Source organism: Pinus tabuliformis, chromosome 3_2 (genome assembly GCF_031772625.1).
Source record: "Pinus tabuliformis cultivar Carrire ecotype Pingquan chromosome 3_2, CPIR1, whole genome shotgun sequence".
Taxonomy (NCBI): Eukaryota; Viridiplantae; Streptophyta; class Pinopsida; order Pinales; family Pinaceae; genus Pinus; species Pinus tabuliformis.
Window position 1 is genome coordinate 556,729,973 of NC_142302.1, and position 72,089 is coordinate 556,802,061.

Consider the following 72,089-nt stretch of genomic DNA (forward strand, 5'->3'; position numbering starts at 1 on the left):
ATCAATCTAACCATGGGGTAATATGTATTGAATAGTCCAACACTTGGCATTCCAATGGATGGTGTCGATGTTGTATTAGGAGTCCAATGGTTACAATCTTTGGGAATGGTAGCTTTTATTTTTCAAGAAATTTTCTTAATTTTTTTCTAGAAATGAAAGTAAATTGAATTAAGGGATGTCACGGGGAAACCTCGTAAGATAATTAGCTCTAATGGCATGACAAAGCTTTTGAAGAAGGAACATCGAGGGGTAATTGCACAAATATGCTCACTAGATGTTCAAACATTTAAGTCATCCATTTCTCCAGTTCTCGAAAGAGTCCTTGACAATCATTCCAAGGTATTTAGACTCCCAAAGGTCTCCCACCTATTCGTGATCACGATCATGCTATTCACTTGATTCTTCGAAGTGGTCCTCCAAACATCAGACCTTACATATATCCCTATGCCAAGAAGAGTGAAATTGAACGTATGGTTACACAAATGCTAAAAGCGGGTATAATTCAACCTAGCCAAAGTTCCTTCTCTTCTCTGGTAGTATTGGTACACAAGAATGATGGATCATGGCATATGTGTCATGATTATAGAGAGCTCAATAATCTCACTATTAAAGACAACTTTATCATTCTTGGAATTGATGAATTTTTGGATGAACTACATGGAGCAATTTACTTCACCAAGCTAGATCTTCACTCATGATATCATCAAATTAGAATGAAGGCAGAATACATTCTGAAAACAACATTCAGAGCTCATGAAGGTCATTATAAATTTGTGGTCATGCCTTTTGGTCTTATTAATGCATCTTCCACATTTCAATATTTGATGAATTCTATTTTCAAACCCTTCCTTACAAAATTTGTGTTGGTATTTTTTATGATATACTAATCTACAGCAAGTCTTGGAAATATCCTTTTCAACATGTTGATTGGGTGCTCAAACTATTGGAGGAGAAACAATTGTATGCAAAACCTTCCAAATGTGTCATTGGGGTACAAGAAGTGGAATATTTGAGTTATATTGTATCTCGTGGGGGTGTTGAGGTAGACCCTAACAAAATTAAAGCCATAAAGGAATGGAAAATTCCCGCAACCTTAACTTAAGGCATCTTTGAGGATTTCTCTGGTTGATAGGATATTATCGCAAGTTTTTTAAGAATTATGGGAAAATAGCAACACTACTAACAAAAATATTGAAAAAAGATGCATTTTTTTGGACTCTAGAAGCAACTAAAGCCTTTGAACATCTTAAAGAAGCAATGTGTCGAGCTCTAGTCTTAGCTACACCGGACTTCATAAAATCATTTATTGTGGAATGTGATGCCTCAAGAAATGGAATTATTGTTGTTGTAAAACCCATTTCTTTTGAAAGTTGTCCAATCAAGGGAAAGTACTTACAAAAACCTATTTATGAGAAGGAAATGTTGGTAATACTATATGCTTTAAAGAAATGGTGTCCTTACCTAATGGGAAGACACTCATTAAAATAAATCATGATAGCCTTAAATACTTCTTGGAACAAGATATCTTCAGAAGAGCAGAAAAAAGGGTCACAAAGATGCTAGGTTATGACTTTGAAATCATCTATAGAAAAGGGAAGCAAAATGTTGTTGCAAATGCACTCTCAAGAAGGGATGAGGATGTGGAAGCATTGCTCTATGCCATTTCTATTGTTCAACCTAATTGGATAAATGAAGCAAGGGATGAATGGAAGAATGACGAAGAGGTATGGACGCTCATTCAAAACTTACAGCAAGATTTTAGTGTCATATACATTTATTTGGAAAATTGATTCATTATGGTACAAAGATCGTTTATATCTATGTAAGAACTCTCAACTCAAACAAAAGGTTATTTTGGAGTTGCAGTCCTCTCCAATAGGAGGACACTCGGGATTTTAAAAAACTTACTACAACATCAAGAAGGAATTTTTTGGGGAAGGCCTTAAATCTAATATTCGGTGTGGTAGAATGTTTGGTTTGCCAACAAAATAAAGTTGAGACAATTAAGATCATGGGTCTTTTACAACCATCATCCATTCCAAGTCACCATTGGGAGGAAGTCTCGATGGATTTTATCACAAGTTTAGCCAAGTCCAGAGGAAAGAGTGTCATCATGGTGGTAAAGTATGCAAACTTTTGTGCACTGTCTCAACCTTTCAAATCCAATACAGTCGCTACTACATTTGTAGAAACAGTGCAAAAGCTACATGGAAACCCAAATATTATTGTAAGTGACAGATCCCATTTTCACTAGGAATTTCTGGACAAAACTATTCCCTTGTCTTGGTATTCAATTAGCTTATAGCTCATCCTATCATCCTCAATCTAATGGGAAAATTGAGATAGTGAACAAATGTTTGGAAGGATATATTTGTTGCTTTGTATCCGATAAACCAATGGATCAAGTAGTTGACTCTGGCAGAATGGTGGTATAACACTTCCTTCCATATTGTAGCAAAAATGACCCCATTTATGACACTTTATGGATATTATCCACCATCCATCACCTCTTCTTTAAGAAAAAATTATAATGTTCAGGCAATGGAGGATCACATTGAGCATCAACAAGAAATTCTCCAACTCTTAAAGGATAACCTGACTCTGGCGCAAAATTGAATGAAACAACAAGCAAAGTAGCATCACCGTGAAAGAAGATTCGATGTGGGTGATTAGGAATTTCTACAACTACACCCATGTAAACAAATGTCCCTCAAACAAGCCAAGAAGGATAATAAATTATCACCCAAGTAGTATGGCCCTTACAAGTTATTGCAAAGGATTGGTACTTTGACATACAAATTGGAGCTCCCTGCATCTTCACGAGTATGCCTAGTTTTCTATGTGTCGTGCTTAAAGAAGGTTATAGGTGACAAGCTTTCAGTGCAAACTATATTTCCAAAACTTGACAAGGAAAAATCATAATGGAACCTGAAGCACTCACAGAAACAAGAATCTAACGGCTACATAATTGATCAATTTTAGAGTTCTTATTAAGTGGAATCACTTACCTGATGAAAATTTCACATAGGAGGATGAGTATTTCATAAAGAAGCATCCAGAGCTACAAGCATTGAGAACAATTTTTTGGAGAAGGGCATGTTAGGTCCTTATCATACTAGTGTAATCTTCATATTGTTATTGTTGTTGCTCATAGAAACCACATATTGTTATTGTTGTGCCCCATAGAAACTCACTATTGTTATTGTAGAGCCCTTACATTGCAAAACTAGAGGAGGGTAGAGTATGTATGCCTTGTAGACTTAGCAGTCAAATCGATGCGCGGAGGTGGGTCGCTTGTCCCACAAACAAGGGAGTCTCATACACCAATTTGGTGTCTAGCTTGGTCGTGACCTTAAATAAAGATAATAATTGCTAAGTAAGCCCTAATTATATTTTGACCCTTTAGACTCCTATATATACCAAGGTCTTGTCATTTGAATCATCCAAAAATTGTTTATTTATGTGATGTAAAAGGAGGTTGCCCCCTCAAAAAGGCTTATTTTCAAGTCGTCAATCTATCTTTTCCTCTATTTTTTTGAGATTTGGTTGCATAACAATATACTTAAACATGCTTTTATTTTCTCTGTGAATTACATGCAGATTATTTAGGCCCAAAAAGAAGACAATTGGTTAGGTCTAGGTGTTTTCCAACCCTAATCGATTGTTTGTGAGCTTACCATCCAATTAGTTATGGGTATGCTAATGAGATTACCATGCAACTTAAAAGGTGTTACAGACCTCAATTTCCTCGTGAAGTGAGATACTTGTCACATTAAAAATAATAATAATAATAAATAAAAATTAGAAAGAGAAAATGGATTAATAATTTTGTTGTAATGTTTTCATTCTCATTAAATTTCAGCTATTTTCAAAAATGGCCAATTTTTACCTTTAATGATAACTTTCGCCACAAGTGAGGGTTTCCTTCCCTTTTATATATAGAGGGTTTCTCTCCCTTTTGTAAATTCACACAGCACACTAATTAACAAAAATTTAATTAGAAAGCTCTTATATTGGATTTTCTAGAGCAATCCACTTTAACTTGCACACTAATATATTGTGTTTGTATTGTTATTCGTTGTTTGAGCTTTGAATTTAGATCATGTTTCTGCTAACATCTTGTTTCAAGGACACTCGCCCACCAACATTTTTATTAAATTTCATCTATAAGTTAGAAAAGGAGAACTCGTCAATTTATCAAGTTAAAGACATAAATTTCTCAACTCAAGGCTATAACAAAGTCATTTTGAGTGTGAAATCATGACAAAGGTTCACAAGAGGCTTATCCTATGTCCACATTGATTAGTCCATTTTGGGTGTGAAATCATGACAAAGATTCACAAGAAGCTTATCATATGTCCAAATTGATTGGTCGATTTCATGTGAGCATCAAATAAACCTTGGCTTAATTTTGGCTATTGCATTACAACAAAGCACAAAAACATATTATGTGAATTACTCCTTCAAAGAATTCATGGCAATCTATTTAGTTTAAATTTTATTAAAATAAAACTTTATTCACGTAAGTTTAATAATTAGCACTAATGATAGATGTGTTTATGTTTTATTATTTGGGCCATAATCATAACTATACCATTTATCCATTCATATATATTACAAATAAATAGAATACTGATCAGCAAATACTCCACTTAGTTTGAGTAATGAAACTAACTCATAGGAAAACTTAAGGCATCCATACTCTTACCTTGTTATGATCTTACAAGTTTAAACTTGTTATTCTGCAAGTTCACTAATTTTCACATTGGCCTTTTGCAAGTGTTTTATTAAATTCATGGCAATCTATTTAGTTTAAATTTTATTAAAATTAAACCTTATTAATGTGAGTTTAATAGTTAACACTAATGGTAGTGTGTTTATGTTTTATCATGGCAATTTATTTAGTTTAAATTTTATTAAAATCAAACCTTATTTATGTGAGTTTAAACCTTATTTATGTGAGTTTAATAGTTAACACTAATGGTAGCGTGTTTATGTTTTATGGTAATGTGTTTATGTTTCATTATTTGGGCCATAATCATAACCATATCATTTATTTTTCTCCAATTTTAATAAAAATGTAGATTTTAGGTGTCAATCAGATTTTTAATAGAAACATATTTAAAATTTCCTGATCAAGACCACAAACTCTGGAAATTTCAGAAATTCATGCTAGAACCTTTATTAGTTACTACTACCAATTAGTTCTAACCATCCATAATGAAATCAAAACATTACAATAATAACTTATGACCATTAAATTTGCAGCACACGTAAATGCCATTAGTTACTACTACCAATTAGTTCTAACAATCCATAATGAAAACAAAACATTATAATAATAACTTACGACCACTTAATTTGCAGCACAGGTAAAATGAATCTTGCAAAAACAGAGAAGAACGCAATGAAAACATAAGAATAAAAAAAAACAGGTGTATCATCAAACTGTGAAGTAATTTTTCACCACCGCAAATCAAGAGTATACTGGACATAAGCTTAATGCAATGAAAACATAAGAATCCAAAAAAAAATTGTATCATCAAACAATGAAGTAATTTAAGAGTATAATGTACATAAACTTAATGCAATGAAAACAAAGAATCCAAAAAAAAATTGTATCATCAAACTGTGAAATAATTTTTCACCACTGCAAATCAAGAGTATACTGGACATAAACTTAATTGAGATTAAAACAAATACTCTCAAAGCGTCATGCAAATGATTCTCTATAACACAACAAAATAATACAACAAATTGCATCTAAGAAAGCTAATTTCTAAGTATGAAAATGTATCAAATGATAAAGATATCACTTGCAATTATTTAAGATATTAGTGAGGTACCTAACTTGGAACATAAACAATACACCAATCACAAAGGAAGCCATAAATACATATATGTAAAATAATAACACTTTCAGTTGCTCGATGCTCATTAAGAAGCTAATAAATAGTACTTAGAAGCTTCAAAACTGAGATTTCTCATAGTAAGCACCAACAACTTGAGCAAGCATCCTAACATTCAAATTTTAAAAGAAAAAAACCACCTCCATTGCAAAATTCCAATTACATGTTTCAAATTACAATTTTTTTATGCCAATGGCTCGTATTTGTAACGAATACTGCAAAAAAAATTCAATAGCCACAGATCAATTAAATCTCAGGTTAAGCATTGTTCCTTCAAATCAAACGTTTTGAAGATTGTCACTTGCATCCCATATATCCAACGTACAAAGATCTACGGAATAGAACCTCCAAAGCAAAGCCACACTTTGTAAACAATGGAGGTCAAAGTAAACAACAGTATAATTCCACGAAACAAAACGAAAATAGACTAACCATGAAAATAGTTTGAAATCCAATATAACATCTCAGTCCACTTAATACCGCAAAGACCAAATGCAGGACTTTCAAGCGACATTATTGCTATGGATTGCTATCAAGACTGTAGAAAATAGAAAAGAACACTGTTGCAGTGAAAATCCTCAGTAAATAAACATCGCACAAATTTAATCACAGTTCCAAATGCTTATTTCAAACGAAATAGAGCATATTAATACAACAGTTAATTGCAGATCAGAGTTTCAGAAAACCAATTTCCAAAAATACAGATTAATAGACTTCAATATAAAAAGTATTTACTAAGATAAAATGCAGAATATAGACTAGTCTTTGATCACAAGCACAAAGACTAGGATGATTCTTCTGCCAATTAGCAGCTCAAATAGTAACTCTTGCATATACTGTAAGCTCATTTTATAAGACAGCATTCAACAGCGCCGTAGCTTATTTAGTGTACACCCAAAAATTAAATACAAACCACCACAACTCATTTTGTGTGAATTAGTAATGGAGGTGAAGTACACACTGTGAGTGAAACCCAGAATCCAGAGTATGCACTATGCTTGAAGTTCATTTATTCGTCTATTAATTTGCAGACCAATTAAAGTACACTTCCATATTGAAGCCATTTAGGAGTATAAACAAATTCAGATGAAAGGCACAACACTATACCCCCAGCATCGTCACCACCTTTATAATTTGGATGGGTCGTTCATTCTGTCTTACAGAAAAACACAAAAAAGAATACTGGAAATAATGTTATGATAAGGCATTATTGCGATAATATGCTGTATCCACCAAACGTATATTCCCCCTGCTTCAGTAGGATAATGGATGCCAATATTGCAGAAAAGAATATTAGAAATAAAATTTCATCTACGATTCTTACATTAAGCACATACAGAGATGTATCTTAAAAATGGCCATCATAATTCCTTTAGAGTGAAGTTCACTTTTCAAGCAAATGCCCACCTCAGCATGCACAGACACACACCTTGTGAAAGTCAGTCCCAGTTAATGTTTTACAGTGTCATTATTTTTACAATGTTCCTCACAGAACAATTGGAACTCTAAATGCTATGTTCTTGGTCTTACTCTCCTGCCATTAATATCAGTGCCATCAGATAGTTGAGCCCAGACACTCCTACTTTTTCCTCCGCTACTGCAATCATCCTCAAAGCCAGCAACTGTCTTTAGAAGTTCTGACTGAAGTAAAGGACATTTCTCCTTCAAATACTCAAATCCCTTTGAACGCATAACACCTGCAACATAGAAGAAAAGGCATAAACGGTAGAATTCAGAAATAAATTGCATTGTACTACAAAATCATCCATACTTTAGATCCTTTTTCATTACTTGACAAGATATTGACACAGAGCTGCAACATGTTTCCTGATACAAAAGGGAGGATGCCCTTTCAGTCGTGCAATTGAGTTGACATTTTAGCCTGTTCATTTACTCTGGAGTCTGGAGGATATCTCTACCAAGTGCAGGTATGTTGAAACTTAAGTACATTAATTAAGGGCACAACTGAACTCGGACATAGACAGCTTAAAATGTATAAATTATTATTTTCCTAGCTTCTAGTATTTCAATTTTGGAAATGGGGTAGTTCATATGTGAGTAAAAATAGAAGTTGGGGTTGATATAAAAGCAATGAATTCCAAATACCTTGAACAATTTCAATAATATGGTGTAATGGTGTTATGAAGAGAGGCAGAAGAAAAGATTTACCATTATAAAGAAAGAAACAATGTCAAATAGATTCGGAAAAGTGACATTGAAAATAATATAATCCTAATATATCATAGCGTGAAGAAAAAAATTTCTGAGGAAAACACCATATGAAAATCTAAGGGATGCTTGCCCACATTCATATATGGCATCCCTAGGAAACACATCAACATAGACTAGTGGACCTTGCCCAGAAGGATTCAAATTAGGCACCTGGTGGAAAGAAAATAGCCAAATGCCCAACAACATTGGAAACAACCAGTTGAGCTAACTCCTTGGGATTCATGAGGTGAAGATATATTACTTGACAACCAATTTAACATTGCCAGCAGCCTTTTTCTATGTCCAATGCCTTTGACTCTCAACTTTCAAGTCATACCTGTTTTGCAATTTGCAACCAAATTTCACTAGCAGTAAGCAATTACTCTGACACACAGCTGTTGAACCTATTAAATGCATTTTGAAAAGCAGTCTACAGCATAGCAAATGGTTTACACAAAATGGCCTGGAAAACCCTATTTTTGCTGGAATCCAACAAAGCAAAAAAAAGTCCACATATGGCATAGTTCCGGGCTGTTTCAGGATTTTTCCAATTATGGCAAAGAAAAGACAATCATGAGCCATTTCTGATTCTGCCACCGACCCAAAGAACTTGAGGAATAAGCATACCAGTTAAGCAAACACATGGCAATGCAGAAGTTCAACTGGGCCTCCATAATATTGTGGAACTTGGAATCAATGCTTCACTACTTTCAAGTCTACTTGGTAAATTCCAATTACATAGGTTTTGTTTATAAAAATAAAAACAGAAATTTAATTGAGATTTATCATTAAAAAAAAAATAATATATATATATATATATATATAAAATAAAAGATAAAAAAATAAAAACCTTAAATAAGTACAAGAGTCTTGTACAACCATTCCTTAAAGTCTCGGCAGTCAGGACACTAGTTGAGTCCCATGCACTACTTATCTACACATACCTATGCAAGACTAACTTTACGAAATAAATTTCAACTGACCTTAATAAGATAAAGCTCATTCACTTTATGGAATAGGATAAAGCTTGAGAAAAGGCAGGAGATACAAAAGATAGATTAATGCTAGAAAATGGATTAAGTGCAGATAAACCCAATGAAGCTAGAATATACCTAGGTGCTAAATTAAAATTGTTCACTAATACCTCAGAAAATTTCTATCAGTAATACAAAGTGACACTTTTCTCATGTTAAAAGGAGTTTTTTGCGGCTATAACAAAGAAAGCCGGTATCTCTAGTACAATACTAGGCAACTTTGTGATGTTGGAGTTGTTTGAAAATATAAAATTTTAAAGTACAAAATTTTATTAGAAATGAAAATTAACTCCTTCAAGATTCAACCATGTCTCCACCTAGGTCTGCAGAAACAGGAAATCCGAAACACCTACCACAATAGAAAGAATGCATTTTTAGGTCATTGCCAAACTTCTAATGTTTGTTTTGATATTCAAGAGCATTGGAGACTACTTTGGGATCTGAAAGCATCTATTTGTTGGCTCCTCTTGGAGATTCAACAAACACTTCACAAATTAAACCTCTATTTAGATCACAAGATTAGAAGCCTTTGCCAGATTGTTCATTGCACAGCAATGATTAATCAAAAAACAGAACAAACGTTACTCCACTGGGAAGTTCCTCTCTAAAGAAACATGCCATATTCAAATCCAAAGTGCACAAAAACCTATGTTTGGCAACAGTTAAAGAACAGGGGACAGGTAAACAAATTTTTGGTACAGATGGATACAAACCCCAAATTCTAGGGATGACACTATCAGACACCATGGATATGGGGATATATCCCTTGCCACAAACTATATAAAAAAGTAATAAAATATGCATTCTTTTAAAATCATTTCTTATTAATGAATCATGATACACAAAAAGAGACAATGCAACAATCAATTACAGAAGTTGAAATTCAAATAGGTCAACCCATACATTATAGAAAGGTATGATACTATGGCCGTATATGATCATCATCTAGCATGATATAAAGGCATTGTGACATAACCTTAAATTTATATAGACTTAGATAATAGATATTCCATACATGACAGAATAATTAAAACTAAAAATACCAAGCCATTATCCGAACTCAAATAGTGTATTCTTGGTGTTCTGCTTCATATGCTACAACAATTCTTCAGCATCGCCAGTGCTAATGCCATCATCAGTGTCACGGACAGTCCTTTTGCTCGTTGAAGATTCTAACACCCTAACCAATCCCTATTGCAATTCCCCACCCTCCTCTTTCAATGTGGCCTCCTTTGTATCAATATCCCATCACATCATTGATTACTTCAGACACTCAAGAGTTTCAGCTATTCAGAAAACAAGGCACTGCACATTGCAACTAGCTTCTCTGCCTGTCTGGATGAACATTTGTAACTTGATACAGTGGATAAAATTGTAAGTGGACCAATTTCACCAAATCTTGCAAGAGGAGGAAGAACCATGAAATAATGGAGGCAAAAATTCAATAAATATGGAGTGGGGCAAATCAGATTAACCTACTTGAGCGGATCACAAAGAGATCAGTCAAATAAGATCCCAAGCATGTGAGCACCTAGCAATAGAATGATGAGAGCTAGAAAGCTGGTTCATTATAGAGGACAAAGAATAAAAGAACCTTATTAATCATGACTAGATTAGCACAGGTTGGAAGACATATCAAAGAAATGCTCCTGGGTACATATGAAAGGCAGTATTTGGGCTGTTGGAAAGGAGAGGGTGACAACAGAGATGAAGTCAGGAAGACATAAAGGAGCCCAGTGCCACTAGAGATTTAGGCAATGTGAGATTGAGGACAACCACAAAAAGAAAATATCTTTATGTCCATGCTATAAGGGTTAGAAAACAAAGACTTGTTTGTTTTGGCGTGACTCTCTTATAGAACAAGCTAGAGTTTCCAAAGCAGGTTCTAAAAATGCTAAAACAATCTGGGAGCTTGGGACATCCAAGTAGAAAGGAGAGGTTACAGCAGCAAAGTTATCTTACTTGCTGGCCATGGATATTTTATGCCTGAAAATGTAACTCCGCAAACACAAGTAGAAGAAGTTATCATTGAAGAGGGTGAAAAGGGGCAGGCACAGGGAAGAACATCATTTGTCCAGCAGTACCCATTAATCAAAAAGGGTATATATTGCATTTGTCAAATCAGTCATATCTAGTAACCTCATGGGTTGTCTTTCCTGTGCAAGCAGGCCACTTCAAGCAAACAGGGCCAAGTGCAACTCCAGCAGTAAACCATGAATCAAATTGGGTATATCTTGCATTTGTCAGGTCAGTCATATCTAGTCACCTCATGGGTTGTCTCTTCCATGCAAGCAGGCCATTTCAAGCAGTCAGGGACAAGTGCAAGTCCTTGCCAAATTGGACAAAATAGATAGAGCCCCCACCTGTGGATTCTTAGCCAGAGGGATCTTTCAAGAGTGTTACAAGCCAGCTACAGAGTCCACTGTCATATCTCCCAGATTGTGGAGGGGCTTGCTTGCTGCACAAAAATATTCGGAAGCATCTTGTCAAAAAAAGATTCCCTTGCTATGTTCCATATCAAGTCCGATGATTTTTATGAATGGATATAAAACTATTTTATACTTCAAATCAGCTTCTATATTCGCATTTAGTACAAATTTCAAATAATCTGTTCATGAGATTTTCAAACATGCTGATTACAACCTAATTCGTGTGAAATCCTCCTGACTTGACCTTTCTTAACTAATAATACAGCATGACAAAAGCTAGGAAAATTATCATATTATTTCAACTGCGATTGACCACACACTTATGTCATGGTCACTGATGATCGTTGCCTCTAAAGTCTAAACAGATTATCTTATCAGCAACGTGTATACCTATGAATCAACTACTATATGTTTACCACTTTCCCTTCTTTACGCAACATTGGACATTCATCATAATCCTCTGAAATAAGATGAATTTGAAATTTCCTAAAAAGGATAAGACTCATAAGAGGCTTCTTTTCTAAAATAGTTTGCACAATTAAACCTACTTCAAGCCTATGACATTTGTTTGTTCTACTTACTCTAGATTTGATGACTAGGGTCCATTCAATTTAAGTACATGGCAAGCACAATACAGGATCTATTGGAATTTCCTACGGAATTCTCAATCAAAAATTGGATCAGCAAAACACTAAATGTCTGCTCTCCTGCTTTCTTCAAATGGCTCCACAAATGATACCCCCTTCTCACCATACATTGCATCTACAGATGTCTTTATAAAACTATAACAATGGTACAGGCAATTTGTTGCAATGTGGTAACCTAAAACAGTAGGCCCATTCGTCATCAGAAGTTGTAAACAATAAATTTCTTTGTAACAGTAGACTCGTTACAGCCAACTAGCTTCCCTCTTTAGTGATGGCACCATGAAAAAATACTCACAACTCTTCTTTGTTCTTATCTAAGGCATCAGATCAACATATTGATAAGCAAGAATATTCTGTTCATGTGATATAGGAAAGGATATGATGACAGTCAGGTGGTAAGGCACTTGGGGTATTCCATCAGAGCATGCCACTGTAGCCTAAAGATTCATACAGATCTCAATAGCTCATCTACAGCAAAGGAAACAAGATGGGTAAACAACATCTGAGTAATATGGAAAAGTAATGGAAAACCAAGCAAACTTCAGCTAACATTCATCTCGCATTGAAGAGAAATGGAGGCACAAGGATAGCATTCATAGTTCATAAGCATGGCTTCGGGGTCAAATTTAAAAAGTGTTGTAAAGGAAATCTATCTGTGGAAGGATATTTTCCTAAATAATGTTTTGGAAGTAATCTGAGGAATGGGATCATTATTCCAATAAGCCTGATTTTCCCAATGGACTTCCCTATCGAGATATTTTGTTGTGAACCAAACTCGCAACTATAGATAGGTTAGCACTGATTTACAGCATAACCATCCTCAGACTACTGTTAAGAGTAGAGTGTAGGCATGTGATTCACTAAATTTTCAAGTTAGCTTACTGAGAGTGGTCAAGAGTCAAGACACACTGTTTATATATATGTTAGAAATCTGGAAAGGACATCTTATCTGCCATAAGTCAAATGTGCTTCGAATAGAGGTGTCTTTGGTAATGCTGCATATGTATGCAGCATTACCAAAATGACTGATTATCAAAAGATTATCCACTAATAAACGTAATTAGAGCATTATAGTAAACCATAACATTAAAAAATTATTTGGATGTCATAACAACAGGTACAAGAAAGTGACTATGGGGCAAAATTAAGCCCATGATTATAAGAAAAAAGCATACGCCAGGGCATCAAAAAATGTGTAAGAGGATATACAAACAAGAAGTGTTTATTGTTTGCAAGGAAATGCAAGGAACCACTATCTATAGATCAATAAAATAGAAATAATAATGGCATTCAAAGTAGCAAACATATAAAGCTGCAAGTCAACAAAAACTATCAACTTTGGCAATGACGAGTACAGGAACAAAGTACATTGAAGACCGGAGTCTTTGTGAAGAACACCTAGGTGAGATACTTATTCACCCCATTGTTTACACTTTGTGAGCAGAGAAACAGCAAATTGACAAAATCTACAAGTGAAACAATAAACCACAAAAGATCAGATCAAAAAAATCAGTAGGTACTATGTTCCTATCTTTGGCAATTGGCAGGTATGACGCTATCTTATTGCATGCACCAGAAGAAAACGTTATCCATTTTATATTAGTTATGTTGAAGCATCGACTGATAGGATTGGCAGAAAACTGGAAATATAATATATGTGTGTGTGTGTCTGTGTGTGACAGAACAAACTCCCTAGGCAAAGCACATCTTCCCCTTGAAGCCCCAACACAAACCAAATACTATGTCCATCAAAGAGGCATAAACATACACAAGTCAGCCTTCTACATTGCAAGAAAATATGCAGAAATTTACAATCAAGGTATTCACAAAATTTGAGGCATAAGCATAGCATGTTTGATATCTTATTAATACTCATACAAGCATGCACAAATAAATTAATAACCTACCTATAAATCACAGGAATGTCAGTAGGATTGCAATTTGTTAGAAGTTCTAAAGCAAGTCAACATATTATGAGCAACTTCAATAGGTTGTAAGGCATAATTATTATGAAGCCACAAATCACTGCTATGGGGCAGACTAAAACTCAACTTTTGCAGAGCTGAATCATCTGGCCCGTGATGCAATAAGTTGTTGGACCCATCAAGGCCTCTCATAATCAATTTTCTCTGTTTGAGCCAAAAAATTTCTCAATTAGTTTGTAGTCCGAACTACCTTAGGAAATATTATTCAGATGTGTTATTTCGAAAAAATCCTAAATCCATCCAAAACTAACATGATGATAAGCATTCTATTAATACAACCACTGTATCTGTGCCATTCAAAGTTTGCAGGGAGTTTCTTCCTTGAGGAAGATAGTTTCATATGTCACTTGGCCTTAATGGTCTTTTAAATGTGTAGTAAACGCATAAATATAAATGTGCCATAACACATTTCGGCAAGTACTAGAATCCACTGTGCAAGACAGTGCACATTAACAGAATATCTCAAGGGAAGTTAAGGTGGTTGCCATCCATATCTTAGATTATGGACTCTAACATATAATAATGGTTTTGCACACTAGGATGAAGGTCCACTATAACTTTATTGGTATTAGACTGTAAAGTCAGTTGGCAAGGCAGGGTAGTCTGTTATACATTGTTATGCAAAATCTGACCTTAAGGACTGGATTACTCAAAAATATTACAAGTCAATTAACTAGTCCAAATTTATTTCCACATCCCATGAAAGTGATAGAATTGCAACCTGAACTCCTAAATCTATCTTGCGATTCATGTAGATTGTTGATATCCAATTCACTCATGACATCACAGGCTTATGCTTGCTCTTCAAATAATAACTATCAGGCAGCCCATAAAAGCTATAGTGCATCTAAGAACTTAAAAGCTATTTAACCCAAAACAAGTATTTACATCGACAAGCTTGGCCACGAGCGAAAAGATTCCCTCATTATCTTGAATGATTTTCAAGGGAAAAAGACAGCACCATAGAGTAATCATATATACAGTTGATAACCCTTTGAAAGTTGCCTTCCCTAGAACCAAAAAAACTAATATTATTAGTTAGCTAATATTTGAAAAATCACCTTTCCTCAAACAAAAATACTTATTAAAAACTACTATTGGCCTCCTTGAATCTACTGATGAAGTGTTTAGCATTGTCAAAAAAGCACTATAAAATAGGTCACAGAATGAACTACAACTACAAACTACCATTTGGGAAAACCTAGCGATGGAAATGCACAGTACAGTGATCAACAACAGAACTACGACAATTGAATCTATACACCAATGAATCTATGGCAAGAAAACTAAACATTTTGGGGAAAAGAAGACAATACCATCAAAAATAAAAAAAGAAATGAATACGATACAATAACAAAAACATCCAGTGCGAGATATGAAGAAAGAGTTATCAATGGAGTAAGGGTAAACCAACTGTAAGTATCAACATTTGAACAAAGTTGCAGAATGTGGTTGTCATATGTATCTTAAAATATCTTCAAGCAAAGTTTGTTGAAAGATGGAAACAAGAAAACAGAGATCAATATATATTATTTTTCTTCTTTAAAAATGATACCATATCACAAGTTGGCAACAATTAAAATAAGTAATTTGGATTGAAGTACTTGCAACTTGGACAAACCTCAAAGTAAAATGTCTAACAGGGTGAACACTGAAAATTTCTTTGAGAAACTTAGTCAGGGATTATACACAATAGTAATTATGGTAAGTGAAATTGCAACAATGGCTTCTCTAATGCAGCACAGCACTTTCTTAATGCTGCGAAGCATTCTTCCTTGGCTGATAAGATTAACATATGTGATCTCCCCCATGCAGACATTGAAAGGAATTGCCATGAAGATGGAAAGAGAGATTGGATACAGAGAAATATATCATTGCTATCCATCCACGAGAAGGCTATCCAAACATTGATGGTAAAGACCAACCTAACATAAAAAGAAGAAATAGTTGAAGATTCCAACGGCCAATCAATTTATAACAACTTCAGTTTCCTTGTTTTCAAATATATTTCTCAAGGCCAAGGAGAGCTAAAAAAGTTCAGAATATATTAATATAACTGTTTGTGCAAGGCAGCTTCAGGTCCAATAACCTGGCAGTTAAGCCCATTATAATATAAAGTTTCAGTGCTAGATCAGTAATAAGGAAATGGGTAGGGAGTTAGGAAGCATACTTTGCTTGGCTTGAGTTAGATTGGCATATAGAAAAATATCATTGATGTCTATCAAGAAGAGGGCTGTCCACACATTGAAGATAAAGAACAACCTAACATAAACAGAAGAAATAGTTGAAGATTCCAAAGACCAATCAATTTATGACAACATTAAGGAAATGGGTAGGGAGTTAGGAAGCATACTTTGCTTGGCTTGAGTTAGATTGGTATATAGAAAAATATCATTGATGTCTATCAAGAAGAGGGCTGCCCACACATTGAAGATAAAGAACAACCTAACATAAACAGAAGAAATAGTTGAAGATTCCAAAGGCCAATCAATTTATGACAACATTAGTTTCGTTGTTTAAAATATATTTCTCAAGTCCAAGAATATCTAAAAAAGTTAAGAATATGTTAATATAACTGTTTGTGCAAGGCAGGTTCAGGTCCAATAACCTAGCAGTTAAGCCCAGTATAATCTAAAGTTTATGTGCTAGATCAGTAATAAGGAAATGGCCAGGGAGTTAGGCATCATACTTTGCTTGGCTTGAGTCTGATGTGGAGCAGGTCCTGTACTGAAATCAAATCAACCCAGAGTTGCAAGTTTAAAAATGAAAATGAGACACAGACAATTAGGAATCTGTGTGCATATGACTTAAATTAATAGGAGAGAAAAATAAAATCACAATATTCAAGCGCAAACATCTAAGTGTGATCAACGATGGAGTTATGGAGGTATGATGTGCAAAATAGACTATACAACAAAATGTAAAATACTGAATGGCTAACATCTGCTGCCTCCTTTACACCTAAGTATCCTTGCCCAAAATTGAGAAGAACATTGTCCATCTCCAGATATGTGTTGAATTTCTAGTTAATGTTTCTATTATAAATTCTCTTGAGCTCATCCTCACTTTCATATCTCTTGATTATCTTCCACATGAATCCACTATCCTCTATTGCGTAGCCTTATTTATTTGAACAAATCATTAAAACGAAACCTCGTCCTCTAAAAACTCATACATGTGTCATACATTCATTGATACATGACATCTTTGAATGCTCATGGATAGATTTCAACCCACTGGAATGGGATGTCCTTCATGTTAATTCACTCGAGGATGATTGATCTCGACAAAGTTATAATGATTTTGTACTAAGCAACATGTCTGAGAAAGGTTTTGACATTATTCACAAACCAGAAGTCAAGTAGTTTTTCTCCACTTCATGTTGACATAAGTCCACTTTTAATGCAAAGTGTTCAATGAAAGTGGCTAAGATCTCAGAACTTAACCATTTGACAAATGTGTCTATAATCATTGAAACTACATTTCCAAAAAAGCATAAGTGATACCCACATTCCTTTTATTCTTCTCTCAAAGCATCGATTAACAACTGGGGCAAAATTTCACAAAAACCCTTGTTTCCCCATCCTTCTTTGGAATTAATAAGAATAATTATGCTCACACAGTATTTGAGTAGTTGGTATTATTTGGCTTTCACTATAATAGGCTTACTAGGAAGGGGATTATGGAACCTCCTCCACTGGATGGATATCTTCATCTTTTTGGTCCACTTCCAGCTTGTTCACTTTCTACATCGTCTCCTTCCTCGTGCTCTTTGCCTAGGATATTCTTTTCCTCTACCTCATCATCCTAGTTTCTTAATTCTAGTTGCAAATGCAATCTTACCATTTCAGCCTATACTTCCGCATTCAAGCACACCTTCAATCTTACACTTTCTAGATTTAGTTTCTTTCATTTCTTTGAATGTGAACTTTTCTAGTTCAATGTATGTCAAGTTGAACAACTCTAAAACAACTTCCTCAATTTAAAAGAATCACACTCCATTTTCTCATCTACCATGAATTCATGGAAGAATACTCCATTATCTGCTTTAATTTGACCTCATATTGTTCCCCAACTGAAACATGTAAACTCTATAAATCCAAATATGCATTTTTTACAACATTATTTAGACCATTCCCTTAGAAAGAATGGTGTATAGATGAACCAGCTCACCCTGGCTAGATTGGCTTAATCTGTGACTTCATACCTGAGCTTTATGGCAAGCCCACTTTTCATAGAACACATGGTATTTCTATCTTGTAGATCATTCTCATCTTGGAAGTCCTTTTGCACACGTCTTCTTACATCATTTTGTATGTCATCTTGAATGTCAAATTGCATATCATTGTGCATATCTACGTACACTTCATATTAAATATCATTTTGCATGTCTTCCTCATCACATGACATTACCCTTTGTCATGACGCCAGCAATAACATTCACAACATCCTCAACATTTTTCATATCATCCTAATTAGGTCTTCATTGGGCAGGTTGTCCTCTCTAGGCAAGTCCCTATCAAACAAGTCTGCTCTCTAAGTAGGTCCTTTCTAGGTCGGCAATATACATCCGAGGACATGGCATTTCTATCTTGCAATCGATTCTTATCTTCAACATTCATTTAAATGCATGTCTTCTTTCATCATTTTGCATATCATCTTCAATGTCATATTACATGTCCTTGTGCATATCTATCTGCATGTCACCTTGAACGTTATGTTGCATGTATTCCTCATCACGTCACATTATCATTTCTGATGATGTCCCCAAGCACATAGCTTAACAGTGTTGACCACATCCAACATTTTGCATGTCATCCTCATTAGGTCTTCATTGAGCAACCTATCCTCTCTAAGTAAGTCTTCAACAAGTAAGGTATCCTCTCTAGGTCCTTTCTAGGTTAATCATCTCCATGTAAACATCAATTTTGTTTGTGGCATTCATATGCATAGATTACACATGGAATTGATTGTCCTCCCTTTCAACAGTAATTGACATTTTATATCAACATGAGATAAGTCATCTTCCTGTTTTAAACATCCACATTTACGACATCATTAACATGTAATTTCACTTATGTAATAGATCACCATCAGTTTTGTGAGGCAATGTCATTAAGCAACTTATATTCATGGACATCATTTGTCACATATTTGGTAGGAAATCCCTGATATCTATAACACTATCACTGTCTTTTTAACAAATTTGATGTGACATGCTCATAAATAATGCCATCTTCAACTAAGTTGTGTTCATTCATGAGGTTATCCTCTACGACGATGAAATCCTCATTAATGTTGTGCTACATACCTATGACCTCGTCATTAATTCAATGTTGCACAAACATTTATACAATCCAACAATAATTTCCCCTTCCATTTAATGTTTAATAAAATCCATAATCCACGTTAAGATGGAAACCAATATTTTAATTATATACAATGTTAACTCAATACACTAAATGTAACAAATTTCCTCTTGTGAAATAACAACACAAATTGGTGCTCAGTCAATTACCTAGTTTAGATCTCTTAAAGGCTTGAGAGGCATCCAAAAACATTAAGGTAATACATCAACTCTCTCTTCTTTTATTTTGCCAATTTGGTAAATTAAGATAAATAACATGCACAGAGTATTGAACATCTCTCCCTACCACAATTGTTGAGCACCTCATTTCTCTCAACACAAAAATAGTTTATTATCTCCGTTTTCATTCGAATCTTATAGTACAATAAAGTTGATATATATATATATATATATATATATATATGGAGTTCCCTTGCAATTCATTTAAGAGTCCTATGTCTTGTATCTCACCATGTAGGACAACTCCATGTAGCATCAAGGCCATCTATTTGTAATTGTAACCAAATGTGAAGCTTGAAACCATATATAGGTGTAGGTGCCAAACCATGAAACCAATTCCAAATAGATACATTAGCATAGCCATTAATTCAGCTTTAATTCAAACCAATGCATTAGATTGTCATTCATAATCCACTTCCAATTTATTTTATTTTATTTGATATAGGTCAAGTTACTAAATAGAGGTATGAGATCTTATGCATTTTTATGTTGACTAGGAAATATGGGCAACCTACACTCAACTAAACAATGCTTAACAATATACCATCATAGTGCAAAATCAACTTCTATCACTTCTTTAACAAAAAGGAAAATATTCAATAGAAGTGAAGAAAATTCTGTGCAAATACAAAAACCATGTCAACCATTGAATGTACACATTGAGCCAAGCTAGAACTAGAAGCAAAGTAGTAGCAGTGTTCCCCATCAAAGCCCTCAATAAACATGAAGGGGTAGATGCACTCTCTGATAATGTTGTTTGGAGAATTGTGGAGGACAAGGCGACCCATATGTGTAAACCTAGGAGAAGAATGGGATGAAAGAGGTACATATCTCCTAACATACAATTCCAAGTGGAAATTCTCCAAATGGAAGATTCATTGCTCTAATGGAGCTCAATAGTAGAACATTCTACAAGACGAATTCAAGTCTACGACCTACTACAACAAATTTCTCTTTCCACCTAGTGGACTGTGGGATCTGTCGAGGGATCTGGAACTAGGGCTTCTATAGAGTCTCCTAGAAGTTAATCATCTGAAAGGGGATAAGGAGCTTGAGGACTCATTAATCTAGAGTATAAAATGATCTACGCCACATTAATCTAGACTCAATAATCCACCTAATGGGTTTTCAACGGGGAGGTACACACAGACTCCACACCATATGACCTAACACCTCTCTCACAAAAAGAGATAAATACCTCTAGTCAAAATCATAGAATAAAAAGGAGAGAGGACCTCCCAAATCCCAAAAGATACAATGAAAATGGCCCTTGAATCTCACAATAGATGGTGCACTTAAAGATGAGATACTCATCCAATTTTAACCCCTAAAGATGGCATATCTGGCAAGTTCTTTTGGGGTGTGGGATTTGATAATATGTCTCAACCTAATGCTGAAAAGAGCACACTCAAAGCTAGCCAAGGAGGATCCTAAGGCCATGCATCTAATGTTTGTTGATATACTCAAGCCTGACACCATGTCCCTTAACTGCACCTACACCATGGTTTCTTTTCTTTTAACTTATTTTGGATGTTAGGGAGCAATATGATACCAGGCTACAACAATATCTCGTTTCTGGAAATAACTGTCTAAAGGAATCAATATAATGTCTAAAAGGTCTATTGCATTATCTTTGTATACATGAGATGGTAAATCTGCCATCTGCCACGAGCATACCTTTTTCTTTTGGCCCTTACTTGCAATAGATAGCTAAAAAACTGTCTTACTCAGTTTCCTACAAGATTCAGCCCTGTATATTTTTCCCTGATTAAAAAAGCAAAAGAAAATGTGGTAACAAATATTCTAGCCTAGTTTTCTTAAAAAAAAAATCAATGGGGTATGATTGTATCTACAACGCACAATTTAATATGCCAGTATCATTGCAAAAACACATAATGATGATTACCAAGGTTGAAATGCACCCATCCACTGCACCTATGGACTACCATTGGTCCATGACTGTTTGGGATATGACCACAGAATAACAGCAGCTTTCACGTTGCTAAAATTACAGCATCATGAGAATGAGAGGAATATTCCATTTCTGGGATGCAATCGTTCTTGTTTTATAAATGAGTTATCTGAGATGGGGTAACCATGGCTTTTAATGAACTTAATGAATCGAGGCATGGTGCGTGTGAAAGGTGACAATCTGGGAAGTAATCATCCTTACATGTTATTTGAAGTACCTAATCCAGAAGAACAGAATGAACTTAATGAATTAAGGCATTGAAAGTATGAAAGGTAACATTATATCAGGAGTCAATCTGGGAAGGAATCATTCTTAAGTGTTATTTGAAGGAACTAATAAATAAGGGCAGGGAAGAAAAAATGCACCAGTTCTTGCTGATGAAAACAAAAATATTCTGTAGAATAGAAAACAAGATATCACTACTTCCAAAATACTTTACTTGAAGTTCCACAGTTCTTGGTTCATTTTACAACAATAAGTTGGAATTTCAGTGAACATTTAGGAATCCAGACCTGCAAGATTTTCTGCGGCAAATTTGAGACATGCAGCTTTCAAGTCAACAGCGTGGTAACTCTCAGCAAGGGCAAGAGTGGAGGCAACTGTATCGACAGATATGCTTCTGCATAATTTTGATTCGCAAAGTAGCCTCAATCGACGCAAACCATATACATGTGCTGCGGCAAGCAAGCGCTCTGTCAATGTCTCAGGTGTTGAAGAAGATGAAGATAAAGAAGAATTGGGTGACGATGGCTCTTCATCAGGAAGGGTGTCTCTATAAATATAATGCAGCATGGCCTGTAGCTCACACAGGAGAACAACAGGAAAAGATGTCAGCTACATCAGCAAGGATTGAATAGAACTGGTCAACTAGTCAGGGGGCAAACCTGCAAACAGTGGTAACATATTCAGGTTCTTGTATTGAGGGTACACAGACTGTACCCTCAAACCAAGATCTTAACCAACTGACTCAGTTGACCATGTTTCTCAATTATTTGTGTTCCAAAACCAATTATAAAGTCATACACACCACTAGATTTTTAACTACATTAAAAGTCAAAAAAGTTATAATTGTTACCTTGAACACCGTTGGCTCCATGTCTGTAATAACAACTTCATTACTCTGCTCTGAAGAATCAAAAAAATTTTCTTTGAATACTGGGGATCGTGCAGCCAAAACAAGTTTATGAGCATGAAATTTTTCCCCAGCTACATCAAAAGTTACGTCTGAGGCTTCTTGATTTTCCAAAAGAGCACCAAAGTGTAAACCTAAATCTGATTCAGGAACCGTTATCGAATGCAACCTAGGGTACTCAATGGCAGAGACCACAACACCCACTGTGCAATTTAATTTCAGGCAATCATCCTTGAGGTAATCAGATGTCTCCAGTACAGCCCGTCTGAAGAACCGTTTGTAGCCCCTACACAAAACAAAACCCAAGAAAAATATATAGATTAAAATTTTAACACATTATGTTTGTTATAATAATTAGCAGATATTATTTGCCAAAACTGCTTGAAATATCAATTTCAATTGTCTTTTCACTCCTATTCATGATTTAAAGAATAAAAAATAAAACCCGAACGTAGAAAAAGAAATTGCAATCCCAACTTTAAAAAAGGAATAAGATACAATCATATTTTTAAAACCGGAACCGGTGACCGGACCGGTCCAACCTAATAAACCAGGTTTCAAACCAGAACCGTTCAAACCGGGACTGGTGAACCGGTCTTTAAAAAACTACACGAAATAATTAGTTTTTAATAAAATAAAATAAAAACTATTTTTAAGATTTAAAACCATGATTCCAAACCAATAGAGACAATATATGCAAGGTTTTCTCATCTATGTAAAGATGAACATATCACAATGGCATCGAGTGCAATACATATCAGCAACAAAATACATAATCAATGAGGCTTTAAATGGCCTCTAGGGTCCGAAAACAATGCTCTAAGCTATGGGGACACCGACCTACTACAAGTCTACATATCAGTGGTCAACAACATGATCACTCCTCATCATGATCAAACTCATCACCACTACTAGATGAGAGATCATCAACATGAGCTACATAAACAATATGGCTCAGAGTTTGAGGACTCCTAAAACTGCTCTACAACTTTAGTAGCAATAGTAGTAGCAAAAATAGACATCAAAACTACAAATCACTGATCAACATGATCACTCATGAAACTCATCATTGATTCAGCACTACTAGAAATGGTATCATCAACAAGAGATACATAAACATCATCTAGCTCAAAGTCTTCATACTTGTATTGCTCAACCTTATAACATGATAGAAATTGAAAAGGCTTAACATGCCTAACCAATGATTTTGGTTTGAGTGAAGGGTTCATCTCCCCAACCTTATAATGTGGTTGAAAAAGATTAGGATGCATAACCAATTGTTTTTCTTTGAGTGAAGGGTACATTCTAGTCAAGGCCATGTTAGAGGAGTTCAACAATCAATACCACCAACATCGACAAAGTTCAACAATCAATGTCACCAACATCAAGGTTCTTAAAGGGCTTAATGCTCTTGATCAAATGCCAATCTCATACCCTCAACCATGAAATCCTGAAAAACCATTAAATCTGCTTAATTTTGAATGAAATCTAAAATTCTAGTTTCTCCATATGAAATTCAATGAGGTTGAAACCACTCTCAAACATCCTAAGTCATTTCATGGTAATGTTAATAATTTAAGTAAAAGTGGCATTTCCTTTATTTTTCATTTTCATCCTTTTATTTAAAAGGAAAAATAAAGGAAATGCCACTTTTACTTTAAGAATTTAACATTACCATTAATTGCCAACATTGTTAGGGTTGAGAAAATTAACAAAAAGATTGGATCGACCGCTCTGCAACCTGCGAGATCCGCATTTTGCACGCTCTGCAACCTGCGCGCGCGTCCGTTGAGGGCTTTGTTGTAGGCCGCGACCAGCCTGGCTGGGTCTGCTGGCTCATCATGGAGGCGCTGACTCCCCCACAGGGGCCTCCCTCTCCTCCTCCGCCTTCTGCCACTGAGGCCTTCAAAACCTTGCTGGCCTCTTTGCCCAAGAAGAAATGCATGGAAGCTGCAAAGTTTGTGAAAAAACTAGAAGATATCCCTGAGATCGCCCTTCCGCCAGAAGGACCGATCCAAGTAGCCTTGTCTCTGGCAGATCATGCTCTGGTTGGTCAGTTTACAGGACTCTGGCCTTCCCCGAAATCAACTGAGAACTGGGTCGCCAGGAACTGGGCACCTTTGATAAAAGACAAGGTAACCTCTTACTTCCTCGGGAGAGGCTATTTTTTGTTTGAGTTCTCTGCAAAAGAGGACAAAGATCTCATTTTCCAGAATGGCCCTTACTTCATGGGTCCTCAAGGTCTGTATTTGAATAAATGGACGCCAGACTTCGATCCGGCGGTGGATGTGCCTACAACGGTCCTGGTGTGGGTGAGACTCCCCAACCTTCCAGTTCACTGCTGGAACTGGGACTCTCTGAAGCACATAGGAAATACCCTTGGAAAATTTATAGACAAGGCTAACAGCAAAGATCAGTATGACTGTGCCAGAATCTATGTGGAGGTAGATCTGGAGGTCAGACTACCGGAAGCCATCAAAATAGTTGTAGGTCCCTGGACACATGTACAGAAACTGGATTATGAGCAGTTGTCGTTCAAATGCCGGAAGTGCCACGTCTATGGACACTTCGCCAGAGACTGCCCGTCCAAAGGTGTGGAAGAAAAAGGGAAGGAAGATGGATAGAACCAGGCAAAGCGCTCCAAAACTTCTCACAAGAAGAATGTAAATGTAAATGCCAAAGCTCCTCACTCGGGTCCTACTCAGAAACCTTCCATGGAAAGCCAAGGGAATAAATTCGAGATCCTTGGATCTGAAATCGTGACCACTCAAGATACAGAAATCCCAAAGGAGGCCTCTACATCTAAAGCCTCCCCCCCCACCAAAAGTGCATCAGAGAGATCCAAAGGGAGGATATCAAAAGAGGAGGAGGAAACCCAAGAGTCCAAGGAATCAGAGGAAGAAGGGGAAATAGGTGAATCACAATCTTCTCCCAGAAGATCCACAAGAGGACGAAAGTCTGCAAAGGAAAAAAGAGAACAAGAAACTTATAAGGACAAGCTCCAGGGCAGCCAGCCAACGTTAGAGAAGCTACTAGCAAAAACCCCGAAGATGACGAGGATTCAATCTCAGGGCTCCAAGGGAGCTCACCACAGCAAAAATAAATGATGAAGATAGTCTCCTGGAATTGTAGGGGAATGGGCACCACAGTTAAGGAAGAAGCAATGAAGAGTCTAATAAGATTGGAAGCCCCGGATATCCTCCTCATCCAGGAGACTAAATTGGAGGACACAGCTTTCCTCCAAGCGAGCAAAAAAATTTGGAATAAAAGTGGAGCGCATGCAATTTCTGCCCGTGGAGCATCGGGAGGGCTTGGGTCGCTCTGGAACACTAATAAGTTCTCATTAATCTCTGAGTCCCTGAATACCCATTGGATTTTTTTAAAAATGCAGCATTTAGAATCTAAGGAGATTATTTGTCTATTCAATGTGTATGCTCCTAACAATGCAGGTGAGAAAAAAAACTGTTGGGACTCCATCAAAAGCCTGGCAGATCTAGAGAACCTGGAAAACATAATCATAGCCGAAGATCTAAATCTCACCCTCCTCTCGTCAGAAAAAAGAGGAGGTAGCATCGTTAGAGATCCGGCAAGAGAATGGGCGGAAGATCTCATGCAAGACTGGGACCTACTAGATATCAAGCCGGTTACTGGTACGTTCACATGGTCAAATAAGAGAGTTGGGCCGGGTCACATAGCGGCAAGACTTGACAGATTTTTTGTCCAAAGTTCCTTCCTGCTTCTTGGGTTAGAGGCTAGAATGCATATTCTTCATAGTAGTGTATCAGATCACAAGCCCATTAGCCTAGAGCTGGTGACTTCCAAGGACCTGGGGCCTATCCCTTTCAGATTCAGTTCTCTATGGACTAAAGAGACAGACTTCATGCAAAAGGTCAGAGATTGCTGGAAAGATCCAGTCAAGGGTTCCCCTTTTTTTGTTTGGGAGGAAAAACTTCGAAGAGTAAAAGCTATGCTGAAAGGCTGGGTCAAGACCTTGCCCAATCCTGCTGTTGAAAGAAAAAAAATCCAAAGCGCTCTAGAGAAGCAGCACCTCCATCTAGAAGCTGCTGAAATCACCAAAGAAGAGTTGGACAAGGAGTCTCAGTTACAGCATAAATTCCATAAGGCCTGTCTGGCAGAAGAAGAATTTTGGAGGCTCAAGTCCAGGAGTTTATGGCTCAAAGCAGGCGATAGAAACTCCTCTTTTTTCCACAAACAAGCTCAAGCCAGGAAATGTCGTAATTCTATCTCTGAAATCAAAAAAGATAACTGCACCTTAAAGGATTTTGCCAGCATCAAAAAGGCAGCTTCAGATCACTTTGAGAAGATGTATAGTGAAGACATGGAGGCTAGCCAAAATGACAATCTGCTAGACGTTGTTCCCAAACTCATCACTTCTAAAATGAATCAGGCCCTTGAAGCAAAAACGAAGTTAGGGAAGCCCTCTTTGCAATGGATCCCGACAAAGCCCCGGGACCGGATGGTTTCACTCCCAGATTTCTTCAGACATGTTGGCAGATCATTGAGAAGGAGTTCTTTAAAATGATCCAAAAGTCCCAAGAGTGTCAGAATATTGGAGCATGCACAAACTCAGCTTTTCTCGCCCTCGTCCCTAAAGAAAAAGGTGCTAACTCTTTTAATAGATTCCGGCCAATATCCTTATGTAACATTGGATATAAGGTGATAACCAAAATAATAGCAAACAGGTTGAGGAAAATTCTCCCCAAAATCATCCCGGAGAATCAAGGTGGATTTATACATGGCAAACAGCTAGTAGATAATTTCATCCTGGTACAAGAGGCGATCCATTCCAGCCTTCGTCGAAAAGAAAAAGGTATGGTCATTAAACTAGATCTAGCTAATGCATTTGATCATGTAAGACATAGTTTTTTGTTTGATGTTCTGCACAAGCTGGGTTTTGGTCAAAATATTATCAAGTGGATCAGAGCTTGTATTTCGGAACCCTGGATTGCACCTTTAGTGAATGGTAGGGCTGTTGATTTCTTCAAAGCTTCTAGAGGGTTGAGGCAGGGGTGCCCCCTCTCACCCCTCCTCTTTGTGCTGCAGGCCTCTGTCCTCAGCTTTTATTTGGATAAGAAGCAACAAGACCAAGATATAGCTGGCCTGTGCATAGCAAGAGGGGTTAAGAGCATCAACCACGCCCTCTTCGCAGATGATACCTTGTTGCTGGGGGCTGCAACTCATCTTTCTGCAATCAAATTTAAAGAAGTGCTGGATGATTATTGTAAAGTTTCGGGTAGTGAATTAAACAAGGGCAAATGTCACATATACTGCTGGAATATCTCTGCTCCTTCCGCAAGCTCTATAGCCAGATGTCTAGGCTTTGCAGCATCTTCATCTTGGACCTCCTTTAAATACCTTGGGCTGCCCATCTTTCATAAGAGGGCCTTGAGCAAGGATTGGCACCCCCAGATAGAAAAATTCAAAACAAAAATGCAGACCTGGGGATCCTCCTGGCTCAATATTGCCGGAAAATCAGTGCTCATCAAATCTGTGCTTAGCAGCCTACCGTTATTCCAATTCTCTGTTCTTTTGGCTCCTGTGGGAATCATTAAGAGGATGGAGGAACTAATCAGAAAAATTTTCTGGAAAGGAGGCAAGCATAATGAGAAGAGAATTCCTCTTGTCAACTGGGAAACTGTCTCTAGACGCTTCAGGAGGGAGGATTGAATTTCAAAAATCTCAGTATCCAAAACTTAGCCATGGGAGCCAAATTGATTTGGAAAATCATAGCTCCAAAACCAGGATGGGTTCATTTATCTCTGTGGAGGAAATATTTCAGAGGACAGAGACTCCGGTGCCTGGAGCAGCCCAAAAGCCATAACAGAACCCCCTTTAGCATTCTAAGTAATAAAACTGGCCCGCTAATAAGAAACCACGCCTATTGGATACCGGGAAATGGCAAAAGCATCAGTTTGTGGGAGGATAGCATAATGAACAGGCCTCCGCTGGCAGACTCGGGTCTCAGGATCGAGCTGAAGGGATGGATGGATGCAGCAAATTTCAAAACGCTTTGGGACATTTCGAACTGGAGTGGAGACAGTTGGACGGGCTGGAAACAGATCACAGTCCCACCTGCATTACAATCAGAATTTGCTGCGCTTTTAACGATGCTGCATGGGCTGGCACCGTCACACGCAAGAAGGAAAGATACAAGAGGCTGGGGTCCGAAACAGGTAGGCTATATGGTGGCTCAGGGCTACGCCAAATGCATGGAGCGGCCTCACGTGCCTCCTAATCCTGCCCCCTGGGTTGGCATTTGGAATTTCCCTTCTATTCCAAAAATAGATCACTTCTGCTGGCTGCTATGCCATCAAAAAATTCTAACAGACGACAGGTTACAGAAAAGGGGCATTCTCGGGCCATCAAGATGCACGCTATGCAAGGAAAGTTTGGAATCCGCTCTCCATCTCACGCTGGAGTGCAAATTCACAGGTCTAATCTGGCATGAGCTTCTTGGATCATCGAATTTTATGTTCACCTTCCCCCACTCTGTCCCGGACCTGTTTGCTGGGTGGATGGCCAGGTACCCAGGCCCAAATCCAAAAAACAAGATTGTCAAGGCAGCATGGACAGCTCTGCCTAAACTCATCAGCTGGCAAATCTGGTTGGAGAGGAACAGAAGGATTTTCAGAAACAAGGAACAAGACTTCAGACTAGTAGCAAATACTGTGAAAGGTCAGTTAAATGAGTGGCTAAGAGACAAAAGCGATGACACAAACCTAAGCCAGCAGGATATTGAGTTTGGAGCAGCCCTCAATCTCAATTTTCAAAAATCAAAAACCACATCTATATCCCTCAAAGATTGGCAAATCAGGAAAAATGAAGAAGAATTCCAATCTTGGATGTCCAAACAAACACTTCCTTCTCTCTTCTTTGACGGGGCATCCAAGGGAAACCCAGGAATGGCTGGCACAGGAGGACTCATTATAAACCCAGAAGAAACATCTATACACAGATTTGCGTGGGGACTGGGCCACTCCTCAAGCATACAAGCTGAAGCGATGGCCCTGTTTCAAGGGATCAAACTGCTCAAAGAGCTGGGACACATGGAGGCAATTGTTTTTGGTGATTCCCAGGTCATCATCAAAGCAGTGGCGACCAACACAAATCCAGCAGATCTACGACTTGCAAGGACAATTACAAGAATTAAAGACATGACAAAGCTCCTGAATTTGAAATTTTTTCATATCCTGAGAAACAACAACAAAGAAGCAGACATAGAAGCAAACAAGGCAGTCCAGCTAGCAACCGGAACTATTCTCAGAGACAATGAAATCTCTTGGGACCCAATTCCCTAAATATCTATGTTCTTCTGCTTTTTATTGAAACAATTTGTATGCATTCATAAGCTCGGGAAATCAGCAGCAAGAGTTCATTTGATAAAATGTAAAAAGAGGAGACACATAAGCATATGCGCTATGTCCCGCTTGTTGGAGAGACACCTAGAAGCCAGCTTCACTATTTGTAACCGGAATTATGGCTTTTTGCCAAACATTTAATGAAGTCTCATAACTGTTTCTGTAAAAAAAAACATTGTTAGGGTTGAGATGTGTCAGGAGAATGAGAGGGTAGGCATGCTTTTCTTGGAGGGACTATTTTAGGAGGAAAACAACCCCAAATTTCCCTCAAAACAGCTTCAAAACTCACAAAACTGCATTCTGTGGGGTTTATAGCTGCCCTGGCAATAAACTGACCGGTTTGCTCTGGTTTTTGTGAAATTTGGGCAAAATGGACCCTTCAACCAGGTTTTTTGGCCAGTTTGACCAGTTTCCGGTTCAAGCAGTAGATTTTTAAAACTATGGATAAAATTAAGGCCAATAACTGCTTCCTTCCATTTGACAATCTGTGGTGATCAAAAGACCAATTCTACTGAAGTACACACCCCAAAGTCAGGGGAAGCAGAGGTCTGAATAAATAATTTCCACCAAAATGACCTAAGATTTGTACCCAGCCTTGTACCTTTCTGAAACATGCCATTAAGTGGGGCAGACCACAGGTGACAGCAAAACAGGACCCTGGTGGACAGCTTAATACCTCCCTCAACCTTGGCAATGAACCAAGACTCCATTGGGAAATATAATTCTTCAGTGTCAATACAATATAAGATCAAAAATGGTGGCCACCTCTGCCAATGCAGAAGAATGCTCAGTTCCTCACACTTGCTCTTGCCATTTCTGCATTTGAGGCTAGAAATCCTCCTGGGCCTGACAAAATGCGTTGTCACCAATCAAAAGCCTGATGGAGATGGTTGGGGGCCAACCCCAAGGACCACAATGACCCTCCACCAAACACTGGGCTGATCACAACTGCTGTTAACTCATGCTGAAGGACTTGTTTTAATGCAAGGCCTTGGGCCACTGGCATTGTTATTTAGTTCCTTTGTGTGCCTATGGGGCAGACCCTAAGTCAATGAGATTTTTCAGTTTTGAAACCAGGCCAGTCTTGATTTTAACTACCACTTGTCATGGCTCCATTTGCAGCTTATTTTTTTTTATATAATGTCAAATGTGCATTCCCTGTTGATATTATTAATTAAAGGAAGCATTCTATCAAAAAGATCAAGGAAATATTTTTACATTATAACACAGGCAAACGAACAAGGATACACAGATAAGGGATATGGATTTACAGTGTGTGAATAGGATATATGGGCCCAAAATCGAAATGCACAATTGTGAGAGCTCGGAAAATAATAAATAATAAAGATGCATGGTGGCATTCATATTAGCCAACTAGTGATTGTCAATGAAGAGCCAAATCTCAGATGTTACAACCAACAACCTGGAACTATCAGTTTTTGTTCCTTCAATACGAACAGATTATAAAATAAAAATTAGGGTTTGGCAAGGCATGTGTAATATATTAATTCAATACAGCTAATCGGAATAGCGAGATCAACTATCACATTTAAAACAAAAACTCATGAGCTTCAATTGCAGTGGAACATTTTCAATGCTGTGAGAAATTCAAGAGGTAGCTAATGAAAATGTTTGGCAGTGGCATGTAAGAAACAGTAGTTAACAGAGACAATCCACCAAAGTATAGCGTTGTAGCTCGAGAAATCATTCATTAAAAATAACTATTGGGGATTTTGACCAAGCAAATTTGTCGTGCTACAACGTACATGTGCACACCTACGCATATTTGAAAGAAGCAGAGGCAGAAAACACCCTAGGGTTTTCGTAGTTCATTGAACAGCTTACCGCTCAGAAATTCAAATGCATCCCATAATTTAGCTTTTCAATGTCTAAAAACCATAAAAGAATAAAAAAAATATTAACCCTAACAGGGACTCACCACATGCTTCCTCGATACTTCAAAGTGTAAGGCCCGCTCTCGAGCGCCCTGTCAAAATGGCTATGGACCTTGTTCTTGCCCTTCCCGCTCTGATCCACCAACGTCAATTCGAACAGAGCGCGAACGTCCGTGCCCTCGCTGGCCAACGCGATAAAAACGGAAACATACAGCGAATTGTCCTCTGCATTCTTGCCGTCAGGATAGAAATAAATGGCCCACTGGTAACCTCCCACCGTGAAGGTCTCGCTGGCAATGTGCCTCCCAACGCCCATGCCCTTGGCCAAGGAATAACCCTGTATTACGAAATTGTGCGACCCGTTGACAGTGTTGGTAACTGATCTCGAGCTCGAAGGCGAGCCATCGCCGTTCTCAGGGATTCCATCCTGCATTATCGACGGAAATCTAGAGCCGAAGGACCTTTTCATTGCCATCGGCCGGGCATTTAAAAGAAAAGAAATAATAATAGAAATGAAACCCTAGGGCACCAAAATCGTCCTTTCAAATTCTGGAATTAGAAAAAATTCACAGAAGATTCATCAGCTAGAGGCCTGTAAGAGACATTCACCCGTTTCTCATCGATGGCCTCTGACCGCAGCTTCACGCAAGTGGTTATGTACGATTTCAGGATCGAATTTAAGGAAAAAAATTCCGGAAATTTTGCAAGTCCTGCTCAATACTATTAGGATGACCAATATGGATTGGTGTATAGGGTCGAATTTCTCGATTCGATCAACAGCAATTGGTGATCGCAGAATGTAATACTCCCTGCTATGATTTCTCACCGTGGGAACGCTTTGATTTATTTTGTTGTTTATTTCTCTTTTAAAAACAAATCGGGTTTTGAGGGTTCCGTCCCCCTGTATCCAATGGTATATTTAATTCGGGAGACGTATCTACATGAAGCATACATGGGACACGTGGCGATTCTTCATTTGCTAGATGAAATTTGACGTTTTAAATGAGGTTCTGAGGGGCTAGGTGCCTGGTCTGTACCAAGGATTTTTTTTAAATGTGAGTAGGCCTTTTTATTTTAAAAATAGTTATATCCATAGGCATTCTTATTTGGAAAATAGTTTCATTGATATATGTTTTTATTATATCAAAAGGAAAAGAATAAAACTAGAGAATGAAATTATATTTTATAATAATATTTTATTTTAATTATTAATTTTTTATAATAATATTTTATTTTAATTATTAATAACTCTATAAATTAGTAAGATATTTAATATTTATATAAATTAGTAAAATATTTAATATTTATATAGATTAGTAAGATATGTTTATTTAAGATGGTTATAAACATGGGAGTGTTATATTAATTTTCTTAAATATGGGAATGTAATATGGATGGTTATTAGTAATAATATTTTTCTTTTTTTTTTTCTAGTGAGGAAATTAATATATTTATATAAAATTGAATAATATTGATTATTTATATAAAATTGAATAATATTGATTTCTATTAATGTAGTTATATAAATTAAATAGTATTTAAAAGCGATACATAATTTTTTATATATCTTAAGTTAACCATATTGAAAAAAAAAATCATAAAAATTAATTAAATTAATATATTTTTACAAAATTGAGGAATATTAATATTTATTAGTCTAACCATATAAATTAAATGATTAGTAAAGGTGGATAAACATCCATCTATAATAAACATCAAAACAATAATTTTTATTTTATAATTAATATTCATATAAATTAGTAAATTAAAATATTTAATCGAGAAATAAGATATATTTATAAAAGATTGAGTAAGGGCGATTTTTATTAATTTGTCTCCATTGAATTAAACATGCATGGTTTAATCTTTGAGGCAAACGTATGACTACTAGCATGATCAACAAGGTAACCATCCATTAATGATACAAATATGGGAGTGATATAGTAGCATTTGCACTAGATGTTGCAAAGGAAACGTTTTAAGGCATAAATTGAGGAACAATCACGACATGGGAATGGGCAAATTTAAATAAGACTATATTTTTTTTAATTATTGAATTAATATTGCATATAAATCTCATAAAATTCTCTGTTATTATAACTTGTAGCATTGTTCCAACCAACAAAACTATCTGCACATTTTGGAAGATCAAATGGCAATAAGTTTTACTTGGATTCTGTTCGGTGAAGTAATGTTGATGCTTCTACATGGTTCCTATTCATGTTCATATAAGTGGGCTTCTAGTCATGCTTCTACCTTCCCTTACAGTGGAATGATGTTCACAGTAGACATGATATTATTCTTAGATTTTATTTTGTGGGGTTGTCTCTGCAATTTTTTTTAATTACTTTTTGGGGCAGGGCTTTGGTGTTTTATTTAATTATTGATAGATCAAAGGCTAAGGTAGATAGCAATTTTTAATATTCATCAAACCTGGGTGGAAGACATATTTGTCTCTTCATGTAACACTAATCAAATGTAATGGAAAACAATAATGAAAAATAAACAATGGTTTTGCCCCATCGAAAACAATATGGAGAAAGAAAAGAAACATACCATAGAGCAAACCTAACTTGTATGAATGGCATTCTTGTCAAATCTGCTTTAGATGAACTCACAATTTGCATTTGAAAATCTGATCAGATGTAAGAAATCTGGTGTGTTTTCCAATAGACTGTGAAAAATGTAAGACATGTACAACAAAGAGTACAACCACTCTTCTTCTTTGCCGATAGTGTTTCACTAATTATGATTTGTTCGTAAAAGAATTGTTAAAGTTTGGGACAAGCTCAAGATTTCGATCTCTCACTTCATGTTAAAGTGGGTTTGTTCTTCATCAATGTGATGATGGGACTCGTGGCTCCTCAAAAATTAATCAATAGAAAATATATTCAACTTTAACACAAGGAAAGCTAACAAGTGAAAAGATACAAAATGCGCCACTAAACAAACCTCAACTTACATGAGACATGGAACTCCACTAACAACAACATTGGTGCATTCTATTGATCTACTGATCTACAGGATTGAAATATACCTGCTTGGTCGTTGATGTAGTAGAGGAATATGAGACTAATCTACAAAAGACACCTCATATTACTACCACGTATAACCAAATATACACTTATTGGCATCCTAATCCAAGATTATGAGATTAATACAAATTAATTCAAAAATTTGAATGAAATTATTAGAAACCGACCCCAAACATTCTGGAATTGTTCCCACTACTTGCAATTCATGGTGTACATGATTCTTGCCAACTGGTACGAAATTGCCCGACATTTGAACCTGGGGATCGACGGTCTTGGGAAAAGGATTGTTTTTCTCTATCGATGCGATGAAAGTGTTTTTTGCAGCATTTAAAACCGGAGATGTCGGCCTTTGAATTGGATTAACTCTAACAACAACTCAATTATTTATTTACATACAAATGAACAAAAAAGGTGAGAAAGTGAGTGTATTGATTTAAATCTTACAATGAAGTGGAATTTCGATAACCCATGTAGTGTTGCTAATGTAGGTGCCCATAGACTAGCAGATGGGCAGTCAAATCTACCCTTCTAGGCATTTCTATCATACATCAAATCTTCCTCCAAACTAAGAATCATTCAAAAACACTTCAAATTTCGTGCCTTTCAATCGCTTATTAACTTCTTGCTAGTTATGGACATGCTCAGAAAGAGGTTTGGTGTGGATTTTCACATGCCTGCTTGTAAGTTCCCTTGGCTTCAGACCAAGAAATTTAGGATCTCCATAGTTTTTTGTAGCAATAGAAGAAAAATTTAGTACACTTGAAATCACTGTCATACTGGACTAAATTTTGCACAGTTCCAGCATTATTTCAATGTTAAAATTCATGGCACAAGTTGATGCCTTTAGAAAATATCTGAGCATAGTACAGAATTTCACATTACCTTTGGCTTGTTTATTTCTTCATAATAAATTATAGTGTGGTGGGTGCTTTTGAAGAATGAAAATGCATCATCAATTGTCTTTTGTATTTACTCAAGTATGCAGGCAGAAAGGTCATGTTCACAACTGGCTTATATCTTGCTAAAATTTATGCCTGCGGTGAGTAGCTCAAAGTTAAATCACTACAAAATCAACATAAAACCCTCCTTGCAATTAAAATTAATTAAAAGGGTATGTGTCCTTAAGAAAATCTATTTAAATTTCTTGATAATACTTTATTGTATTCTCTCATCATTTTGCACATATAAAGTCATAGGTATGATTCAATAGGGCGCCAAGATGGGATACAGCTCAGAGAAAACAAATATTCATGAACAAGAATAGTATACTTTACAAGCCATCTCATAAACAATTCACTGCCACATGAGTGAAGAATTTTGAGGAAGCAAAGAATAAAAAATTCAAAATAAAAAAGAAATGATAATGAAAAGAAGTTCAAAACCTTTGAAGAGTGTAATTGCTAATTTGGCAAGATCATTTTAAAATAGCATCGCATAGTGGAAGTTTGTACGGAAATTAGAGATATGAGGAAACTAATATACATGTACACAAAGAAATAAGATATTATGACAATATTTTAAAGAAACTTGCAACACTTACCTCAAATTTGGAATGCACATGTGCTTGGTGTGTGTCATTTATAAGATTTGCTTCCTTGTCAAACACATTGCCTAGGACTCTAAAGAGAAACTCATTCTAAATTTTCAAGTTTGTTAATAAATACAATGTAGGCCCTAGGCTTCTACATTTTGCCATGTGTTTGTCATTCTTCCCTTTGCTGGAAAGCTAACAAGTGAAAAGATCCAAAATGCACCATAAACAAACCTCAAATTACATGAGACATGGAACTCCACTAACAACAACATTGTTGCATTCTACTGATCTACTCATCTACAAGATTGAAATATACTTGCTTGGTCATTGATGTAGTAGAGGACTGTGAGACTAATCTGCAAAAGACACCTCATATTACTACCACATATCACCAAATATACACTAATTGGCATCCTAATCCATGATGTTGATATTAATAAAAATTAATTCAAAGAATTGAATGAAATTATTGCAGAAACCAACACCAGACATTCTGGAATTGTTCCCATTACTTGCAATTCATGTTGTACAGGACTCTCATTAACTGGTGCAAAATTGCCTAACATTTGAACGTGGGGATCGATGGCCTTGGGCAAAGGATGGTTTTTCTCTAGCGATGCAATGAAAGTGTTTTCTGCAGCATTTAAAACCGTAGATGCCAACCTTTGAATTGGATTAACTCTGATAGCAGCTAAACTATTTATTTACATACAAATGAACAGAAAAGGTGAGAAAGTGAGTGTATTGATTTAAATCTTACAATGAAGTGGGATTTCGGTAACCCCTGTAGTGTTGCTGATCTAGGTGCCCATAGACCAGCAAATGGGCAGTCAAATTTGCCCTTCTAGGCATTTCTATCATACATCAACTCTTCCTCCAAACTAAGAATCATGCAAAAACACTTTAAATTTTATGCCTTTCAATCGCTTATTAACTTCTTGCCAGTTATGGACATGCTCAGAAAGAGGTTTGGTGTGGATTTTCACAAGCCTGCTTGTAAGTTCCCTTGGCTTCAGACCGAGAAATTTTAGGATCTCCATAGTTTTTTGTAGCAACAGAAGCAAAATTCAGTTCACTTGAAATCACTGTCATACTGGACTAACTAAAATTTTCACAATTCCAACATTATTTCAATGTTAAAATTCATGGCACAAGTTGATGCCTTTAGAAAATATCTTAGTATAGTACAGAATTTCACATTACCTTTTGCTTGCTTATTTCTTCACAATAAATTACAGTGTGGCGAGTGCTTTTGAAGAAGGAAAATGTGTCATCAATTGTCTTTTGTATTTTACGCAAGTATGCAGGCAGAAAGGTCATGTTCACAACTGGCTTATATCTTGCTAAAAGTTTTGCTTGCAGTGAGTAGCTCAGTGTTAAATCACTACAAAATCATCATAAAACCCTCCTTGCAAGTAAAATTAAGTAAAAGGGTATGCGTCCTTAAGAAAATCTTTTTAAATTTCTTGATCATACTTTATTGTATTCTCTCATTATTTTGCACATATAAAGTCATAGGTATGATTCAATATGGCACCAAGATGGGATACAGCTCAAAGAAAACAAACAGAAAATGTTGAAAATGTAATCAGACAGTGGCCTCTTGTACTAAATCTCTATGATTACTGTCATATATCAATGCCAAACTAAAAAAAAAAAAAGAGAAAAAAGAGAAGGTTATGTACACTGTGGAGTCTGAGTATGAGACGGTTAATTACTTGTGAGACAGTTATCGCCTCATCCAGCCAGACCCGTGAAACAGTTATGGCATCATCCACACGTGAGAGGTTATCACATCATCTGATGGTAGCCTGAAAGCACATCTTTATTTTTGTTTCCGATTCATAACTAATCCCATAAATCCTAAAACCAAATAAAGAAGTGGACTACATAAAATTCACACATTACCACATCACTAAAACTCTAATCACCCCTGCCAATTTCTTAGGCTGCCAATATAAAATAAAGTACCAATTTTGCCAAGAACACATGGTATCTAAGGCATAATAAAAACAACAACAATTTTAAGATCTATTTGGTCTCAAAAAATAACTTTTGTAAGCTTAAAATTAGCTTGCAACTTGGTTATTATATTTTAATCCTTTCAATGAAAAAATACCCATTAAAAAGGCTACATGGTGATTATATTTTTAATCCTTTTCGAGGAAATAACTAAGCCCACCTACAATGGAAAAAAGGCAAACACGGTGAGAAATGTCATGCCAAACCTAATTTCATGGGGTTGTTGGAGCTCCCATAACTCGGACTACATGAGCATACCAGTCATGATGTCATGAAAGAAACCTTGATAATATCATAAATGCATATCAATTACATCTATCACATTAAGAATTTCATGAACTCTCTTTTCCATTTTATATTAAAAATTGTACATTAATATCTTCTCGACGTTACAACCGCCTCTTTTCACATTAAGTGTTATGAAACTAGCTTAGGAAAAAATAGAAAAAGAGAGATAAACGCCTTGGAATTCAGCCTCTTCGAGGGAGCAACCCCCTTTACATTACACAAATTAACAATTCTTAGATGATACAAATGACAAGACCTCCTTTCTATATATAGGAATCTAAGGGGTCATAAATAATCAGAGCCGACATAACAATATTAATGCAAGGGCACAATAATAATAATAGTGGGCTTCTATGGGGCACAATAATAACAATATGGGGACTACATGGGCAAAACAACATAATAAGGGGATTGTATTAATAACAATAAGGGGTTACACTAGTAGTGTAGGGACCTAACATGCCCCTCTCCTTCAAAAAGTGTTGTCCTCAACGCTTGAGTAGTTCTTGATGCTTCTGTATAAATTCATGTCCTCCAATGTGGAATCTTCAGCGAGTAAGTTCTTCCACTTGATGAGATACTCTGAAATTGATCTATTTCGTAGCTGTCAATTTCTCGGTTTTGTGACTGCTTCAGGTTCCAATATGATTTTTCCTTCATTGTCAAGTTCTCGCGATATTGTTTGAACTGGGATCTTCTGCAACTTTTGAATGATTTCCCACTCCTTTGGGCATATGGATATTTGTAAGGCCTAATGTTTGGAGGAACACTTCCTAGAATCAAATGAATAGCATTATCACGATCACGAATAGGTGGGAGGCCTTTGGGAGTCTCAAATACCTTGGAATGATTGTCCGAAACGTTTTGAAGATCTGGAGAAATACATGATTTCGATGTGGGATCCTCTAGTGAACATAATTGTGCAATTATGCCCCGTTGTTCTTTATTTAGAAGCTTTGTCATGCTATTAGAGTTGATTATATTTCCCCGTTTCCCTTCGATACCCCTCAATTCAACTTCCTTTCCTTCCCAAACAAAATTCAAGAAAAGTTCTTGAAAATTAAAAGCTATCGTACCCAAAGATCGTAGCCATTGTACTCCTAGTAAAACATCAGCACCACCCATTGGAATGGAAAGCATTGGGCTATTCAATACATATTCTCCCATGGATAGCTTGATATTATGGCACTTTCCAGAGAAATTTATGGTTCCTCCACTTGCAACCATCATTTGACACTCTGGTGTTGGATATAGGAAGCAATTCAATTCCTTGGCTATCTTACAATGAATAAAATTATGGGTACTGCCTGAATCAATCAACACTATTACCTTTTTCTTTTTGATATGTCCTTCTATCTTGATAGTTTGAGGAGTGGTAATTTCTTCCAATGCATTACAAGATATGATCAGATTCATTTCTTGATGCTCGATGTGATCTTTCACTTCTTGAAAATTTTTCTTCTTGGTATGTCCTTCTATATTGATAGTTTGAGGAGTGGTAATTTCTACCAATGCATTACAAGATATGGTCGGATTCATTTCTTCTTTCTTGATGTGATCTTTTACTTCTTGAACCTTTTTATTCTTGATCTGTCCTTCTATCTTGAGAGTTTGAGGAGTGGTAATTCTTTCCAATGCTTTACAAGATATGGTTGGATTCATTTCTTCTTTCTCTGGGGTGGGTTCCCAGTGTATATCCTCTTCTTTTGATGTTTCTTGATCCTTTTCTTCCTTCTCTTCATAATCTTTGTAAAATAATTTCTTCTTAGCACACTTATGACCTTTAGTGTATTTGCTATCACAATTGTAACAAAGCCCTTTTTCTCTTTTTTCTTCCAATTTTTGTGGTGTAAAACTTGTAGGTTGTGGAAGGCTAGGAGAAAAAACGCTTCCATAATTGTAGTCGTGAGTGGTGGGATTCATTGTTTCCATAATTTCGCTTTCAATTTTTCTTGTCAGCCTGAATGCCTTCTCCAATGAATCGGGTTCCCAAAGACGAACCTCGTGTTGAAGGTTATCCTTTAAAGTCCCTATGGAGACATCAACCATTTTCTTCTCTGGAATATCATTTACCCTTATATTCAATTTTTGGAAGTCCTCAATGTGTTGTACCATTAAACCCTTTTGTTTGAGATTTATCAATTGGCTAAAGAAGGTGTTTCTCTTTGTATCCTCATAATATGTTATCATTTCCTCTGTGAAAATTGACCACGTGACAAGTGGTTTGCGAGAGCAAAGCCCTTTATACCATAAAAATTCATTTGATTCTAAATACTTAGATGCAATACATACCTTTTGTAACAGTGGTACACCATGTAGATCAAAATATTTCTCCATATGTGGTATCCAATTTACCGAATCCTTGCCATCAAACTTCCTCATCTCGCTTTTTCTTGATTTTAGGAGCTTGATATTTAAACAACTGTAACTCTATACTTTCGGATCTTTAAGTTCTAAAATTTCATTTTTCGATAGCCCTCTGAGTCTTCTTTCTAACTCCACAAGTCTGATCACAATTGGATTCCTGAAGAAAGATTTATTCCCAATCTCCCGTGATGACCTAATTATAGACTAGTTCAATAGAGTTAACTTGTACAACGTGCCACGTATCACTGTTTCAACCTTAGGTTCTAAAAATTATACCCAAACAAAATACAGTCTGTTTTCTTTCTGTAACTTCTTACAAAATTTCAATTTGATGCTCAGAGAGAAAGTTATGATGATTTTCCCAAGGTCACCTGTTTAGGATTTAATTCGGGAGTCTACAAAAACCCTAACTTCCTCAAATCATATATCCTAAAATATAGCGAGACAAGATCTGAAATTCGGACCCAAGGTTCAAACTGATTTCTTCTCAAATGAGTTTTTTTTTTTAGCTTCTGAAACTTCGTAGTGAAAACGTTATAGCGAAAATTCCACGATGACCTATTTTAGATGAAATTCTGGAGCTTTCAAAAACCCTAACTTCCTCAAATGTTGGGTAGTGGAGGTCCCGCGTAATAGTTTTGGGGCTGAGAGCCTATAAGTTAGGATAAAAATATTATAAAACTCCGAAATATGCGGAACGTGAAATGTAAAAGGTCGAGTCAAAGGGTTGTCCGCCTAAGAAATAATATAGAATAATAGGGAGTAAGTCGATCTGCGAACCATAGGAAGGTATAAATAGAGCGAGGCTCTATGGGTAGAAGACAATTTTTTTGTTGATATGTAATCTTGGATCTGAGGTAATGGGTTTTTGAGAAGGAAAGTCTGAAAGCGTCTATAAGTCCGAGTCAAGGGTATTGGGTAGTAGATAGAGGCTCTGCAATTGTGTGTGCAGAGGCCTGGAAGAGTCCGCAGCTATGTGCGTGGACCCCTATAGCTGAGTGCGGAGGGTAGATCTGGATGTATCGGTGATAAAGTGGAAATAAAGATAAGTTGATTTTGAAACACTGTGTTAATCTGAGCTATTGTAGATCTGGTTAATTTATGATTGGTATTTCTATTGATTCTTTATGTGCATGCTTATGTTCTGGGTTAATGCAAATCTGTATCTCTGTTAAATGCGCACACTGGTTATCTTGATTAAATGTTTGCTTAAAGACCATCACAAGTAGATCTGATCTATAATAACTCCTTAAGTAAATAGTATTGAGGAATAGCCCAGCCGCGGATCTACGCGGAAGCAGAGCAGTGCGAGGCTGCAGAACAGTGCGCAAAACCTCCAGATCACATCAAGACATCCCAAGGGTACGGAAACTTGGTTCTAGCACCCTCCCCCGCTACCTCGGGTGAGACCTCAGTCCACGCTCGCGGGCTATTGTCGAAAGGGCCGGTAGTCGCAGGATTTGTTTGCCTAAATAACTCTTCCGAACCTAGGTCAAGCCCCTATCAACCAACAAATGGTTCCATTGCCGGGACCGAGATTTGCCTAAGGGGTGTTTGATGTTGAATGTTGGAACTTCATAGAGGAAGAATTCAAGGGTCGAAGGAATCAGGAACAATAATAGTTCAGAATACATTGATGCCTAAACCAGAGGTTGATAATGACGAGCACGATCCAGCTACCGGTATTCAAAGGAGCGGGAAGCGAAGATCCAAAACAATTTTGGTTCGTGCTAACATTGGTATGGAACGCACATAGAATTGTGGATGATAATATCATAAAGGCTACCTTAGTTAGCGCGTTGCAGGACCAAGCGCTGACATGGTACATAAAGTACTCAAGCAATCACCCGACTGCGAGGACAACAGAGATCCAAACCGAACTAAAGAAAGAATTTAGCTGGCCGAAGTTAGAAACACAGTCGATCATAGGGTTCAAGGAGATCGCGATGATGCCTAGTGAAACCCTGTGGGATTTGGATCAAAGACTGAAAAGTACTATCCGCGAAGCAAACATGACACTAACGGATGCACAGCATTGCGCTTGGTTTATGGCATCATTAACACCCCATCTGAGGACGGCTCTGTCCCAACAAAAAATCTCAACCCGGGTTGAAGCATTGGAGACCGCGATGAGGTTACACGAAACCCCGTTACAAGACCTGGGGTTGGGAGTTCAGCAAATCCAAGCGCAGATACAAAACTTGTGTGTGGAAATGAAGAAGTTAAAACAGGAACAGGCACCTCGCCCAGAAGTCCGGGAGGAAGTATGGTGTATAAAGTGCAAGAGCCAAGGGCATGATAAAGATCACTGCCCGGTCTTGGCGACTTATGTGGCAATGGGGGGACCAACACCACTGCAACCAGAGGCACAGACAGGGCCAAGCATGACAACTCCGCTCTGGTGCACAATCTGTCAAGTGGGAGGAAAGCATAACACAGATAAATATCATCTACTGCCAAAATTCAACCAGACCCCCCATCAGCTCTTTTGCAGATCGGTGGGCCACGAGGAAAGGGATTGTCGTAGCTATCAATTATTAATGGACTAGTCACCTGCCTACAGAATGTAGACTGAGGCGCGAGGTCAGGATCCAGCCGCGGCGATCGCGTGCGGTGGGTTCTAGGGATGTGGATGAGGACGGGGCAGAATGGGGTCGGGAAGGGGCCGTGACCAGCTAATCTGTTACAACTGCGGAGGACCAAGACATTACGCGTGGGATTGTACCAACCCAACTAGAATATCATGCACTTATTGTGAGCAATTTGATCATGAGCTGATAGATTGCCCTACACTGATAGCACAGATTTGTGAAAAAAGGGCAGCGCAACCTACGATGACCTAGAACGTGCAAATGATGAGGTCTGAACCCCGCGATGAAGACCCCAAAGTAAACATGGTACTAAGAAGTGGCATGACCACAAGAGAGGGGAAAAGGAACTTAGGTAAGGAAGACACAGGGGTTGGCAAGGAGACATATCTGGAAGCTAGGGAGAGCTTCGCGGAGGTCTCTACCCCAGGTAGCAGGGATCAACCTGAGCAGGACAGGGATCCCTCGATGATAGCTACCTTTTTAGAGACATGCATAAAATTGTTGCGCGACAATAGGGTGGTTAGAGGCTTGCAAGAATTAATAAATAGGTGCACGGGGATGCGAGAACCTAGCGTGGTCCGAAAACTAGGAAAACACGCAACACAGACGGGGCGAGAGATGCGATTAACGACACAAATTGGTGACTATGAGATGGATCAGATCATTCTGGATTTGGGCTCGGATGCAAATGTACTGCCTAAACAAACTTGGGAGCGCATGGGTAGGCCTACACTACAATGGTCTCCTATTCAATTGTGGATGGCGAACCAACAGAAGATCCTGCCCATGGGAAGGTTGCAGGGAATTACGGTAGATATAGAAGGCGCAAGCACCAGAATAGACTTTGAAGTAATTGAAATCGTGGATGAAAGTACGCCTTATCCTGCGTTGTTAGGAATAGACTGGGCCACCGACATGAATGGGGTTATTAATTTAAAGAAGCGGACAATGATATTTGAAATGAAGTCGCTTCGCGTAGTCATTCTGCTAGATCCGGTCGAAGGTCCACGTTACGTTGAACCTGTGTGCAACAAAGAAAGTGACGATGAATTAGATTGTATCTACAAAATTTCTGCACAAAGGCAAGAATGGGTCAAGTCAATGGAGGATAGAAGAATATCACGGGGCTATGTAGAGTCCTACACCACTGATTCAGATGAAGAAGACGAGCGATGGCATAACAGGTTGAATGAAGTAACCACTTTACACTACAATATGGTGACTAAATCTCTGTACTGTGTGAGGGCCCAAGATCGCGAACTGCCGATGTATGATGGGCTGACAATAATAGATGAATTCCTGACCAAATTTGAAATCGTGGTACCAGAGCACCAACGGTTTGATGCGTTGAGATGGGCGTTACACGCGACACCTGTGCGATGGTGGGGCACACATGAAGGGACGTTCGAAGATTGGCGCGACTGTAGGCGCATGATGCAGATAAGATTTGTGTTGAGATTGCAACAAGATGATGGAGCTTAGTGAAAAGAGTCGCCTTCACTAAGTGGGCCCGCAGGCAAATTATGGCACAAGTTCTATTTTTGGATCCCAGCAGGGATGATCACAGCAGGAGTGACCACAACAGGGATGATCACAGCAGGAGTGACCACAGCAAGAGTGATCACAGCAGGAGTGACCACAACAGGGATGATCATAGCAGGAGTGACCACAGCAGGAGTGATCACAGTAGGAGTGACCACAGTAGGAGTGATCACAGCAGGAGTGATCAAAGTCTATTTTTAGACTGGTTGTCCAAAAGAGAAAAGTCAAATATTATTGTCTCATAATAATATTTGGACTATAAACTTGATCTTATTCTCTTGGAGCACTTCAGTTTGAGCTACAGATGTGGCCCATGCAGCTGTCAGAAGGAAGTACACTTTTCTTATGAGTCAGTTGAGTTGTTGCATGCATGACTTCAGTTAGAACTCAATCAGTTGAGTTTGGTGGAGTTGATTGTGGAGTTGATGGAGTTGTGTTCAGTTTGACTTGGTTAAACTAGTTGTAGTTAGTCTAACTGCAAATAGACTAATGATGAGTTGTTAAACTAATTATTAACTCATAATACAACTATATAATACATTAGTTAACTCAGTTGCATATCAATGCATGTTCAGTTCAACAGGGACAGGTGTTAGACAATCAGATTGCTATCAGTTGTGACTATAGTTGTGCATCAGATCTTGCACAATCAAGGGATTGAGTATGCCAATGAGTTTGCCCATGTATTTGCCCAGTATTATAGCCTCTGCTCACGTCTAACATAGTGTGAGTGATTCTTTGGAGGTGAAATATGAGTTTGGTAAACCATTCTCATTCATTCTTGAGCAGGTATTAAGCAGTGGAGGCAGGCAAGCAGTGGAATAGATTTGGAGATCATATCTTAGCTGTATTGTGTGTAACAGGTGGAGTTGGTACCGGATTGCTTGTGATAAGCATTATACTTTGTAATGTTACATGGTCTCAATCATTAATATACAAATAGTTGGGGTTTTTAGCGAGATGCTTTCCCCGAGCTACATACTGTGTTAATGTGTGAATGCTCTTGATGTTTTATTGTTATTGATGCTGCTATATTGATGATCAACGTAGAGGAGCTTATGTATTGTGTATGTATTCCGCAATAGTACATGATCAGGATAATCTCTGTTGAATATGTGTTAAATTATTCAAAATTTCTACATGGTATCGGAGCTGTTGATCATCAGATCTACTATTCAGGAAGTGTTTACATTCTATTTCTTCAGGCAGAGTCTGTAATCGGTCCAGGTAGCCTCTGGATTCATCGTTCCTTTGGAAGGTGAGATATCCAGTGAATGCCCATACATTCAATCTCTATACGAGAAATATTGTGTTCTCACGAATTTTAGATCGGAAGCGGTTGAGTTTGGAGCTGGTGGAAATCGAATTTGTAGCAGTGTTGTTGAAATGTCTTTCAACAGATTGCAAATGTTATTCCAAAGCAAGAGCGACCTGGAGCTCAAGGATAATCTCAGAAACAATAAGTGCGAGAATGGATCTTCATCAAATGTATCTGATGAAGAGAATTACACTTTGGCTGCCAAAGCAAAGAAAGGGAAGAGCAAGAAAGCTTCTTAGTCTGGTGCGAAAGGCAAGAAGCAGGATATGTCCAAGGTGAAGTGTTTTCACTGTCACCAGCACGGACACTATGCCACTGATTGTCCGCAGAAGAAGAAGAACAAGCAGGTTGTTGGATCTTCAGCAAAAGAGGCTCTAGCCTCACAGTTTGAGCTTGATTTTTCATTGATCGCATGCTTGGTTTCAAGTGTGATGGGATCAGTGTGGTTCTTGGACAGTGGTGCATCTTTTCACATGACAGGAGATAGAGATTTGTTCTCTGATCTGGAGGACAAAGATCTTGGAGTGCACACCGATATGGGCGATGATGGTAGATACAGTGCGACCGGTATCGGTACCATTTCCTTTGAGAGGGAGTCTGGTAAACCCTTCGTATTGAAGGAAGTCATGCATGTTCCAAGATTGAAGAAGAATCTTATCTCAATGGCAATGTTAGAAGACAAGGGGTATGATGTTGTTTTCAGCGAGGGAAAGGCTTTCCTGCAAAGCAAGACAACTGGTGAGACTCGGAAGATAGGGGTTCGAGTGAGGAACCTTTATCAGTTGCATGTAGATGGATGCACAGCAATGGCAGGCAAGGCAGAAGGATTGTTGAGCCGGGATGATGGCGAGTTGTGGCACAGGAGATTGGGTCACCTTCACCATGGAGCCTTGAAGATACTGCAGCAGATCACTACAGGGCTTCCTAAAGGCACACTTCCGTAGTCAGATCAGTGCAAGGGGTGTACTTTGGGGAAGTTTGTGAAAGCCACCTTTCACGAGAAGGATAGTCGCGCCATGACGATCCCTGAGAGAATTCACGCAGACGTGTGTGGACCTTTCTCAGTTGCTTCGACAGCAAAACACAGGTATTATGTGATTTTTGTTGGTGATTTCTCTCGTAAGTGCTGGATCTTCTTCATGCAGAAGAAGAGCGAGACATATTCAAAGTTCTGTGAATTCAAAGCATTGGTCGAGAAGGAGTCGGGGAAGAAGGTGAAGGCTCTTAGGAGCGATAATGGTGGTGAATACATCTCGGACGAGTTCAAGGATTTCTGCAAGGCAGAAGGGATTCGTAGAGAGCTCATATCTCCCCATAACCCACAGCAGAACGGGGTAGCTGAATGGAAGAACAGAACGATTGTGGGTGTTGCACGGGGCAATGTTGCATGATCAGGGCCTACCCCTTCACTTGCGGGCGGAAGCATGCAATACAATAGTTTATGTGCAAAACCGTTGTCCACACAGGATACTTGGCATGAGTACACCCGAGGAGGCTTATTCTGGTAAGAAGCCTGATCTTTCTCATTTGAGGATTTTTGGTGCTAACATTTACATGCATGTGACGAAGGATGCCAGGAAGAAGTTGGAGCCAACCGCATAGGTTGGGATATTTGTGGGGTACACTGATACACCCCACAACTATCGTGTGTATTTGCCAGACAGTGGTAAAACTGTTGTGCGACGGGATATAAATTTCAGGAGGAGAAAGCCATGAAGTGTTCGCTTGAGAGGGAGCTACACTTGCATGCAGATGAGGAGCTATTAGTTCCTAAGGATGAGCTTCAGGATGTGGATCAGCCACAGGACGAGGTTCATGGAGTGGAAGAGACCACTCACGCAGCGCCAACCATCAGAGGGCGAAAGCGCTTGACAGAAGCTAAGCGACTGGCTCAAGATGCAGAGAAAGTTGTAGGACCACCTACAACCCAACGCAGGCAGAGACAGACACCTGATCGGTACATTGGATACATGGTTCTTATGAGCAAGTGTGTTGTGACTGAGCCATCCTCTTTCGAGGAAGCTGTGGAGGATCCCGCATGGGTAGACGCCATGGTGGAAGAGTATGATTCTATTGTCAGAAACAGTGCATGGGAGATTGTTCCTAGACCGAAAGGGAAATTAGTGGTGGGTTCGAGATGGATATACAAAGTTAAGCAGGCAACTGATGGGAGTGTGGAGAAGTACAAGGCAAGATTTGTTGCCTGAGGCTTTTCACAGATAGAGGGGATTGATTATGAGGAGACCTGTTACAAGGTATTCTTCCATACGGATGATTCTTGCTCTCTCAATGCAGATGGGATGGCACATTCATCAGATGGATGTGAAGATTGCGTTCCTCAATGGAGTCATTAAGGAGGAGGTGTACATTGAGCAACCCGAAGGCTTTGAGGTCTTCAGCAGCGAGTCGCATGTGTGCAGGCTCAAGAGAGCGTTGTATGGGTTGAAGCAAGCACCACGTGCTTGGTACACACGGATAGACAACTATTTAACAGGACTTGGATTCTCCAAGAGCGAGGCGGATCCTAACCTATACCCGATTGTGGTGGAGGGTAAGTTGCTTATCATTGTACTGTATGTTGATGATTTGATTCTAACGGGTGATGAGCTGTTGATACTGTCATGCAAGAAGGATCTTGCTACAGAGTTTGAGATTAAGGATTTGGGCCTCCTTCACTATTTCCTAGGATTGGAAATATGGCAGCGCAGTGGTGGACTGTTTGTTTCTCAGGGCAAGTATGCTCGGGAGATACTGGAGAAGTTCAACATGCATGGCTGCAAGCCTGTTGATACTCCTCTTCCTGGAGGTTGGAGGAAGGAGGATGCCACTTTGGGAGAAGAAGTGGATGCCACTGTTTATCGACAGTTGGTGGGGTCGCTGATGTATTTGGTCAATACACGACCTGATATATGCTATGCAGTTAACCAGCTTTCACAAGCTATGGTTAAGCCTACCAAGCTCTTCTGGAAGGCGGGCAAGCATGTATTGCGTTATTTGAGAGGCACATCGGGATATGGTTTGTGGTACAGACAGGAGGATGAGGTGAAGCTATGTGGCTTCATGGATGCAGATTGGGCAGGGAGCCCAACGGACAGAAAGAGCACATCAGGAGGGGTCTTCAGTATTGGATCGACAACAGTTTCTTGGTACAGCAGGAAGCAGAGATCCGTGGCACTCAGTTCAGCAGAGGCCGAGTATATGGCAGCAAGTTTGGCTGCATGCGAGGCTATATGGATGAGGAAGATCCCGGTTGGTTTGTTCGGTTCTCATTTGGATCCTACTGTGATTTACTGTGATAACCAGAGTTGCATTAAACTCTCGGCTAATCCTGTATTTCATGATAGATATAAGCATATTGACATCAGGTACCATCATATCAGAGATTGTGTGTAGTGGAGGATCATGTTGCTTTCATACATTCCAACGGAGGATCAGGATGCTGATATTCTGACGAAGGCTCTCACCTGGAGCAAATTCGAATACCACCGAGGCAGGATAGGGGTTGCTGATAATCCATATCTTGTCGAGAGGGAGTGTTGAGATTGCAACAAGATGATGGAGCTTAGTGAAAAGATTCACCTTCACTAAGTGGGCCCACAGGCAAATTATGGCGCAAGTTCTATATTTGGATCCCAACAGGGATGATCACAGCAGGAGTGACCACAGCAGGGATGATCACAGCAGGAGTGACCACAGCAGGAGTGATCACAGCAGGAGTGACCATAGCAGGGATGATCACAGCAGGAGTGACCACAGCAGGAGTGATCACAGTAGGAGTGGCCACAACAGGAGTGATCACAGCAGGAGTGATCAAAGTCTATTTTTAGACTGGCTGTCCAAAATAGAAAAGTCAAATATTATTGTCTCATAATAATATTTGGACTATAAACTTGATCTTATTCTCTTGGAGCACTTCAGTTTGAGCTACAGATGTGGCCCATGTAGCTGTCAGAAGGAAGTACGCTTTTCTTATTAGTCAGTTGAGTTGTTACATGCATGAATTCAGTTAGAACTCAATCAGTTGAGTTTGGTGGAGTTGATTGTGGAGTTGATGGAGTTGTGTTCAGTTTGACTTGGTTAAACTAGTTGTAGTTAGTCTAACTACAAATAGACTAATGATGAGTTGTTAAACTAATTATTAGCTCATAATACAACTATATAATACATTAGTTAACTCAGTTGCATGTCAGTGCATGTTCAGTTCAACAGGGATAGGTGTTAGAGAATCAAATTGCTATCAGTTGTGACTATAGTTGTGCATCAGATCTTGCACAATCAAGGGATTGAGTATGCCAATGAGTTTGCCCATGTATTTGCCCAGTATTATAGCCTATGCTCACGTCTAACACAGTGTGAGTGATTCTTTGGAGGTGAAATATTAGTTTGGTAAACCATTCTCATTCATTATTGAGCAGGTATTAAGCAGTGGAGGCAGGCAAGCAGTGGAATAGATTTGGAGATCAGATCTTAGCTGTATTGTGTGTAACAGGTGGAGCTGGTACTGGATTGCTTGTGATAAGCATTGTGCTTTGTAATGTTACATGGTCTCAATCATTAATATACAGATAGTTGGGGTTTTTAGTGAGATGCTTTCCCCGGGTTACATACTGTGTTAATGTGTGAATGCTCTTGATGTTTTATTGTTATTGATGCTGCTATATTGATGATCAACGTAGAGGAGCTTATGTATTGTGTATGTATTCCGCAATAGTACATGATTAGGATAATCTCTGTTGAATATGTGTTAAATTATTCAAAATTTCTACAATTTGGGAAGCCGAAACTACGAATAACGGAGAAATACGATGGACGTGATGACCCGCGCATGCACCTTACCAGATGGATCAAAGCCTACGGAGAGGAACCTCAACCAGAATGGGTACACTTATTTTATCACACCCTGGACGTCATTCCCAGAAACTGGTATACTGAAGCAGAGCTCCGACACGGCACAGGCGAGTGGGATATCTTACGTGAAGGGTTTTTGTCGACATTCCTCTTTGAAGATCAATGGATGGATACTATGACCGACGCGTTACAACTAGTGAAGGCTGCCATTTTCAAAATGCCACTGGAACCAGAAGAAACCATGCAGCCCGACTAGTCGTGACAGCTGAGCCAGGCCCTCGAATGTTACAATGTCCAGGTAGAAGATGATGAGGATGACCCACAAAACATCAATATTCCAGAATCAGAGGGGAGCCGTGAGGTGCGCGGACCTGAAATCGAAGATCCAGATATCACGGCGCCATTGAAAACGAAACAAGTAAATATCAGAACAAAAGAAGAGCTGAAGTATGCAATGCTTGGGGACTATTGGGACGACGCCACAGTGGAAAAGGTCGTCGAGTTGCTTCGGGAATATCGAGATTTATTCCCAACAAAAATCACGGAGCTAAAAGGGATCCTAGGAGACCTAGGAATGATGAAGATAACGTTGAAGCCGGACGCGAAGCCAGTTAAGCAACAACCCTACCGATTGAACCTGAAATATAAACCAAAGGTCCACGAAGAACTGGACAAGATGCTGGCAGCAGGAATCATTGAACCAATCGAGGAGTCTGATTGGGTAAGTCTTATGGTTGTGCAGGAGAAGAAATAGAAGGGTGAGATTCGCAGCTGCGTGGATCTTATGAAGCTCAATGATGCCTGTGTTAACGATCCGTTTCCAACACCCTTTACAGATGAGGTACTAGAAAATGTGGGTGGGCAGGAAGCCTACTCCTTCACGAATGGGTTCTCAAGATACCACCAGATCAAGATCGTGCTAGAGGACAAGAGTAAAACAATGCTCGCCACTGAATGGGGTTGTTTTCAGTATACGGTGATTCCTTTGGACAAGTTCTTAGAGGTCTATCTTGATGACTGGACCATATTCGGACTGGTTAAGAACACATAGCGAGCTTACACTTAATGCTGGATACTTGACGACGACAACAGATTGCGCTAAACCTCAAGAAGTGTACTTTCATCATCCCCTTCGGGAACCTGCTTGGCCATGTGGTTTGTAAGCTAGGCCTGATGATGGATTCAGCAAATATCACTGTCATACTCAATCTGCAAGCACTGCGAAGTGTCAAACAACTACGCGCCACACTGGAACACACGAGCTACTATCGAAAGTTCATCAAAAGCTACACCCAGATTACGGCTCCAATGGAACAATTGCAGAAGAAGGATGCTACTTATTACTGGAATGAGGAATGCAAAAAAAGTCAGGAAACGCTTAAGGAAAAGATGGCATCCACCCCTATATTGGTATTTCCGAAATGAGATATCGAATTTCATGTGCATGTTGACGTGTCGTGTATCGCGTTGGGTGCGGTACTCACTCAAGAAGGAGTGGAGGGAATAGATCACCCGATTGCATTCGCAAGTCGTGATTGTCAAAAGCTGAGAAGAATTACTCCACTACTGAGCGAGAGCGGTTGGCAATGGTATACGCACTTCAAAAATACTGCCACTGATGTATACTAATCACTCTGTGCTAAAATACCTAGTGAATAAGCTTGTGTTGGGGGGGGGGGGAATTTGTAGGTGGTTGATGTTATTCCAAGAATATGAATTCGAGGTCGTTGTAAAGCCGGGACATCTAAACGCAGGTTCGGATCACTTGTCCCGAATTGAGACTAGTGAAGAGCCCACAAATTTAGAGGAAGGACTCCTGGATGCACAACTATATGCAGTGTGCATTGCAGATGGCCACTTTGAGGATATAATCCATTTTTTAACTACAGGAACCGCGCCGCAAGGATATTCTATTCAGCAGAAGAAGGAATTGGTGATATGGGCAACAGACTTTACCGTGATTGCAGGGCATCTCTACAAAATGGGCAATGACGAAATCTTACGCAGATATTCGAGCGTGGACAAATCTTGGTCGAAGCACATGCGGGGTGGTGGGAGGACATTTTGTAGGTTGCGCTACCACACAGAATATTCTTCGTGCAAGACTATGGTGGCCAACCCTACATCAGGACTCCTAAGTGTACTGTCGGGCCTGCGACGTCTGTCAACGGACCGGGAAACCATTGCAGAGAGATGAAATGCCGCTCAAGCCACAGATGACGCTACAACTATTCAAGAAGTGGGCAATCGACTTTGTAGGACCTACCACATCGCGAGGGAAGACGGGTGCACGTTATATCATCACCGCGACAGAATATTTGACTCGATGGGCAGAGGCACAACCCGTTAAGTACTGCACGACTACGATAACTGCGAAGTTTTTGTTCGAGAACGTAATGACAAGGTTTGGATGTCCCAAAATTCCCATGAGCGATCGATGAACGCATTTTCTGAATGAAACGCTTAGCGCACTCACTGAAAAATTCCAGATATATCACCAGCAGAGTACGCCATACCACCCGCAAGCGAATGGGACCGTTGAAGCATTCAACAAAATCTTGGAGACTGTGTTGACCAAGGTCTGTAATGCACAACGAAATGATTGGGACTTGCGCATCCCTGCTGTGTTATGGGCATACCGAACCACGTGTAAGAAGTTAACAGGCCAGACACCTTTTTGGTTAGTCTATGTCAAGGAGACCGTTATGCCTATGGAATACATTGTGCCTAGTCTACGGATAGCAGCAATAACAGGTATGGCAAACCGCGAGGCTTTGGAAGAACGGCTCGCGTAGCTAGAAGAACTAGAGGAGGAACGATTTTTGGCTGGATTCCATCAGCAAGTACAGAAATAGCGAGAGAAAGCGTGGCATGATCACCATATCAAGGTGCACACCTTCAAGGAGAATGATCTAGTATTATTATATGACAGCAAGTTCGAGAAATTCCCTGGCAAACTCTAAATGCATTGGTTGGGACCCTATATCGTCAAAGAAGTTACTGATGGGGGCGTGGTTCAGTTTGCCAAACTCAATGGAGAACCCTTCCCGGAAAGAGTGAATGGCAGTCGCCTGAAGCTCTACACGGGTGGGTCGACCACCTGACTAACCGTTTGAGGGACAGTCTCACCACTCCAGCCAGTTGAAAGAGAGCGCGGGACGATAAAGCAATCTGGGGGAAAGAGGTGTGATTGCCAGGATATGTAGATTTGGCCAATCACAAAGGTCGCGATTGCGCGAAAAGGAGTGAGTTGATGCGGTGTTAAGAGGAAAGTTGACCGTTGCTGTCACCATTCATGACAAGATGTCTGCATTATGGAAAAAGGGAGCGGGCGACGAGCAATTAAGAGAAGGGGTATGAGCCAGATATGGAACGAGCTACCACAGGTTTAACACGAGGACACCAAAATAGGCGGGAGCCAGTGAATTTGAAATTCAAAACGCTTATAAATCACAGAGGGGCATCCACCGGGTGACCTACACTTCTAGAAAACACAAGCTGGTTACCGATATGGAACTTTTCATTATCTCTGCACAAGGAGTAAGCCCGAGGGTGGTGATATGGCCAATGGAAAGGCAGGGCTCTCTGAGGAACATGGTGTTGATAGCTGTGGGTGCCACGCAAAGTTCAACATTCACAGTAGGGGATATACCGGAAAAATGGGGGACACGAAGCATAATTGGTCCGGATGCCGCCGCCTCGCCCGGGGGAAGGTTGGCGAACTACAACAGAAAAGAGAAAGGATGGAAAGACGGAGACCACTGGTAGAAAGGTAGTTATTAAGTCGTCTCTGATATACCTTGAGGATTGGGATCTCGTGGACAACAACAAAGGTCTTGCAAAATTGCAACACAAGCTACAACAAATAGTGCGAAAAGCATATACGAAGGTAGGAAGTGGTTGCGGTGGTACAAGGAGGTCCCGTATGCAGCTCCCCCGCTCAAGCTAAAATCCTATGAGGGGGTGTTCTGTGTTAACTGAGCAGAGCAGAATGAGCATTTTGGGTTGTGCGAATTGGTAGAAACAACAAAGCAGGAGATGGACGAAGCATTGCAGGAGACAACGAAGGAGCAACAGGACGACGAGCGTCACTCAGAGGGAGGTGAACCGCAAAGCCAAGGCAGTGCGTCTTGCCGCATCGACGAGTGACTCGGGACGAGTCACGATGATTGTGTTGGGGGACTGTTGGGTAGCGGAGGTCCCGCATAATAGTTTTGGGGCTGAGAGCCTATAAGTTAGGATAAAAATATTGTAAAACTCTGAAATATGTGGAGCACAAAATGTAAAAGGTCGAGTCAAAGGGTTGTCCACCCAAGAAATAATATAGAATAATAGGGAGTAAGTCAGTCTGTAGACCATAGGAAGATATAAATAGAGCGAGGCTCTATGGGTAGAAGGCAACTTTTTTGTTGATATGTAATCTTGGATCTGAGGTAATGGGTTTTTGAGAAGGAAAGTCTGAAAGTGTCTGTAAGTCCGAGTCGAGGGTATTGGGTAGTAGATAGAGGCTCTGCAGCTGTGTGCGGAGAGGCCTGGAAGAGTCCGCAGCTATGTGCAGAGAGGCCTAGAAGAGTCCGCAGCTGTGTGCGCGGACCCCTGCAGCTGAGTGCGTAAGGTAGATCTGGATGTATTGGCGATAAAGTGGAAATAAAGATAAGTTGAGTTTGAAACACTGTGTTAATCTGAGCTATTGCAGATCTGGTTAATTTATGATTGGTATTTCTATTAATTCTTTATGTGCATGCTTATGTTATGGGTTAATGCAAATCTGTATCTCTGTTGAATGCGCACAATAGTTATCTTGATTAAATGTTTGCTTAAAGACCATCACAAATAGATCTAACCTATAAAAACTCCTTAAGTAAATAGTATTGAGGAATAGCCCAGCCGCAGATTTGTGCGGAAGCAGAGCAGCGCGAGGCTACGGAACAGTGTGCGAAACCTCCAGATCACATCAAGATATCCTAAGGGTGTGGAAACCTGGTTCCAGCACCCTCCCCTACTACCTCGGGTGAGACCTTAGTCCGCGTTGTGCAGGCAGTTGCCAAAAGGGTTGGTAGCCGCGGGATTTGTTTGGCTAAATAACTCTTTCGAACCTGGGTCAAGTCCCTATTAGCCAACATCAGATCATACCTCCGAAAATATAGCAAGACAAGATCTGAATGTCATACCAAAGGTTTAGCGCGATTTCCTCTCAAATGAGTTTTTTTTCTTCGCTTCTGAGACATCGCAGGGAAAAAGTTATAGCAAAAATGAGACGATGACCTGTTTGGAGCAGCGAAACCCTAGAATCCAAATCTCTAATACCAAATGTTATGAAACTAGCTCATAAAAATATAGAAAAGAGAGATAAAAGCCTTGGAATTCAGCCTCTTCGAGGGGGCAATAATTCTTAGATGATACAAATGATAAGACCTCCTTTCTATATATAGGAGTCTAAGGGATCGTAATATAATCAGATCCGATATAAAAATAATAATGTAAGGGCACAATAATAACAATAGTGGGCTTCTATGGGGCAAAATAATAACAATATGGGGACTACATGGGCAAAAAAATATAATAAGGGGATTGTACTAATAACAATAAGGGGTTACATTAGTATTATAGGGACCTAACATTAAGATATTCGGAACTCTCTTTTCCATTGTGTATTGGAAAGTGGTACCATAACAATCTGTGATACATTCATACAAAAAAAAAACAAACAACACTTACATAGAACCAAAACCTAACCAAGACTTTTCTTCCAACAAATTCAGCAAGTTATTCATTTTTTTTGTACAAGTACAATTGTTATGAATTAACTAAATTTCCTGTGATCGGGAGAAGTTAGGATGGACATAGTATATCCCCCTCACTCATTGAATCCAAAGCACCCATAAAGATATATGCCTATTGGTAAAGTAAATTCGGATCAGGAAAAAAAACTTGGTGGCATTCCCCATGCTCTGCTCTGTCGTTTGTATGACAAATCAAACTCCATAACCAATTACGAAGAAAATCCACGATAGCTCTTGTCTCATTTAATCTGGTGCTAATGCCAGGTTTCTCAGTCAAGTACCACTGTCAAATATGTGTTGAATTTGCCTAATGGAGTCTAAATAATTTTACACAGTGAGTATTCACCCCTTCGAAAAAAAATATCAAGCGTTGAAATGAAAACCCACAAGGAAATCAAACATGAATAATTATTAGCAAATTTGCTTAGGGGATTGACCCCTTATGGGTGTAACCCCAACGACCAAATTACAGTCTCGTTTCAGTTGCACAAGGAGGTCGCTCGCTAGTGGGGGAGGGGGGGTGACTTTCAGGGTTTTTAGATCTGAGGGAGGAAATGCAGAGCAATGTACAATTTGAATATGGTACCAGTCTCATGCAACAGAGTATGCATAAGTAAAATGAAGAAACCCTAACAGGGTAGGTGGTTACCCTAACCACCAAGGGAATCATCCGATGAGATAGTTTTTTAAACTTCTAACAAGTGATATGAGGGCGCAGGAGGGTACACGTGGCACCAGAGGGAGTTCTCTTCAAAGGGAAAGCCTTACGGCGTAATTAATTGTCATTAATATAACCATCTATTATTGATATAAATATGGCAGTGTAATATTAATTGTCATTAATAATAATCAATTCATTTTTTATTTTATCCCTTTTTAACCGAACTTATGAAAGAACACAACAAAATACAGACATAAACATAAACGCAAAGACACAACAAAAATAAAACTTAATTTCATTAATATCAAGAACTAAAATATGCTTGCATACAGAATGGAAATAAAATAGCTCGGGTGATGGTAGTTTATCTCTGAGAAGAGATGTGGCGGCTATATGTCTCTGAACTGTGTTTTTTTTTTTTCTATGTAAAGACTATGCTATTGTATTAAGAAAGAAAGAAAATATTTACAGAGAGGTACTAGCCTCTGAGGATGAATAAAGTCACCCTCCATCTGAAAAGCATAACAGGTGCGCAAGGCAACCTGAATTACAAAGATAGATGCAATAGAAATAAGCATGGACAAAACAGCAGCGTGTATTCCTCTGACTTACAAGAGAGATGACTCCAAAAAGAACAACAGCAGCATAATTGTAGAACCCAAGAACCTTTGCATGCCTCTCGCACCTTGCTGCTGATACCATTGTGACATTTGAGGGTAGGATGACAGGTGATTCCAGAGATCTGGAAACACTGCGAAATCTGGGCATTCCTCTACCCCAAAAGCAAAAACCGGGCATCTCGGAAAGAAAAGAGACCCCTTCAAAACGTCGAGACTTGACCATTGTGCAGCAACAAAAACAGTGCTTTAGCCTTCGAAGGCTCACCTTAGACTTTGTTGTCAAATTCTGGTGTAGTTGCATCTTCGTTCACTGACTGGCGGGAACCCGGTGGGAGTGCGGGCGGCTGAAGCGGACCCAGAACACGAGCGTGCTCCTCAGGATTGACAACGCCTGGAGGAGGATTAACGGCATTGCCAATTTCCGCCCTCGCTTGGGTCATGCCAGTCTGAGCCAGCTCCACAGCATCTTCCTCCAGGCTATCGGAATCCTCATCATCTTCCTCTGTCGCAATTACGGTGATCAGCATAGACACTCTAGATCGATTTCTCCGGCATCTGAAAGTAAAACGGGATGTATGCACTTGACTATCTAGCTGGTCCGACTCCTCTGAAGGAGAAGACGGAGGCGCTACCATAGCCAATGGCTGAATTTCCCTTGCTTGAACCTCCTCCCTTCGACTAATACCCCAGACACCTCCTCTTCGCGGGACTCCACGCTGTCTCGGCGCCATGAGCCGGGAAACTTGAGAGCTATTGACAGTGGGAGGCCGAGTCTCCAAACGCAGAGCTTGAACTCCCTGAACCACCCTATTAGAAACCGGAACCAGAGTAGGAGTTCTCACTGCTATTTTCTCCGGCATAGATCGATAGAGCACACACTGAGCAGAGGTGTGGCCTCTGCCACTGCTCACACTTCCAGAGATCGCCTCCTCTCCACTTTGCTCAGAGCACAACATAATAATACAACAAGCATACCCAATCTGGAGCAGATACGCCTTTATGTAATTCCTTTTGCGGAATTCTCTGGATGCCTCCATAACGAAACCCAACAAAATTGCGTACACTGCAGTTAAGTCCCCTCGCGCGAACCCATCTCCCCTCTGCACTATCTTCTCCTCGGCCTTTAATGGCATTAATGCCTGGCAGAGCCACCTGGTGTGGCCGTCCTGGCAGGCTACATTATCATGCCAGCTGCCCATTGCTGGTGATCAAATTGCCACCCGCATCCGGGTGTCTCTGAACTGTGTTACAATGAGCCTCAAGGACCTTTTTATTATTTAACAATAAGGGAAAACCCTAAAAAACCAAAACCTTAACCCTAGGAGATGAAATGCCAAGAGTGTGTGGGCCCTGTTGGAGTTAGTTGGGCAGCCAACTTCTCAGGGTCGTAACTTGGTCATATGATCTCCGTTTGGTATGTATGATACCTCGTTGGAAATATATCTTTAAGGAATACAAGATTTTCTTATTGCGGACCTCAAAAAATGTTGTTTAGGGTGTCAAAATCTCTCCGAAAGTTCAGGACCCAAAAAAACTCCTAAAAATAGTAAATGCTACTATAATCAAGGAAACATACGAAACCGATTGGAGATATAGGTGGAATAGGCAGGCGGCCACTAATATCCACCTGGATCAGTCCTCCCCCTTAGGAAGCATTGGTCCCCATTTCATACAGAGCCTCCATAAGGTCAGGAATTTTTTGTAGAACCTAGTCTTTCGTGAACCACTTGCCCTGGTGAAGGAGTTGACCTGATTTGACAACTCAATATAGTTGGATCCTCTGTTGGCGAGTGTTCTTAATATGTGTGTCCATGATCTTGTCAATTGTAGCTTGCTCAATGCAACTTGGATTGAGCTCTTTTGGTGTCATTTGCTCCATGATGTCGGATGTGTTCAACAACGAAGGAAAGTATGGTTGCAACTGGTCCACATTGAATATTGGGTGCAGACCAAGGAATAGTGGAATGTTGAGCTCGAAGACATTTTCCCCTACAGCCTTGGTGAAGGTGTATGACCCATATCGGAGTGGGCGAAGCTTGCGATGGATCCTAGCAAGGCGCTCCTTCTGCAAATGTAACCAAACATGCCCACATGGAAATTGTGTGGCACTTGATGTTGATCATGATGTTGCTTGCACTTAGCATTGGCATTGTCCAATATGTCATGGATGTGTTGGCGGATGTGTTGAATGCGGTCAATGAAAATGTTAGCTCAATCAGCTTTGGACTAGATGTGAGCTAAATTTGCTTCAATAGTTTCAAATAGTATGACCACATTAATGCGACATAGTGGTTGGAATCCCAACCCCACCTAAAAAGGGTTGTGGCCAATGGAGCTATGGAGAGCTCTATTGTAGCTGTACTAGACATAGGGGAGGCTTTCATCACATATGCATGGATGCTTTGAGTTGTACATGCACAAAATGTGCACCATCATCCTGTTGACGACCTCCGTTTGGCCATCAATTTGGGGGTGGAAGGTCATGGACTTAATAAGCTTGGTATCCAACATCAACTTGAGCCTTAACCAAAATGTACTCAAGAACTTATTGTCCTGATCTAAGATAATAGATTGTGGGATCCCAAAATTGACCCACACTCGTTCAAAGAAGAGCTTAGCAATGACTTTTGATGTGATACTCTTCTTGCAGGCCACCAAAATAGTCATCTTAGAGAATTTGTTGACGACCACCAAGAGGCATTTGTTGCCATGCTTGGTAGAAGGAAGGCCCAACATGTAATCCATGGATATGAATTCCTAAGGCCAACTAGGAGTAAGCACAGGAGTATATAGACCTTGCTTCTTGATTGTTGGTTTGCGAATGGCGCAGATAGTGCAAGATCTCATGTACTTCCCAACATCTTGTCGAAGGTTCGGCCAATAAAAATACTTTTGCAGCACTACCACTGTTTTCTCTACTCCATAGTGTCCAATGACCCGGCTATAGTCCTCCCAAATCATCTTGGCACACTCTCTTGTAGGAACATAGAGGTGTCCCATGTGGCGTAACAGTGCACCCTAGAGGTGAAAATTTGGAACTTGTTTGCCTTCTAGGAGCATCTGGTAGGTGTTGTCGAATTCTGGATCACTCTTGTAAAGATGCAGCCACCCAGAAGTCTCAAGTCCTCAAGAGTCGAGAACAATGGTCAGTGCCATGACCGATGGTCGGCTGAGATAGTCTACAACATTATTAGTGTTGCCTTTCTTGTACTTGATGTTCAAATGGAACTGTTGCAGATATGTGGACATTTTCTAATGGCGATCTTTCTGCAACTTCCCTTGTGTCTGTATGAACTACAAGGGTAAGTGATCTGTGTGGATAACCGTTTCCTTCCCCAAAATTTAATGCTTCCATTGTTGGCAAGTCTGCACATTAGAATACATCTCTTTGTCATAAGTGGGATAATTTCAGACTGTATCTGAAAGTGTCTTACAGTGATATTCCACGAATACTCCTGTTGGGTACGAATTGCACCAATAACAGAGTTGGAGGCGTTTGTCTGAATTTTGAAATGATTGTTGCAAGTCTGGTAATGTGAGCACTAGTGTAGAGAAGAGGCGATGCTTCAACTCGAAAAATGCCTTTTGTTGGGATTTAGACCAAAAGAAATTTGCTTTCGCTCTACCCTTGGTGACTTGACTCAAAGGTCAAGTGATATGAGAGAATCCCAACACGAATCTGCGATAGAAATTGGCAAGGCCTAGAAATTTATGGAGCTCTGTTAGAGTGGTTAGGGTTGGTCAATCTCGAATAACTTGTATCTTGGTTAGGTCCACATGCATGTTGAGATTGCAACAAGACGATGGAGCTTAGTGAAAAGAGTCGCCTTCACTAAGTGGGCTCGCAGGCAAATTATGGCGCAAGTTCTATTTTTGGATCCCAGCAGGGATGATCACAGCAGGAGTGACCACAGCAGGGATGATCACAGCAGGAGTGACCACAGCAGGAGTGATCACAGTATGAGTGACCACAGCAGGAGTGATCACAGTAGGAGTGATCAAAGTCTATTTTTAGACTGGCTGTCCAAAATAGAAAAGTCAAATATTATTGTCTCATAATAATATTTGGACTATAAACTTGATCTTATTCTCTTGGAGCACTTTAGTTTGAACTACAGATGTGGCCCATGCAGCTGTTAGAAGGAAGCATGCTTTTCTTATGAGTCAGTTGAGTTGTTGCATGCATGACTTCAATTAGAACTCAATCAGTTGAGTTTGGTGGAGTTGATTGTGGAGTTGATCGAGTTGTGTTCAGTTTGACTTGGTTAAACTAGTTATAGTTAGTCTAACTGCAAATAGACTAATGATGAGTTGTTAAACTAATTATTAACTCATAATACAACTATAGAATACATTAGTTAACTCAGTTGCATGTCAGTGCATGTTCAGTTCAACAGGGACAGGTGTTAGAGAATCAGATTGCTATCAGTTGTGACTATAGTTGTGCATCAGATCTTGCACAATCAAGGGATTGAGCATGTCAATGAGTTTGCTCATTTATTTTCCCAGTATTATAGCCTCTGCTCACGTCTAACACAGTGTGAGTGATTCTTTGGAGGTGAAATATGAGTTTGGTAAACCATTCTCATTCATTCTTGAGCAGGTATTGAGCAGTGGAGGCAGGCAAGCAGTGGAATAGATTTGGAGATCAGATCTTAGCTGTATTGTGTGTAACAGGTGGAGCTGGTACTGGATTGCTTGTGATAAGCATTGTACTTTGTAATGTTACATGGTCTCAATCATTAATATACAGATAGTTGGGGTTTTTAGAGAGATGCTTTCCCCGGGTTACATACTGTGCTAATGTGTGAATGCTCTTGATGTTTTATTGTTATTGATGCTACTATATTGATGATCAACGTAGAGGAGCTTATGTATTGTGTATGTATTCCGCAATAGTACATGATCAGGATAACCTTTGTTGAATATGTGTTAAATTATTCAAAATTTCTACATGGTATCAGAGGGAGCTAGATAATTGTAGAAAAAGTTTCTACATGGTATCGGAGCTGTTGATCATCAGATCTACTATTCAGTAAGTGTTTACATTCTATTTCTTCAGGCAGAGGTTGTAATCGGGCCAGGTAGCCTCTGGATTCATCCTTCCTTTAGAAGGTGAGATATCCGGTGAATGCCCATACAATCAATCTCTGTACGAGAAATATTGTGTTCTCACGAATCTTAGATCCGAGGCGGTTGAGTTTGGAGCTGGTGGAAATCGAATTTGCAGCAGTGTTGTTGAAATGTCTTTCAATGGATTGCAAATGTTATTCCAAAGCAAGAGTGACCTGGCGCTCAAGGATAAACTCAGAAACGATAAAGGTGAGAATGGATCTTCATCAAAGGTATCTGATGAAGAGAATTGCGCTTTGGCTGCCAAAGCAAAGAAGGGGAAAAACAAGAAAGCTTCTCATTCTGGTGTGAAAGGCAAGAAGCAAGACATGTCCAAGGTGAAGTGTTTTCACTGTCACCAGCACGGACACTATGCCACTAATTGTCTGCAGAAGAAGAAGAACAAGCAGGCTGCTGGATCTGCAGCAGGAGAGGCTTTAGCCTCGCAGTTTGAGCTTGATTTTTCATTAATCGCATGCTTGGTTTCAAGTGTGATGGGATCGGTGTGGTTCTTGGACAGTGGTGCGTCTTTTCACATGACGGGAGATAGAGATTTCTTCTCTGATCTGGAGGACAAAGATCTTGGAGTGCACATCGAGATGGGCGATGATGGTAGATACAGTGCGACCGGTATCGGTACCATTTCCTTTGAGAGGGAGTCTGGTAAACCCTTCGTATTGAAGGAAGTCATGCATGTTCCAAGATTGAAGAAGAATCTTATCTCAGTGGCGATGTTAGAAGACAAGGGGTATGATGTGGTTTTTAGCGAGGGAAAGGCTTTCCTGCGCAGCAAGACAACTGGTGAGACCCGGAAGATAGGGGTTCGAGTGACGAACCTTTATCAGTTGCATGTAGATGGATGCGCAGCAATGGCAGGCAAGGCAGAAGGATTGGTGAGCTGGGATGATGGTGAGTTGTGGCATAGGAGATTGGGTCACCTTAACCATGGAGCCTTGATGATACTGCAGCAGATCACTACAGGGCTTCCTAAAGGCACACTTACGCAGTCAGATCAGTGCAAGGGGTGTACTTTGGGGAAGTTTGTGAAAGCCACCTTTCACGAGAAGGATAGTCGCGCAACGACGATCCTTGAGAGAATTCACACAGACGTGTGTGGACCTTTCTCAGTTGCTTCGACAGCAAAACACAGGTATTATGTGATTTTTGTTGATGATTTCTCTCGTAAGTGCTGGATCTTATTCATGCAGAAGAAGAGCGAGACATATTCAAAGTTCTGTGAATTCAAAGCACTGGTTGAGAAGGATTCGGGGAAGAAGGTGAAGGCTCTTAGGAGCGATAATGGTGGTGAATACATCTTGGATGAGTTCAAGGATTTCTGCAAGGCAGAAGGGATTCGTAGAGAGCTCATAGCTCCCCATAACCCACAGCAGAACGAGGTAGCTGAGCGGAAGAACAGAACGATTGTGGGTGCTGCACGGGCAATGTTGCATGATCAGGGCCTACCCCTTCACTTGTGGGCGGAAGCATGCAATACAGTAGTTTATGTGCAGAACCGTTCTCCTCATAGGATACTTGGCATGAGTACACCCGAGGAGGCTTATTCCGGTAAGAAGCCTGATCTTTCTCATTTGAGGATTTTTGGTGCTAACGTTTACATGCATGTGACGAAGGATGCCAGGAAGAAGTTGGAGCCGACCGCAGAGATTGGGATATTTGTGGGGTACACTGATACGCCCCACAACTATCGTGTGTATTTGCCAGACAGTGGTAAAATTGTCGTTCGACGGGATATAAAATTCCAGGAGGAGAAAGCCATGAAGTGTTCGCTTGAGAGGGAGCTACACTTGCATGCAGATGAGGAGCTATTAGTTCCTAAGGATGAGCTTCAGGATGTGGACCAGCCACAGGACGAGGTTCATGGAGTGGAAGAGACCACTCATGCAGCGCCAACCATCAGAGGGCGAAAGCGCTTGATAGAAGCTGAGCGATTGGCTCAAGATGCAGAGAAAGTTGTAGGACCACCTACAACCCAACGTAGGCAGAGACAGTCACCTGATCGGTACACTGGATACATGGCTCTTATGATCAAGTGTGTTGTGACTGAGCCATCCTCTTTCGAGGAAGCTGTGGAGGATCTCGCATGGGTAGACGCCATGGTGGAAGAGTATGATTCTATTGTCAGAAACAGTGCATGGGAGATTTTTCCTAAATTGGAAGGGAAATCAGTGGTGGGTTCGAGATGGATCTACAAAGTTAAGCAGGCAGCTGACGGGAGTGTGGAGAAGTACAAGGCAAGATTTGTTACCCGAGGCTTTTCACAGATAGAGGGGATCGATTATGAGGAGACCTTTGCACCTGTCACAAGGTATTCTTCCATACGAACGATTCTTGCTCTCTCAGCACAGATGGGATGGCACATTCATCAGATGGATGTGAAGACTGCGTTCCTCAATGGAGTCATTGAGGAGGAGGTGTACATTGAGCAGCCCGAAGGCTTTGAGGTCTTCAGCAGCGAGTCGCATGTGTGCAGGCTCAAGAGAGCGTTGTATGGGTTGAAGCAAGCACCACGTGCTTGGTACACACGGATAGACAGCTATTTCACAGGACTTGGATTCTCCAGCAGCGAGGCGGATCCTAACCTATACCATATTGTGGTGGAGGGTAAGTTGCTTATCATTGTACTGTATGTTGATGATTTGATTCTAATGGGTGATGAGCTGTTGATACTGTCATGCAAGAAGGATCTTGCTACAGAGTTTGAGATGAAGGATTTGGGCCTCCTTCACTATTTCCTAGGGTTGGAAATATGGCAGCACAGTGGTGGACTGTTTGTTTCTCAGGGCAAGTATGCTCGGGAGATATTGGAGAAGTTCAACATGCATGGCTGCAAGCCTGTTGATACTCCTCTTCCTGGAGGTTGGAGGAAGGAGGATGCCACTTCGGGAGAAGAAGTGGATGCCACTGTTTATCGACAGTTGGTGGGTTCGCTAATGTATTTGTTCAATACACGACCTAATATATGCTATGCAGTTAACCAGCTTTCACAAGCTATGGTTAAGCCTACCAAGCTCTTCTGGAAGGCGGGAAAGCATGTATTGCGCTACTTGAGAGGCACATCGGGATATGGATCTTGGTACAGACAGGAGGATGCAGATTGGGTAGGGAGCTCAAGAGGCCGAGTATATGGCAGCAAGGACATCAGGTACCATCATATCAGAGATTGTGTGCAGCAGAGGATCATGTTGCTTTCATACATTCCAACGGAGGATCAGGATGCTGATATTTTGACGAAGGCTCTGACCAGGAGCAAATTCGAGTACCACCGAGGCAGGATAGGGGTTGCTGATAATCCATATCTTGTCGAGAGGGAGTGTTGAGATTACAACAAGATGATGGAGCTTAGTGAAAAGAGTCGCCTTCACTAAGTGGGCCCGCAGGCAAATTATGGCGCAAGTTCTATTTTTGGATCCCAACAGGGATGGTCACAGCAGGAGTGACCACAACAGGGATGATCATAGCAGGAGTGACCACAGCAGGAGTGATCACAATATGAGTGACCACAGCAGGAATGATCACAGCAGGAGTGATCAAAGTCTATTTTTAGACTGGCTGTCCAAAATAGAAAAGTCAAATATTATTGTCTCATAATAATATTTGGACTATAAACTTGATCTTATTCTCTTGGAGCACTTCAGTTTGAGCTACAGATGTGGCCCATGCAGCTGTCAGAAGGAAGTACACTTTTCTTATGAGTCAGTTGAGTTGTTGCATGCATGACTTCAGTTAGAACTCAATCAGTTAAGTTTGGTGGAGTTGATTGTGGAGTTGATGGTGTTGTGTTCAGTTTGACTTGGTTAAACTAGTTGTAGTTAGTCTAACTACAAATAGACTAATGATGAGTTGTTAAACTAATTATTAACTCATAATACAACTATAGAATACATCAGTTAACTCAGTTGCATGTCAGTGCATGTTCAGTTCAACAGGGACAGGTGTTAGAGAATCAGATTGCTATCAGTTGTGACTATAGTTGTGCATCAGATCTTGCACAATCAAGGGATTGAGTATGCCAATGAGTTTGATCATTTATTTGCCTAGTATTATAGCCTCTGCTCACGTCTAACATAGTGTGAGTGATTCTTTGGAGGTGAAATATGAGTTTGGTAAACCATTCTCATTCATTCTTGAGCAGGTATTGAGCAGTGGAGGCAGGCAAGCAGTGGAATAGATTTGGAGATCAGATCTTAGCTGTATTGTGTGTAATAGGTGGAGCTGGTACTGGATTGCTTGTGATAAGCATTGTACTTTGTAATGTTACATGGTCTCAATTATTAATATACAGATAGTTGGGATTTTTAGCGAGATGCTTTCCCTGGGTTACATACTGTGTTAATGTGTGAATGCTCTTGATGTTTTATTGTTATTGATGCTTCTATATTGATGATCAACGTAGAGGAGCTTATGTATTGTGTATGTATTCCGCAATAGTACATGATCAGGATAATCTCTGTTGAATATGTGTTAAATTATTCAAAATTTCTACAATGCACACCCCACTCATTAATGATGTACCCTAGATATTGAAACTGGGTCATACCAAAAGTGCATTTCTCCAAATTGACACATAATTTGGGTTGTCGCAGGGTTTAGAGGACCTATTAGATATGGTGTATGTGCTCTTCCCAACTTTAATTGAAGATCAGGATGTCATCTAGGTACACTACCACAAACGAGTCAGTAAAGGGCCACAAGATGTCGTCCATCAGCTTCATGAAGGTTGCAGGGGCATTTGTCAACCCGAAAGGCATGGCCAACCATTCGAAAAGAACCTCCTTGGATTTAAAGATAGTCTTCCACACATTGAAGGGTTCAATTGGTACCTGGTGATACCTAGAATTCAAGTCAATCTTGTTGAAATATTTGGCCCCCTTGAGCTGGTCCAGAAGGCCATCAATCCATGGGATTAGATACCTATTCCGAATAGTGATCTTATTCAGTGCTTGATAGTCAATACAGAGTCTCCAGGTGCCATCTTTCTTATGTACCAACACAATTAGGATTCCAAAAGGTGATGAACTTGGCTTGATGTGCCCTTTCTACAACAATTCCTGAATGTGCCTCTTAATTTCATCATTCTCCGGAACAGAACATCGGTAGATCGGTTCGTTGGGTAACAACAAGCCCGGGGTCACATCCATGGAGTGCTTGACCTGACACTGTATGGGTACCCCTAGGAATGAGGTGAAGATGTCCCTATACTCTTCCATGACCTTGTCCATCTTCTGTTGTCGTGTGGGGGAGCCCTGTTTGGAGGTTGTGGATGTGACCATAGTCTTCTTCTTGCCTTGAGGGTGAATCATAAGGAAGACAAATTTCTCGGTCTGGGAAATGATCTTACTGCATTGCTTTGTGAAGATTAAAGAGATGGCGGTAGGCGGTGCTACCTCTAGTATCATGTATAACTTATTTCCCAAAGTAATAATGACAGTGTAAAATCTAGACTCATACACAACATGATGCTTCCACAAGTATGGTTGGCCTAATAATACATCCAAACTTCAAGAGGAGAAACATCACACAGTACCTCATCTGTGAAGGGCTTGATGTTGTAGGGAAGGTGGCACTATTGGCTGATGTAAAGATATCTCCCTTGGTGAAACCACCTGATGGTGTATGGTTACGGGTGAGATGTGATCGGTAGGCCCAACCGCTTCACGATCTTTATTGATGTAACACCCCTCCCAGGTCTACCCAAAGTAACCATGCTTCGCCAGGGTAAACATGAGGAGAGATGCTACTATGATCATATTCAACCTTCTATGTCACCTTAAGGAAGTGGAATCGATGGAACATCACATACAGTCATCCAACATCATCAACAGAACCCTCAAGAGACAAGTCAGCCACTCAGACAACCTGTCCTTGGGTCCCACTACTATTCTGCAGCTCTTATGCCATAGTTGCTCTCATGCCATGGGCAAGGGAGCGACCAACCACCCAAAGTCGCTCTCACAAACCCGCCTGCCAGTGACTATGCACCAAAAGTGCTAGTTTTGTGCCAGTGACCTCGAGATTTAAGCCACTTTTCTAGCCCAGAATTTGTTGTAACTTCCAAAATTCATTAAAAACATGATAACAATGCTAATCAAAACAAAAATCACCCTTAGAACTAGGCCTGAGCATCCCTAGTTGGGACTAACATTATGTCAAACACTTGGCATTAATGCAACCTACAGGTCTAGGATACAATACAGAGCATAAACGACTGAATCAACTTATGAAACATAACCAGAAGGATTACCTCCTTCTCCATTGAACTACTACATCATCAATTAGGTCTTGCATCCATCCATTTAAAAATTACAAGTAAACATATGAAATAACCATGACATAAACCATCCATTCAACCATGCTTATAACCAGCATAAAACCATATAAATATCATAGATATGAAAACCATTAAATCCACATATAAATAACTGCAAAAGTAAGAGAAATTAGCTTTTATTAATCATAGGAAAATCTGACTAGGTTCAGGACTTCCAAGTACCACCCGACCATAGACATAGTTGAACCAAATCTCTCTTTCATCCAGTCACCTGTGTGCCATATTCCAAGCATGAATGTAGGATCTCATAGAATAACCAATCCAAGAACAACCGAGGGAATCCAGAGGTTAAACCACCTCCACCCTCATCAAACTGTGACCACACCAAAATCGATGCTCCGATCACAACCAAACAAAACTTGGAATGTCATCTGGAATCCATCACTATCCTTAAGGAATTTTTTGTCTCCTTGTCTCTTAGGTTTTACTGCAATCCAAACCCAGTCCTAAATCGAGACTTCTTCCTAAGGCTTTACTGTGTATCCCACCAAAACCGGTCAAGGGATTCCTAAGCCTTTGGGAATGAACCTTGAGACCACCTCCGCCCTAGATTCTGAAATCCATCCGGCAATTCCAAAGCTCAAAAACCAAAATAACATCCCAACATACCATGGCATCTGAAAACGGTTAGGCTATGCAGAAATCCATTGTCATAACCCTATAAAACCATGTCACTGACAACAAGATAACCATACACCAACATGCAAAGCCATGCATGTCCAAACCAGCTAGGAAATCACACATGCAAAAGGTTACCTGCAAGAATTCCTTCTGAAGTTGCTTGATCCTGCTTTCCTTTCTTTGTTCCTTGCTTGTCTTCCTTTCTTTTCCTTGCTTTTTCTTTCCTTTGCTCCAAACTAGAGTGCTCGAAGAAAATTTTAAGTGACCAAGAGTGAGAGAGAGAATAACGAGAGAGATTCAAACTTGAATCGACAAAAGGTTACCAACTGATATTGAGAAGCCTTTTCATGATTGAAACCTCTATTTTCTTCATTTTCCATTATTTTCCTTCAATTTCCTCCTTAAATGCAACGTGTGACCTTTTACCTTACTTTTCTCCTCATTTCCTTTATTTTCATAAATAAATGTGCCAAAAATGTCTTTTTTCATTTTAATGCCTTTGCCTTAGTCTTTGCCAATTTTCCTTAGCCAAAACACACATCTAGTGATGCCCACTAGGATATCGTTGCCCAAAATTAAGCTTGGAATAAGTGTCCCTTAACCATGGTGATCTTATTTTGCCTTTATTAACTTTTATTACATGAAATTTTCACCAAGGTTGTTACAATTGAAATGAGGTTCTTTTGGCTTCCGCTATTGACAATGAACTGCAGCAGAGAACCCTTCACTCACATCAATGTGTGGAAGAGATACCCCCCCTCGTCTAGATCTTCGGGCTCAATCTTTTGGATCTTGGTGGTGGAAACGGTGGCATTAGGTTTTGCATCAATAATCTGCTTCCCTTTGTCATTCCCCTTGTCGATTTTTGACTCAGAGTCGGAACATGCATCTGATTCGGAAGCCTCAAACTCGACCGCCAGTAACTGCTTGGCTCGACACTTATTTGTGTTGTGAGTGGGGTTCTTATGAAACTCACACCATTTCCTTGTGTCCTTCTTTGTCTTTGTGGTGTTTTCCTTTGCTTGCGGTTTTGGAAGGTTGCCTTGGGTCACCCCGCTTTAGCTTTGTCCTTTATTCTGCAGTTTGGGGGCGCCTTTCCCTTGCTTGAGATTCACAGATCCAAAGTCTTGCTTCTTTTGTTTAAATTTCTACTCGATCTTGACAACGTATTAATATGCGCCACCAAGTGAGGAGATGTCCAGGAACTTCATCTGGTCC

General features: G+C 39.5%; 1 protein-coding gene across 4 annotated transcripts; it reads right to left on the reverse strand.

Moving 5' to 3' along the window:
* Positions 1-7,086: 7,086 nt before the first annotated feature.
* Positions 7,087-33,064, reverse strand: LOC149181736 (BTB/POZ and MATH domain-containing protein 4-like). Of its 4 annotated transcripts, none has more exons than XR_016257029.1 (5): positions 32,225-33,064; positions 22,850-23,192; positions 22,287-22,569; positions 11,421-11,612; positions 7,390-7,606 (listed from the first exon to the last, which is right to left on the reverse strand). XR_016257029.1 is itself a non-coding variant. In XM_089416684.1 (5 exons), the coding sequence occupies exons 1-4, from the start codon at positions 32,653-32,655 to the stop codon at positions 11,554-11,556; spliced, it is 1,116 nt and encodes a 371-aa protein (XP_089272810.1). In that variant the 5' UTR covers positions 32,656-33,064; the 3' UTR covers positions 7,390-7,606; positions 11,518-11,553. The 4 variants fall into 4 exon arrangements, 2 of the variants coding, with proteins under 2 accessions (XP_089272809.1, XP_089272810.1); XM_089416684.1 differs by having other exon boundaries at positions 11,518-11,612; XR_016257030.1 differs by lacking the exon at positions 11,421-11,612 and adding an exon at positions 14,282-14,359 and having other exon boundaries at positions 7,456-7,606.
* Between the last annotated feature and the right edge of the window lie 39,025 nt (positions 33,065-72,089).

Coding starts and splice junctions, on each gene's coding strand:
- LOC149181736 (XM_089416683.1), bottom strand. CDS start 32,655: ATGGCAATGAAAAGGTCCTTCGGCTCTAGATTTCCGTCGATAATGCAG. Junction 22,570..22,849: donor TGGAGCCAACGGTGTTCAAG/GTAACAATTATA, acceptor TGTGAGCTACAG/GCCATGCTGCATTATATTTA. Junction 7,607..22,286: donor TGCCGCAGAAAATCTTGCAG/GTCTGGATTCCT, acceptor TCTATGTTGCAG/GTGTTATGCGTTCAAAGGGA.